This window comes from Xenopus laevis, chromosome 7S (assembly GCF_017654675.1).
Source record: "Xenopus laevis strain J_2021 chromosome 7S, Xenopus_laevis_v10.1, whole genome shotgun sequence".
Lineage (NCBI taxonomy): Eukaryota > Metazoa > Chordata > Amphibia > Anura > Pipidae > Xenopus > Xenopus laevis.
In genome coordinates, this window is record NC_054384.1 from 92978639 (window position 1) to 93050727 (window position 72089).

At 39.2% G+C, this 72089-nt stretch overlaps 1 protein-coding gene across 2 annotated transcripts; it reads right to left on the reverse strand.

The window, feature by feature from the left end:
• Nucleotides 1–12534: 12534 nt before the first annotated feature.
• On the reverse strand, nt 12535–52255 carry rasip1.S (Ras interacting protein 1 S homeolog). Of its 2 annotated transcripts, none has more exons than XM_018228089.2 (12): nt 51862–52255; nt 50747–50890; nt 44481–45064; nt 35684–36066; nt 34731–35369; nt 33096–33133; nt 29648–29799; nt 25403–25518; nt 24570–24810; nt 20297–20469; nt 15985–16132; nt 12535–14465 (listed from the first exon to the last, which is right to left on the reverse strand). In XM_018228089.2, the coding sequence occupies exons 2-12, from the start codon at nt 50878–50880 to the stop codon at nt 14269–14271; spliced, it is 2805 nt and encodes a 934-aa protein (XP_018083578.1). In that variant the 5' UTR covers nt 50881–50890; nt 51862–52255; the 3' UTR covers nt 12535–14268. The 2 variants fall into 2 exon arrangements, with proteins under 2 accessions (XP_018083578.1, XP_018083577.1); XM_018228088.2 differs by having other exon boundaries at nt 12535–14468.
• Nucleotides 52256–72089: the final 19834 nt, after the last annotated feature.

Below are 72089 nucleotides of genomic sequence, written 5' to 3' on the forward strand. Positions count from 1 at the left end.
AGGTATTTCTAAATGATGCATGTTTGATGGGGAGTATCACACCTGAGATTGAAGGTTTGCTTAAAAAGGATAATCCAAGAATACCGGTCTTCTATATACTACCGAAGGTACATAAAACATTGATAAATCCCCCTGGGAGACCGATAGTCACAGGTGTGGACTCCCTATTACAACCATTAGCAATTTATGTAGATACATATCTACAAGAAATTATACCAAAGCTTGATACCTGCCTTAAAGACACAACACACTTCCTGAATACAATAAAAGAGTTAAAAATTGATAACCAGTCACCCATACTCTGCACAATCGATGTAAAAGATCTTTATACTTCAATTAAGCATGAGGAAGGCATTGAATGTTGCAGAGATTATCTGGTGAAAGAAAAGTTACCTATGCATGAGGTTAATTTTTTATGCAGTTGTCTGGAATTCGTGCTGAAGCGAAACTATTTTCGCTTTGACACGGAATTCTATTTACAGCTGCAAGGCACGAGTATGGGTGCTAACATGGCCCCTGCATATGCAAACATATATATGCATTGGTTTGAGCACAAATACATCCTGAAACATCCTGAGTATGGGAAATTTATAGGGATGTGGAGACGGTTTGTGGACGACATGTTATAGTTTGGACTGGCACTGAAGACCAGTTAGAAAACTTTTTTATATATATCAACAGTGTACATGACACAATAAAATTCACAATGAGTAAAGGTCCACAAACCGTCAATTTTTTGGATGTGCAAGTAACATTAAAGGATGGAGATTTTGTAACAGACGTATATAGAAAGCCAACAGATAGGAACAATTTACTAAGGAAAGACAGCTTTCATCCAGCAGGGGTCAGTAAAGGTTTACCAAAAAGCCAATTTATTAGGGCTAAAAGAATTACCTCAACAGATGAGTTATATGAAAAACAAGCACAAGTGATTGTAAAACAATTTTGTGAAAGAGGTTATAATAGAGGTGAGCTTTATCAGGTTAAAAATGAGGTAATGGGGATAGAAAGAGAAAATCTGTTAACAAAGAAAGACTCGAAAAAGAAGGAACAGGAGTGTGTATGTGTAACTACGTTTGGTCCACATTCTAATTTGATAAAAAGAAGTATATTGCAACATTGGCATATACTACAAAAGGATCAAGTATATGGCAAATTATTCATCAAAAAACCACTTTTCAGTTTCAAAAGGGGAAGAAGTGTGGCAGATGGAATAGTAAGATCAGACTTTAATCCAAAGAAAACAAAAGGTGTAATGTTTAACAAAAGGGGTACCCTTCCGTGTCATGATTGTGGCCACTGTAGTGGCATCATTAAAGGTGACAAATGTACCCATCCGAGCCAAGGATATGGAATCCGATTAAAACATATGGCAACATGTAATACGGAAGGGGTAATCTATTTGTTAAAATGCCCATGCGGCCTAGGTTACGTGGGCCAAACCTCCAGAGCGGTTAAAATACGTTTGAATGAACACAAAAGCGTGATTAGAAATTATAAACCAGAGGAGGGAACTGACACTAAAGATAAAAAAAGCAAAGAGAAATATAAACGAGAAACCCTATTGGCTAGACATTTCTATAATGCGAAACATAATGTCTCCCAAATAAGATGGCAGATTTTAGAAGTTATGTATAAAAATGCAGGTGTTGATTTTAAAAAATCTTTATTGAGGAGAGAAGCATATTGGATTTGGCGTTTGAAAACACTTTCGCCTAAAGGCCTCAATGAAGATTTTAATTTGACATGTTTTTTATAATATATGTGGTTTTTGTAGGTTTTAGATATTTATACACTATTTAATAATTTATAAAATCACCCTTTTTCCTTCACAGATGATGTATCATGATAGCCCTATTATACATGGGAGGTGGTATTTTCCAAATAGTTGAACTAAAGTAAACGCAACCAGGGGCAGTGAGTAAAAAGTTTTTTATTAAATGAAGATATGTATGGTCATTTGTAACACATGTATAATATGATGCATACTCATTTATATTGGTTTTGAATGAACTTTAAGAGTTAATTGTATAAACGGCACTAATGAGATGCCACACAGGTGGGATGGGAGGAGTTAAGGGTATAAAAATATGGCACTGTGCACTTTGTAAATTTATCCTGAAGAAGGGAGGCTGTGTTCCCCCCGAAACGTTGATTGTTGGTGGCATTAATAAAAGGGGCACAATCCCCGACTGCAACATTGGTGTGTGCGGACCGTTTTTTGAAATTGCACAGCAGTAAGGAGACCGGGCTTGGTCAACGGAGAACCAGCACCACCACGCAGAATAGTGGAAGGAGGTGTGCGGTAATACAATATTTCATTTAATGGAGATTAGACCTTAAAATCAAAAGCTTATTTGCCAACACGGTGTAAATTTGAACCTGGGCAGTGACTCCAACCAATCTGTGATATTCTTTGTTTGGCCAATGACAAAATAAATGTGGAAAGCAATTTTAAATAAATAAATTTGTTTCTGTGGGATACAGTCTAGGTGCAAATTTCCCCAATGTTGGTAAGTGGCCCTGGATAAGTCTCCACCTGCACTAAGTTCTGATCTGTCTGTAGAGGACAAAGCATAACCCAGAAACGGGCTGCAAGATATCAGAGCCCATGCCCAAGACCACCTGAAGCAAACCTCCACCCCCACCACCCTCCTGTTTGAAGCCATCCACCCCCAGACCTGACCAACCATCCTCCATCCTGTAGCTCACTGTAGCCACTGCTACTTTGAGCAGGTAAAATAAGCCACTATTCCCTTGCCCATAGGACAGCATTATCTAGCCATCCTTAGAGTATATTATTTATTACATTTTCTTACATTCAGTATAATTTCCAACCACACTGCCCTTTAGCTGGAGTGAATCTCTGGCTGATGACTGTGCCCATGAGTCTAGTGAGCAGCAGCCCAGCATCTACCAACATCTAAAGTCCATATCAGTATTATTCCAAGGATATCACTTTGTGGGAGGGAATTTTAGTAGCTTTTGTCTGAATTATGTAGTTACGTCCTGATTTCACCGCAGTGTAATCATTTAAAACTATGTAGTGGTCAGCATAAAATGTTCCCTTCCGGGAACAGTGGCTAACTCCTTCTTGTAGCTCCCATGTTTTTCTACTAGGGAATCATGGGAAATCATGGGATTAGGATTTGTCAGGTCATGATATGCAGTATCTAGTAGTGATAAATCAAAAGCAACTGGATTATCTGAGTATTCTTGAAAAAGGCTCACATTTCAAGGCTTCTTCGGCTCAACTATTTTAAACTCTTATGAGTAACACAATCGCCAACATCCAAGCACAGTGGCTCCATTGAGCCTGAATAAATTCAATGGAATCATTGCGATTGAATGTTGGTCAATGTGTTTCTCTCAAGGGTTCACGATGCTAAGGTATTATCTACCAGAAGTAGTAACTACTACTTCTGTGACACTTTATAATTAGACCACAAAATATTGGAATTCCGAATGAAAACAAATGAAGGAGAGTCTAGGTGGCAATTCGCTAGAGAAAGAGACAGGCGCTAGCGGTCATTCGCACTCTATCATCAGGCGACAATGCGCTCAGCAAATGGACGTTACTCCGCAAATTCACAAAAGTGCGGATTTTATTGAACATTACCTCTTTCGCCAGAGTTGCCTTCGCCACCTCAGATCCGGCGAAGTGCTATAAAGCAGCTAGATCTTCCTCAATTTACATTATATTCCGTGAGCCGAAAATGCATCAAAGTCCAAAAAACGCTGCCGTCTTTTCCTTTTTTCAGCCAGATTGCCTGCAAAAGACCTAACAAACTTTTTTTGGGTAACTGATTTTCCCCATACATTTGCAAACATATGGAACATTAATTTTATAGTGGGCTCATGTGCAGGGCATTCGAATAACTCTATTGTCTTTATTAAGGTTCCCATGACATGTGTTTTAAAAAGTGTAATTTGTAACATTTGCACCAACATTTCGTATAAAGACGTCCATACAACTTTAAATTTCCTGCCCTATGCAAGATCACTAGCGCAATTTCACTATGCAGAAATTAACTTTACCGCATCTTCACTATTAAATTCTCGCATTGCCGAAGTAACGATATCGAAAAGTCACCAGAGTATAAACCACCAAGTATAAATTGCCTTTCCTTCTCCTTTAAAGGGAAGAACAGTTCATCCATGTTCCTTCCCTATTTCCTTCTATACAACAGTGCTAAGAGGGTCAATTCTCAGACTCTGAAGTGAAGGATAACGGCTAGTTGGAGCTAGTTGCTAGCCTCAGAAAAAGAAGAGACAGAAAGCAAAGTGGAGATCTGATTGTTCCTGTAAAGACCCTGGGAAAGTGATTTTTCCTGTGTGGGGCACTGGGACCCATTTAACCAGTAAAGCCAAAAGGGTTCTGGGTCTTGAAATGAATATTGGCTCCAAGTTCCTTAGAACTGAGCAGGCCCGGACTGGCAATCTGTGGGTTCTGGCAAATGCCAGAGGGGCTACTGTATGGTTCCATAGAAAATTACCATATAGTGGGCTGGTAGGGGGCTGTTTGGGCCTTTTTGTACTCGGAGTGACATCGCCTATTTTGACTCCCAGTCCAGGCCTGGAACTGAGCCTGAGATGGTAAAGTACTTTCAGAGATGTTTTTGAAAAAAGTTGAAAATTATAGCCAAACTATTCTAACTTTTTTTAAAAATCAAAACAAAAGGAAATGTTTTAAGGACATCAACTCAACTTTGACTTCAGTCCAGTGGTGCAACTGGTGCAGATTATTTTTGAGGCCCCCAAGTTGAACAGCTTTAGAAATATTCATTTATATTTTATAATAATAGGGGCCCCTATACCTCCTGGGCCCCGCTGCAGCTGCAGGGTCTGTGTAAGATGCACCAAGAGATTGTCTAGTGTTCTTACCTCCTGGGGCGTCTCTTTCCAGTTGCGTTGACGTCGGGTGACGCCGGCGTCATGTCGCCTGCAGTCTGGTGTCTTTGTCATGACGCTGGCCGTCATGACATCATCACTCTGCGCAAATTCGAATTTTGGTGCTAAAACAGCTTTAAAAGGCCCATTCTCCATTTTGGAAGTGCCCAAGCTGGCTTCAGTTTATCTGTTCCTGCTCAAGCATTTATTCTGACTTTGATATATTGGTTTTTGATTCCTGCCTGAACCTTGACTACGATTCCTGCCGCCTGCCTTGAACCCTTTGCCTGATTCGGGCCACGTCTTCTCTAAATCCCTGTTGGTACCTTGCTTACTGACTTATTTCTATTTACGCACTTCCATGTTGGTTTCCACAGCAGAAAGCCCAGGGCCCCAAAAGAGCGTCAGTGAACACCAGAATCCACAAGGATTCCCTGTGCATATGAGTATACCCATCACGGTACAAGGTTCCTGATATTGAGAACGTTACAGTCTGCTTCCTCTATAGTTACACCCCTGCTTCAGTCAGCCTTTGTCAACTTACCTAAATTCGACAGAACTCTGACACAACCAAAAGATCACAGTCATTCATTGAAAAGATCCGACCTGGTAAAACCCATTATTTAAATGAGGAACGCAATGGCAATGTCCAAGCTAATAAATATTTTACTACTGGTACCGCTCAATGAAATCGAATTGAAATAATGGAATTTCAGAACAATTTAATGTGATAAGATTTTCATTGCTAGTGCAACAGCACTCCAATATGACACATTAAATAGTTGAAGTTAATTCCAATACAGATAGAAACCGGCTAAGTATAACAAAGTAGTAACATAACCGCCATGACACAGTCATATAAATAGGCCCCAAAATTATAGCATGCTGATTAAACAGTGTAGGACTGGCCGGACCACCAGGCATAACTTTGATGAAGCTGATCATATGTAAACAGATATAGATTTCACCTAAATTCCTCCTTCTATTTCCTCCAGTACAGCAGTGCTCAGAATGTTTTTCACATGAAGGATAATTGCTGGTTAGGAGGCTGCTCCCATTTCTCCCTATGGGAAGAGACAGAAAGCAATGGAGACCCTGATCCTGCAAAGAATTTGTTAAAGTGGTTTAAGCTCTGTTGGGACAGTAAACCCAGAAGGAATTTGGACCTTGTAAGGAAACATGGGCCTATGTTAGAGCTCAAGAAAATGTAAGGGGTTGTATATCTGTCATTTATTTAATTGCATGGATCATGTGCACCAGTGTTGTTTTCTACTATAATACTAAACATTTTCCCACTAGAGAATTGCTCTCTTTGCTTGGGGCATCTGACAGACAGTTATAAAGAGGAGCTGTAATATGGGTAAAAATAACTTTTTTTTTTCTATGGAAAACAATGAACTGCTCAGGTTTGTTTCTAGATGATCGCCGGATTACCATTATACCTCTCCCCCCAGGGATCCCTTGCATGCACTAGGGGGTTATTTACTAAACTCCAAACGCAAAAATCATTTGTGATTTTTTTTTAATAAAATCGGACTTTTAAAAATACACAAATTTTTCGGGAATTTATTAAACCCCGAGGATGGAAAAGTCTGAATTAGAAAATCCGGCATCTCAGACCTGTCGAGTTTGCATTTAAATCAATGGGAGAAGTCCCAATGAATTTTTGATGTGCGCTGGGTTTCGTGCAATACCCCAAAGTTTTCGGGTGAAAAATCAGATTTTTTCGCAAATTTTCAGGAAAATTTAATAATAAATAACCCCCCTTAATGTATTGTCTATTAATGTATTGATATGAGAGAGGATCTATATTAGTGTATGGCTGCAAATATTTCTACCTTGTTTGTGTCTGTAAGTGACCCAGGGGGCCTAATTTCTCATTTCCCTCCTACAGTGCCTGTTATTTATTTAACCTTCTGATCCATTTCACCACTTACTTTTTTTCTGCATTATAAAGCTATTTTACCAAAAACCAAAAATGTAAAACTGAGTTGCCTAATGCAAATAAAAATATATCTGCTTAATGTACCAATGGAAATGCGTAGAGGACTATTGGGGAAGGATTCTGCTCCCTTTTGTCTTGATATCGGCTTCTGTTTCTGCTCCCACAGGTAATGATAAAGCAGGAGCCAACCATCAACCATAAGATAAGCAGGTCTCTTTGGGAAACTGTGACTTGCAGCCTAAAGGGCAATTCCCCTTCATTAGAAAAACTGTAATAACACAAAAAAACCACAGAAATATGTTCAAACTGTCACAACCTGCCAAATTTTGTAAAATGAACATTGTAATTAGGAGGTGTGGCCACAAAAATGGGCGTGGTCAAAACAGTTTCACCGCACGGCAAATCTTTTTGTCTCTCTTTTTATTTTCAAAATGTTGGAAGGTACAGTATGTACCATGTGTTGCCACAAATCCAAAAACCTATAGGCGGTTTACTCAACTTCTGCGGAAACTGGCCCAAATGTGCTGTGTGAATGGGACAGGCATGTTAGATGTAAGCTCTGCAATTCTATAAAGTGCTGCATAAATGAAGCCACAAGGAAAAAGGAGTTGGTTGCATTAAAAACTTGACCAAAGAAGAAAATAAACCTACACATTCAGGTCGGCAGTAGCTTCAGGTTTCCCTTTTGTCAATAGGAGCACTGGTGCACAATTTAGCAGAGAAGACAATACCTGTCCTGGCTCTAGTTGGTCATTTACTGGCCCAAGTTTGAGAAGGGACTATAAGAGCCGGGCCCCTTAGATGATATCAGAGATAAGAGAGAGGTGGGCTCCAGAAATTAGCGATTTGGAGGTTGACCTGAAACCTGCAGTGACCTGCAGCTTCATCAATGGTTGGGTGGGTTTGGATTGAAATTTGGCCAACTATTGCAGGTTAGGGTTGGGTGCAGGTTAGACTGGGGAAGTTCACTACTCTGCTGCTCCAAAAGATTCCCTGTCTTGGAACCAGAGATCCACACAGATGTAGCATAGAAAGCGAGAAGACGCAGGTTTGGGTTGGCCACGTTTCCTACAAAGACAACATTTTTGGGTCAGGAGTGGGTTAAGTTTTTCCTGATCCACAAATCTCTACCAGAAATGTTATACCACCATTGAAGGGGCTGGCTTTCAGGAGTCCACAAATACAGAATTATATATGCTGTTGCTGGCCAATGCCGACCCACATCCAATCTCAACACAAAGTGGTGACCAGTTTTTCAGGCCAAAACCATCCAACCCATGGACCCCAAGGGTTTCAGGCCAGCCCGCATATCACTAATGTAAGCCATTTGCATTTAGATCAAATAGCCAAATCAGTAATAATAATTATTGCATACACTGTGCACTGGTGCAAACTGTAAAATTTGCAATCCTTCTTCCATTGGCAGAAGTGGTGGCAAAACCGTTTCCACGTTTGCAAACGCGATATTAAATTAACACAAAGGAAAATTCATACACACAAAAGCATAAATCCTCACATTGCTAATATGTTTCTGTTACCAACTTTGTATTAATTCTCTGCAAGTGTGTGGAAGAAATGACTCTTTACACATGTGAAGGAATAGCTGGGGACGGCCTGCTGGTATAGGATAAAGTAACAGCCAAGTTAACTTTAAACATACACATAGGGGCAGATTTACTAATGACCGAAGTGGCTAACGCTAGTGACTTTTCGCCAGCGTTGCCACCCGCAGGGACATCGCCAATTCACTCACCGACTGTGAATGACCGTCGCTAGCGGTCATTCATACTCAATCGCCAGGCGGCTTTTCGATCTGTCAAAAGGATGTTACTCCGCAAATTCACTACAATTCGGATTTTACAGAACGTTAGCTCTTTCGCCAGAGTTGCCTTCTCCACCTCAGACCAGGCGAAGTGCTATAAAGCAGCTAGATCTTCCTCAATCGTCACTTACATCATATCCTGTGAGACGAAAATGCATTAAAGTTCAAAAAAACAATGGCCACTTTTCCTTTTTTTAAGCAGGATTGACTGCAAAAGCCCTAACTTACTTTTTTGGGTAAACGGTTTTCTCCACACATTTTATTACATGTGGAACATTAATTGTAAATTTTTTAAGGCATTATATTAACTCTCTTGTCTTTATTAAGGTTCCCTGGACATGTGTAATATAAACCAGTAACTTAAACCATTTGCAGCAACATAATAAAGATGTCCATACAACTTTAAATTTCCCGCCCTATGCAAATTGAACTAAGCGCAAGATCACTAACGAAGTTTCGCTAGGCACAAACGAACGCTAAAGTAACAGCTGAAGTAACGCCAGGGCCGCCATTCGAAATCACGGGACCCCGTACAACAAAATTTTTGGGGCCCCCTGGGCCCCGCCCACACTGACGACCAAGCTCCACCCCATATGCCGCCCACTCCACATCGCAGTTAAAAGACCACACAGACATCAGCGCTAAAAAAGTAACCCCCCCCCACACAAGTTATAAAAAGCTATTGATGGTCAGGGCCCCCTTATAAAAAATTGGGGCCCCAAAAAAAAAGTAAAAAAAAAAATGTTTTTTTAAAAAAACATTGGTGGCAGGGGTCCCCTTATAAGTTAAAAAAAACTTGGGGCCCCAACAAAAAAAAAATGTAAAAAAAAAACATTGGTGGCAGTGGCCACCTTATAAGTTAAAAAAAATTGGGGCCCCAAAAATTAAAAAAAAAAAAAAAATTTTAAAAAAAGTTTTATTTAAAAAAACATAGGTGGCAGGGGCCCCCTTATAAGTTAAAAACAAATTAAAAAAGTTTTTTGAAAAAAAAGTGGCAGGGGACCCCTTACAAGTTAAAATAAAATTGGGGCCCCAAAAAAAAATTTTTTACAAAAAGGTAAAAAATTTGGTGGCAGGGGCCTATAGAATATTAAAATAATACATTGGTGGCCAGGGGATTAAAAAAAAAAAAATACACAAACTGGTGTTCAGTAGAATTGAACTCATGGCTTCAGTACTTCAAATTCGCCTCCTTTTGTGACTTCGGGTCTTTGAGCCGCTTCAGGACTTCGGCTGTTTTCGTGACTTCGGGTCTTTTCGGCGCTTCGTCACTTCGGGTCTTTTCAGCGCTTCGTGACTTCGGATCTTTTCGTGACTTCGGGTCTTTTCGGCGGATCGGCTTTTCGGCACTTCCGCATTCGGCAAAGCAGAGGGAGGACGTACGGCTCGGGCGCTCGTAAGGGAGGCCCGGATCTTCAAAAAATGCAGCGCTGCCGGGCCCCCCTTCATGCCCGGGCCCGGTACGCTTGTCCCCCCTGTCCCCCCCTGATGGCGGCCCTGAGTAACGCTAGCCAAAAAGTAGCCAGCATTCGACGCCCAGGACAAAACTTTGCATCTCAGTGAATTAGCGTATTCGTAGTGTATTTCTGCCTGGCGAATTGGTGCGATGGGTAAAAAGCAGATGCTGGCGAAAATTTACCCGTTAGTGAATCTGCTCCATAGTGTTGTTAATTCCCATATCTGCTTGATAAAACCTCACCATTGTGTCCTACTGACTGACTGGCCCTTATACTGGGCATTAGCTCATCAAGGATGAATAACTCAGATATATTTATCTCACATTACTTTCTCTTGAGACATATACGTGACCGCAAATACTTGCTGTATGGTATAAGGATATCAGGGACTCAACTTTTAAAATGCCATTTTTGGAAAACTTTGGCAGTGGATGGTGGGAGCTGAAAATCATACCAATGTAATCAGCTGAACAACCAACATATAAGGGGTCATTTATGAACGCAAGGGCATGTGAATGCAGTTGACAGTATTCTTTTCCACAATTCCAATGCTTGGGATGTTGACTAGTGATAGTCGAATTTATTCGCCAGGCATGGATTTGAGTCGAATTTCCGCATTTCGCCACCTGTGAATTGTTTTGCAAAACTGAAATTCGCTGTGACAAAAAAGTCGCTGGTGTAAAAATTGTCGCTAATCTGCATAAAGACGTGAGCATGCTATTCAGAGACACTTTTTGGAATACTGTACTATGCGGGGAGAAAGCAGGGCGGAGCGAATATCTAGGGTAGTGGATGGGGACTTTTCTTATTGGGAGTGGTTTAGTTCTTTTTTAACGATAATGAATATCTCTAAGTTTCACGTTGAAAAAGGTTAGCGGGATAAACACGTAATAAACCCATTCTGGCTTGGAAATCAGCAGGGAATGTCAAGAGTATCAAAACTAGCTGAAGAACAACCAATAAAGCGATATGGTCCCCATTCGTAGAACCGTAAAAATTGAAAATATCAGTACCCGTGGCCTTACGGTATGTTTCACTGTCAGGACATTAATCTTTTCAAGAAGAGGAACCGGAGTCCATCCTATATTATCTGTGAGGACTGTTGCAGTCAAACATGGGCCGTGACTAGACCCGAGTGAGGAGAGATGTGGGAATTTCATGTGTGGTCAGTAGATGGTGCCAATATGTCCATAGCTATGGATATAGTTCAGTCAACAGATGACCATGGATGACCATGGCGTTGTTAAGATAGAGACTCATAGCAACCAAAGTTTTAACATTGTTATTAAAAAATAAAATAAATGGAAAATCATGACAGTCTGGGCAAATTTCCAAAGCACACTTGTACACCCTGGCACTCTGGATGATCTGAGACCCTGGTGCACTGTGGAAGAGGTATCGGCAACCTCACACCTTTGCAACGTGCAAAGGCCAATAAAAGTCCATATATAAAGTCCAAAAATGTAATAATTCTAATATTAAGTCCATAATCCATAGTCCATATTTATTATGTATCAGTTTTTTCCACAAAATATTGATTATGGACTTTATATTAGAGTTTTTAAATTTTTGGACTTTATATATGGACTTTTATTGGCTTTTACACTAGTATCCTGTATGCTTGACAAAGGGGTTTACCCCAAAACGTTGCATACCGCAATAAAACTTTACATGTGTGCCTGTGATTTTCGTTTCTCCTGAGTTACTATGCAATACACATTATAAGTTTGTACGTAAGTGTGTGTGTGTGTGTCTGTCTGTCTGGCCAATGGGGTTATACACCACACTGATTCACCAGTTACTCTCATGTACTACTATAAATATGTTGCAGGAAGAGGGAGAAGGAAAGGACATGATCCCATTGTGTTCAATAGTAACACGTCAACATGATCCTGCAGATAAAGATCTGTCTTCGATCAAACCAAATTGAGAATCTTCATCAGCTGACGCTGTGTTGTGCTAAGAAAAACATTAAGGGCTCTTACTCACGAGCGGTTGTAGCTCCGCTCCTCTGCTTTCCGTTTTTCTGCGTTCAGCCGCAGGGGAGCGCAGGAATAGACGCATTACATACCAAAGGGGCTGTACTCACACAGGCGCGTGTAGGTGGCGAACGCAGGAAAAATGCAGCATGTTGCGTCTCAACCTTCATTCGGCGCCTACACACGCCTGTGTGAGTACAGCCCCATTTGAAAAAATGTAAAGCGTCTATTCCTGCGCTCCCCTGCGGCTGAACACAGAAAAATGGAACGCAGGGGAGCGCAGCTACAACCGCTCGTGAGTAAGAGCCCTAAAAGCTTAAAAAACTTGATTTTTCTTGGTCTTTCAGAGACGGCATCAACTCTAGAAGAGAAAATATAAAAAAAAAAACAATGTGATATTTTACTGACGCAATCTTTAGAGAAAATGTATGTAACTAGTGGTCATTAATTAATTGGCCTTTATTTAAACAGAAGAAAAATGACATAGGCAAACACCTTTGCTGCTGAACTGGAAAACAAAAAGAGAGAGCGAGAAACAAAATCGCTGAATAAATTAAATTATTCTAAATCATTAAACTAAGAACCGATGATGCCAGCATGTACCTTAATCAGTTTGATATAGATGGATGGTGCATTGCTGCCAGTTAGGTAAGGTAAGTCTGAACTGAGCAAACTCAGAGTAGTGCAGTAGGGTTGGTGGTCTAGTTTTCTCCTGCCAGTGATTCTAGACATGGAGTAAAAGCCAGGTCCAGCCAGTGATGGCAATTGCTTGGAGAAAAATATCAACCCTAGTGTACTGCTCTGCTTTTTCAACAGGTAACGGAAATGGTGCATTTATTGGGGAGATGTGGCACACAGATTGGGAGGGAGGCTACTGGTGTTGTGCGGGCTGGTGAGTTTACCCAGGGTTTGGGCAGGTTCAGTCCAGCAAAGCACATCTATAGCAAGTCACAGGCATGTGGCTGGCCAAACTCTGCCCATGGGCCACCCTGTTGATGATGTTACCTTCCCCCATTTCCTCTAGAATTTATGTACTTCTGATGCGACGAAACCCAAGGCTAAAAGAGAAAGCACGCTACAAGGAAACCCATTACCCAGAGATAGGGGAACAAAGGATCAACTGCTGGTGGTGGAGGCCAATCCACTCTGGTCACGTGGTATCTTCAAAGACGCACCTAATGGCTCCATATTCCAGGATCCATGAATACGAGTTTATTGATAAAAATCCAAATTTATTTAAATATTCTAATAAAATCATCAAGAGCTGGGGTAAAACAAATTTTACTGAGTATTGGACTGTGTGTCCAACCCATCAGCATAGACTTCAACTACCAGCAACACCCAACAGCCTTTAAGTGTCCACGGTTGCTAAGAGTTGTACTTTTAACAACACAATTATTCCTTCTATACCTGTTATACCACTGCCCTACTATCTCCAACTGTTATTCTGCAGGGGGCTACTCTAAGGTGTAATGTAATAAAAGTTATGTTTGTACCAGGCCTAATAACATTTACGTGTCAGAAAGCAAACATCTGATTGGTTGCTGAAGGTTAGAAGACCTGACATAAACATTGTACAAGGTTCTTCAATTATACCCACATATTTGCAACACGGGGCAGTTATCTCAGTTTGTACTACCTTCAAGACTAAAACAGATACGTTTGCAATAATGTCGAGTAAAGGCTCTACTTTGCTGCACCGTAGGTACCCAAAATAGATTAGGTTTCATGTTTGAGAGGGCATATTGTATGCCTGTAAGGCTTACAAATGCCAAAAAGTTGGCATAAACTGGCATCTTCATAGATATAAATAAAATTTGAATGACAGGGGTATAAAACATGTGAATAGATCAGGTGTCAAGTTTAAAATAGCAGAGGTCCTTTAAGTAAACATAGGAGACTAGCTATTAATAGATAAAGATATGTGTTTTACATTAATCAGTCATACATTATGCACAGTTGCCTCCATGATACCCTCCTAGGCAACTGCCTACTCTCCACTATAATGTGTCTTATGATATTCTTCAACCCAGGCCACTCTCCATTCAAGTGCAATTAAGAATGTTTTCCTCGGATCCATTCCATACCCAAGCACAATACAGTCAAGTTCTGGCGTTTGTCGGCACACGCCATCATTCTAAAGGATAATGAGGTTTGAGTCATCATCTTGCTCTCCTATTGACTATTGTCCACTCTATATGATGCTCTCTGATTGGCTGGAAGTGATTTTTGCTCCAGGTCCCAAACAAAACGGCGGAGCTGACACAACTGGCTGTGAAATGCGTCATCGTTGATTGACTGGGAGAGCTGCAAGCGGAAGTTCTCACAAGGTAGAATCAGTGGTGGGTGTTCAGTGAAGCTTTCAAAGATATCTGCTGCAAACAAAGAGAGGAGACCAACAATGTAGCTAAAATCTTTAACAACACAAGGGGACCTCTTACAGTAGAATGTAGGCAACTAGACAAGTTTAGGGCTATGAATGATAGTGCTATCTGAAATACAAACGTTGCACTCGCAACACAATTATATATGTGCAGAAATCAAATGTAACGTTTCGAGGCGTTTTGTACTATCGGCCCAGCTGGAATATTCCATTACAGAAGAGACAGATGTTTTGTGACCTAGAATAACGTCTTTCCTTCCTGCAGGAAGCTCAAAGAACTTTCAGAGTTGCATTTTTAAGGCACTCCATGTTGCTCTTCTAAAACCATTTCCCAGCTGGTAGGTCTGTACCAAATAAACTGTATCCACAATAACTCCAAAGTGACACTAAGCTTAAGGCTGGTTTAATGCCCAAGCATGGATAGAACCCAGAATTCACGCACAAAGAGCATTCTAATGAATGTGTAGGGACTTTCCCTGGCTTCCTGTGTGCTCTGCTTGGTGTCGTTTGTATTCTATCTGGTTTCTGGTGAACTAGTATAATATTATTTTTTTTTCCATGTGAAATCTGCCACCTGTTTCCTTTATTATTTCTGTGTAACAGAAAAAAAATTGAATTTGTATCTTCTTGCTGTGTGCTATGCAAAGAATACAGCACTGAAGACGAGAGCCAAGTGGTAAGGTTGCTCAAAATCATAATACATAGGGGGTTATTTATCAAATTCCGAATTTATCTCAGTATTTTCTGCTACAAACTCCGATCAAATCCGGTTGGGTTTTTTACGCTTATTTATTACATTTTCTCGAAAATTTGCTTCGGAGGAAAAAAATTATATTTTCTCAATTTTGATGATTTTTACATCCAATTTTCACGATTTTTTTTTTTGAATTTTCACCCGAAAACTCTGAATACTACACAAAACCCAGTGCACATCAAAAAATCATTGGGACTTCTTCCACTGACTTATATGCAACCTCGACAGGTCTGAGATGCCGGATTTTCAGATTCGGATTTTTCCGTCCTCGGGTTTAATAAATTCTGAAAAATTCTTGATTTTTTAAAAGTATGATTTTATATATAAAAAAAATCATGATTTTTTTGTGATTTTTGCATTCGGAGTTTAGTAAATAACCCCCTTAGTGTCTTTCAACCTTGCATGGCATGAAAGACTGCCAACCTGCCTGAAATATGTTGTGTTTCTTGGTGCATAGGGCTACAAATGTGCACAATAATAATCATTTTGGCTGCTGCCTGATTTTCCCTTATCCATACCCATACAGTAGAGTTGTAGCATTTTAAACCCGGGGCACATCCACACATAAAGCAGCTGGGAATTTTTATACTTTGAAGAGAAAAAGTTTGTATCTCATTTCCATTCTCTGTTTTCAGTATTGCAGCTGCTGAAGATGCTTTGTAAGGAATGTTTGTAGAATTGGAGCCAAAGGATAAAAAACAAAGAAAAAATGCAGGGCAAAGCCCAAGGTCAGGCTGCCCCTACACAAACTCACTGTTTGCGATCTCATCTTTTTCCTCCTCAGGGGGCTCCCATGCAGCTGGATGTGATCTTCCCACTCCTAAATGATAGTTTCTTAGCAAGTGGTTGAGCTGAGCGCTGCTTAATGCTGGGTAGTCATTGCGGAGGGTGCTCCATGAAATCTACATTAGAAGAAGCAATGAAAGCATATAAGGAAAGTGTGAGCTAAAGGGGTTGTCTACCTTCAAACAACTAGTTGTTTTCAGATAGATCACCAGAAAGAACGACTTTTTCCAATTACTTTCTATTTTCTATGTGTCGCCGTTTTTCTAATATTCAAGTCTAGTTTTTCATCTTCTAAGGGTAATACCACACGGACATTTTCGGCGCGATCCAACGCGCTGCGACAAACACATGCGACAAATTGCATACAACGGAAATAAGGTAATTGAATGCATATTTCGAATGAAGTCGCAGCGTTGATCCGACGAAACACGACTGACGGATGCAGCATCTGTATCCGTCAGTCATGTTGCGTGGGATCGACGATGCAACTTCATATGACATTTCTATCTTTTACCTTATTTCCGTCGCATGCGATTTGTCGCATGCGTTTTATCGCAGAGCGTCAGATCGAGCAGAAAACGTCAGTGTAGTCCTACCCTAAAGCAGCTCTCGGGAAGGGGGTCGCCGACCCTGTAAACTGTTCTAAATTAAGACATTTAGTTAAAACATTTCCTATCTTTGTCCCTGCTGAGCAGAATCTCTGGGTTTCATTACAGGCAGCTGTTGGAATTGATACAATAGTTGCTAATACTCCAGAGATGCTGCTGAGAAATGTATGAACTAAATGTTGCAAAATTGTAACAGTTCAGAATCTGCACCTGAATTACTGAGCTGCCAGACTCAAACACCAAAGACAGGGACATTCAACTTAGGTTTTGGAAAAACAGTAAAAAATAAATAATGGAAAGTAACTGAAAAAAAGTCTTTATTTCAGGGGAACAATCTGAAAACAACTGAACTGAAAAAAAGTGTTTGGAAGGTGAACAACCCCTTTAACATCGTAAAGTTCTGATATACATTGTATAGAATTGTATCCAGAAACTCAATATCCAGAAAGCTCCAAATTACAGGAAGATGGTCTCACATAGACCCTATTTTAATCAAATAATTCAAAAGTTTAGAACATATTTCCCTTCTCTCTGTAATAACAACAACAGTAACTTGGTCTTGACAGCAACTAAGATATAGGGGCAGATTCACTAACTTCGAGTGAAGGATTCGAAGGTAAAAAACTTCAAATTTCGTTTTTTTGGGCTACTTCGACCATCGAATTGGCTACTTCGACCTTCGACTATGACTACGACTTCGAATCGAACTATTCAAAGTAAAAATCGTTCGACTATTTGACCATTCGATAGTCTAAGTACTGTCTTTTTAAAAAAAACTTCGACCCCCTAGTTCGCCATCTAAAAGCTACCGAAGTCAATGTTAGCCTATGGGGAAGGTCCCCATAGGCTTGGCTAACTTTTTTTGATCAAAGGATATTCCTTCGATCGTTGGATTAAAATCCTTCGAATCGTTCGATTCGAAGGATTTTATCGTTCGATTCGAAGGATTTTATCGTTCGATTCGAAGGATTTTATCGTTCGATTCGAAGAATTTTATCGTTCGATTCGAAGGATTTTATCTTTGATCGAAGGATTTATCGTTCGATCGAACTATCTGCGCTAAATCCTTCGACTTCGATATTCGAAGTCGAAGGATTTTAATTCCTAGTCGAATATCGAGGGTTAATTAACCCTCGATATTTGACCCATAGTGAATCGGCCCCTTAATCAATCCTTCTTAGTAGGGAAATAATTTGGAATGCACCGAATCCACTATTTTGGATTCGGCCAAACCCGTGAATCCTTCGCAAAAGATTTGGCCGAATATCAAACCAAATCCTAATTTGCATATGCAAATTACGGGTGGGAAGAGGAAAATATTTTTCACTTCCTTTTTTGTGACAAAAAGTCATGTGAATTCCCTCCATATGCAAATTAGGATTCGGATTCAGTTCAGCCGCGCAGAAGGATCTGGCCAAATCCGAATCCTGCCGAAAAAGGCCGAATCCTGGAATCGGTGCATCCCTAGAAATATTGGCTTTATGTAATATTCAAATAATTTTTAGCAGACTTAAGCTGTGGAGAAGTTACAGAAATATTTTTTATCTAGAAAACCCCAGGTCCCAAGCATTCTGGATAACAGGTCTTCTTATGGTAAAGTGCTTTATCCTAGACTCTACAGACCTACAGTATTGACAAGATCTGTATTTGAAAGCAGTTATCTCACTTATTTTGGCTGGGCCAAACAAGATACATGTGATGCCATTTGAATCCCAAGTAGTCATTGTTGCAATGGACATCTTTTACCAAACCCTCACTAAGGTGGCCTATGCCTCGTAGTACTACAGCATCAAGGCAATTGCATTTGGTTTTCAGTACCTGGCAACAAGTTTTCCTCTAATTTCTTGTAGGCCTCTAATTTCTTGTAGGCTTTGTGTGCTTTTTTAAAATGTTATGTTTGCTTTTTTTAAAACCTTTGTGAAGATGATCCATGCAAGTGCTGAATTATGTGTCCTTACAAAATAGTCTCTGCTCTTCAAGATTCACATACTGGTGGAATAACTATAGTGCATGCAAACTAGACCACATTCATGCCAGACAATCATTTGTGGCTGCAGCTGTTTTTAATTAGTCACTGTTAAATTCTGCTGTCATGGATAACTGGCCCTATAGATTCCTGTTTGGACTGTATAGGGGGATCTTGCCCAGAAATAAATTTGCTTAGCAGATGATGGAAGACTTTTTCAGCCTGACCACTCAGCCCTATTAAATTTCATTTTCAAGATTGGAGAGCAGTGGATAAATCGTGAAGACCATATTATCACATATCGTGCCTATCGATCTATCTATATATATGCATTCCCTCTACATTTCTCTGCCAGCAGAGAAGCTGCACATGCAGTTCAGATCTCCATCTAGCATCTATGAATCTCTTGCTTTATGATACGGCGTATATTTAGTCATGTTTTGCAGCTGAATTTTAATGGATATTTTATGAACCAGTGCAAACAGAAAAGGGTTTGCAGCATCAAGATAAATCTAAGGATAGTTATGTCCAAGCCCCTCTTTGATGTCCAAATGCTAGTCAAAGTCCCCTTGTCTTATAACAAGATTAAATATTATTTTGTTGTATCTTTCATCTTTCTATAGTTCCATGGGGTACCCAAGCAGCAAATAAGCATCACCAAAAATCTCATTATAACTGAGCAAAACACACGCTCAGATTCGGGGATATTAGTCGCACGGCTACAAATCTCCTATTCTTCGGGTGACTAATCTCCCCAAACTGCTAGAATGCAAATCTAACAGTGCTTCATTTTCCGAAGTTGCCCAAAGTTTCCTCCTGAGTCAACTTCGGGCGACTTTGGAAAACAAAGCATTTAGAGTGCCATCCTGCTGCCGATTTGCATTCTAGTCAGTGGGAAGGCAGTTTGGGGAAATTAAAATTTCACGTAAACTATTTACTCCATTGCACTTCGCCTGGTCTGGGGTGGCGAAGGCAAGTCTGGCGATAGAGGTAACGGTCAGTAAAATCAAAAACTTTGCGAATTTGCGTAGTAACGCTCTTTCGCCAGAACAAAAATTCACTTGGCATTAGATTGCGAAGTTGCTCCAGGGTCTATCTCCATCACTAGCGAAATTATGCCAGTGTTAGCCACTTTAATAAATTTGCCCCAAGGTATGAAGATCCAAATTACAGAAAGATCCATTATCCAGAAAGCCCCAGGTCCTGTGCATTCTTGATAATAGGTCCCATACCTGTATATAAGATGCCATTGCTATTTGTAGTCACACTTGAGCCATTACTGCACTATTAAAAACCTACCCGTATTATTGATTGCTTTTGGGAGTTTTCAATTTAAGTTGCATTGTCCACAATGCAGAAAGGTATTTAGAGCAGTCATTTAATGTATTTATACATGCATTTGTTAATTTGGATAAATATCCATCTAATTTAATCCCTCCAAATGAATCCCAGGCCAGGACCTAGAAATAAATCTAGAAGAACTATAGCATGCAGAACTTTTTTAAGTTTTCAATTAATTTGCAAGCATACTGGTTTATTTTAGATGAAGCATTTCAATGAATATATTTGAAGTGTCATCCAAGGCACCATTAGCACCATTTTAGTACCATAATGAGATAATGAGTCCTATAGTAATATTTTCCTCATGGCAAGGTGCCCTAATATATGTCATAATGCCCTTTTATATTTACTGTATATGTCTGTACCTTCATGAGACTTGTTTTTGGAATGCACAGCAAGTTTACAGTAGCAGACAATTTTCGGAAGAATTCTGCAGCTATGTCACCAAGTCCAATGCCCTGCAGCCAGTCCAGAACTAAGTCCAGATTTGTTCGGATTTGAACTGCTTTTGACCACTGGTAAAATGGTTCTCCATTACCTGCCAAGAAAAAAACAGGGCAGAAGTCAGAAGAGGAAAAAAAAAGGATAAGATAAATATTATACAGTAGAACCCTCATTTTAAAATTTTCAGGGGACCAGAAAAAATCTGAGAAAATGCAAAATCAGTGAAATGCATTCAAACTCTACAGTACAAGGGACCCACTGGTGCTGGGGCCCTGGGCAAAAGTCCTTGTTATGCTAACAGGCAATAGCAACTGGACCTGGTTGCAAATATTTCATTACAATGTACTTATGTTTAACATTGAGTATAGTTGATGATTAGTGATGGGCGGATTTCTCCTGTTTTGCGTCGCCTAAAAATTCGTGAATTTCCCGTAAAATTTGCGAAACGGCAAAAAATTTGCGAAAATTTGTGAAATCTGAAAGTATCCGAAAGAAATGTGAAATTCAAACGTTTTCATGAAAAAATCGTGAAATTAGAAGGATTCCACTCAAAAATCGTGAAATTTGAAGGATTTCACTCAAAAATCGTGAAATTTGAAGGTTTTCACTAAAAGATCTTGAAAATCAGACGTTTCACTCAAAAATCTTGAAATTTGAAGGATTTCACTCAAAAATCGTGAGATTTGAAGGATTTCACTCAAAAATCGTGAAATTTGAAGTATTTCACTCAAAAATCATGAAATTTGAAGGATTTCACTCAAAAATCTTGAAATTTGAAGGAATTCACGAAAAAATCGTGAAATTTGAAGGTTTTCACAAAAAAACTTGAAAATCTGAGGTTTTCACAAAAAAATCGGGAAAACCGGAAATTGATGCTGGCGAATTTTCACTGGCTAATTTTCACGGGAGATTTGCGAACTTATTCGCTGGCGGCAAAATGCTGAAATTCGCTGCGAATTTGTGCCAGGAGAATTTATTCGCCCATCACTATTGACGATAATACGTAGATACTAATTAGCATTTCCATTGATTTCCCTGCATTATTTTAATCTTCAGCTCAACGCATGCCACAGAGATTCCTGACAAGACAAGGGGTTAAGAGTTGGAGGTGTTATGGAAAAAGAAAAGGACGTCATTTGCTTTTTTCAGAGCAGGCGACCTTCTGCTTCCTGCTGGGGAGGAAGAAAGTTCCCCTAACAAACCTGAGAGCAAGGCCAGGAGGAAACATACCACTTCCTGCAGATAGGCTGCCAGGACAATGAGAGGAACTGCTTGTTGGGGGATACCGGCCTATTAACAGCCCATCCTCCAGCAGTAAAGTTTGGGAAGAGAATGAACTGAGGGGCCTCTCAGCAGAAAAGTGAAGAGAAGGGACTTTTTCATAATTTTCACACCAGATATCTGAGCAGCCAGCAAAACATTTCCTTCAGTGAGGGTATGTTCATGGAGAATACTTGAAGCCCACTGGAATACATTTGAGTATTTTACTATAGTGTGATGTTTCTGAACATTTTGCTTTCCCTCAAATCGACCTGAGACACACACAGAGAATTGTTAGTCCATATATAAAGGAATCACCAAGTATTAAAGCAGCCAAAGTCCTTTAGATTGGATATAAATAACGGCCCCACCCGAGACATTGTGGTGACAAAATATTAATCTACATTAAAAGTTACCAACAGGTCATGTTGATCGTTTTCGCTGATAGTTCTGCTTTTCTAAGTAATTATGACCAGTGATGGGCGAATTTATTGGCCAGGCGCAAATTAAATATGTGAACTTGCCACAAAAAATTAACAGACGCCCAAACGTAGATTAACGGACGCCCATTGACTTTAATCTTTGACGCCGGCGCCCATTTTGACGCCGACGAATTGTCGTGGGCGTCAAAATCTCAGTTTTGTGAATTTCCCAAGAAATTCGCGAAATTTATGGCGAAGCAAAATGGGACATATTCGCCTATCACTAATTGTCACTTGAAGTTTGTAAACCTGACTGTTTTGCCAACCTGACTGTCCCTTCTTAACCTGTCAGTTAGAGTTGCTAAAGGTGGCCATAGACGCACACATAGGGGCCGATTCACTAAGCTCGAGTGAAGGATTCGAATGAAAAATACTTCGAATTTCGAAGTATTTTTTTGGTACTTCGACCATCGAATTGGTTAAATTCGTTCGAATTCGAACGAAATCGAACGAATCGAACGAAAAATCGTTCGACTATTCGACCATTCGATAGTCGAAGTACTTGCCCTTTAAAAAAAACTTCGACCCCCTACTTCGGCAGGTAAAACCTACCGAAGTCAATGTTAGCCTATGGGGAAGGTCCCCATAGGTTTGCTAATCTTTTTTTGATCGAAGGATTTTCCTTCGATCGTTGAATTAAAATCGTTCGAATCGTTCGATTCGAACGATTTAATCGTTCGATCGAACGAAAAATCCTTCGATCGATCGATCGCAGGATTAGCGCTAAATCCTTCGACTTCGATATTCGAAGTCGAAGGATTTCAATTCGAGGGTCGAATTTCGAAGTATTTTTAACTTCGAAATTCGACCCTTAGTGAATCTGCCCCATAATATCGTACGGAACTAATTTTCGTATGATATTCAGTGCGTGTATGGTGGGAAAAGAGCCCAAACCCAAACATCAGCCATTGTTAGTGCTGAATTGTTACAGGTAGAATTCTATTGTTTCTATCTGTATATCTGACGATTGAGCTCTACACGTGTGTATTGAAATGAATGATCTTTCTTGGAAACATCTTTTCCAAGAAAGATCGTAATTGTTACATCAATGGCCACCTTAATGCTAACGGACTCCTGCTGCACAAATATGGCAGTTCCCTCATAGAGGAACATAGGGATAAGAAAGGTAATGTAAAGCATCCGGCAAATATTTTATGGCAAAATTATAAGTAGCATTCAAAGACAATGTATTGATAAATAATAAAAAATGTTAATTTCTGATGTCAGTATCTCTTTAATAACAACCATCCCAGCACAGTCATCCGACACAAGTGCAAAATACACAGGGGAAATTTTTGCACACTGCTACCAAAGGCACCTGTTTGGAACACAGAGCAAAGCCGGCATTAATCAAGTGATTGGCATTTACCCAAGATGATATAATTTGACATGTATTTGTAAAGGAGAATGTGCTGTATAAGGTGGTGTTATAAACAGGCAGCACATCATGGAAAGCTCCCCCTTAACAAAACCCCTCTTCATAAGATTCAGCCCTTTCTGGCCTTTCCACACGATCATTACTTAATAAACCCTTTGCCTAAAGTATATTTTATTAACAATGTGTTCAGTTAACTCCATTTATGGGCTAAATTTACTAAGCGGCGAAAATTTGCCAGCGACAGCTTCACAGCTATCACTTTGCCAGGTGAAAATTCGCACGGACAACGCTAATTTACTAAAATGCGAAGTTGCGTCCAGGGCGCTGAGCTTACTTACTTCGGCAATATGAGCAAATCAAAGCGAAGATGAGCTAGCGTTCAATTGTGCCTAACGCAACTTCGTTAGAGGTTTTTGCTCAGGCTAATTTGCATACGGCGGGAAATTTAAAGTTGAATGGACGTATATGTTGCAGCAAATACATTACATTACTCAAGTCCAGGGAACCTTAATAATGAAAATAGAGTTGGTATATTGCCCTACACATGAGCCGACTGTATAGTTAAAGTTCCATATGTTAGGAAATGTAGGGGGGAATCCGGTTACCCAAAAAAAATTTGTAAGGACTTTTGCAGCCTATCACTCTGAAAAAAGGAAAAGACGCTAGCATTTTTTTGGACTTTTTCCACTAAAAAATATGATGTAAGTAACAGAAGAATGAGGAAGATCTATGCACTCCAATGCACTTCGCCTGAGCTGGCGAAGGCAAGTCTGTCGAAAGAGGTAACGTTCAGTAAAATTCGCATCTTAATTAATTTACAAAAGTAACGTCCATTCGCCAGAGCGATAAATTCGTCTGGCGATAGAGTGTGATTCACTGCTATAGTTTATCTCCTTCGCTAGCGAAGTGACGCCTGCACCCGTCAGTAAATCGGCAAAAGTCCCTGAAAATCTTCGCCAACGTTAGTCACTTCACCCTTTAGTATATATACCTATACTCCTTTAGTAAATGCATATACTCTTCCTATATTGGTGGCTAGAATAAACAGATGGTACAGCAGTTCCCATTTCTCACCTTTTTCCATTAATGTATTGCAGAGGGAGGCATTGGAGAAGAAGAAGAGATAACCAAATGTCTGAGACACAAGATCCGGGTGCAATTCACACTCTCGTGTTAAATCCAGAGTCGCCTGGTAAATGGCCAGGGTACCGCGAGTTCCCTCAGGCATGTTACTTAGTTCTCCCACGTCGGAGAGTTTTGCAGGGTCTGTGAATGGGTTGCTCTCTAAAAGGGCTGGGAGGGCTGCATAAAGTGTCTGTAATAAGGAAAAACACAGTTGGCAGAAATTATTACTTACGTCCTGACATACAAACAGTGTCGGACTGGCCCACCAGGATACCATGAAAAGTCCCGGTGGGCCCAGGTGTCAGTGGGCCCTCATGCTGCTAAATATTTGGCCTATTTTATGGCCATTCCCTATTATTATGAGAACAAAGAGGCTAAATAGTTGGAAAAATAGAGTATAGTATGTAAAGAAAAGAGACTAGGAGAATAGAGGTTGAGTGAGAAGAGGAAAAAAGGAGAGGTAGAGTGGCCCCTGGTCTAAGATTAATTGGTGGGCCCCTGGACAAAGTTTTTGGGTGGGCCCCTGGTGTCCCAGTACGACACTGCATACAAATGAACAATCTTCTAACATCGATAACAAGTTCTACTAATACTGCATATATATGGCTGGTTTCTAAAACCTCCAAGTCTACAGTTACTGTGAACTAAATATCCCAGCTGCTCTAAATGGCACTCAGGGATCGGTGGCTACTACTGATTGTCCACCCTCCCTGATATCTGATTGAGTTGGAGACAAATACTCAGAAAAGAAACTCAGTTGATAATACCCAAATGAGCTGTACCTTGGTCAGGTAATATACACACTGCTGAAATGTGTACATAATGACTTCATCAAGGAGAGACATAGACTCTTCACATGCATCAATGTCACTTGATAACAGTGCATCCTGGGAGGATCCTGTAAGTTGAATGGAGCAGACATGTTAGTGATCACCTTGAATCATGTGTATTCTGTATGTACAATTATCTGCATTTATCTAAAAATTATCAAAATGAACGCATTGCATGACTGTCTATTGACCCCCCCCCCCCCAACAGACCTAAATATGTAATATAATGGAAGTGCCTAGAGCCATGGCACACTAGGCTTTTTTTCCACCAGAATATTTGTCTGTCAGCACTTAGGTTGCCTGTCATTCACATATTTGTCAACTGGCTGACAGTCTGAAAACACATATTTTGCCTAGTGGCTGGCAGTTGCCATTCCTTTAATTGCTGGCAGTCTGAGCTAGAGGATGTACAGTCATATGAAAAAGTTTGGGAACCCCTCTCAGCCTGCATAATAATTTACTCCACTTTCAAAAAAAAAAAAAAAAAACAGTGGTATGTCTTTCATTTCCCAGGAACATCTGAGTACTGGGGTGTTTTCTGAACAAAGATTTTTAGTGAAGCAGTATTCCGTTGTATGAAAATAAATCAAATGTAAAAAACTAGCTGTGCAAAAATGTGGGTACCCTTGTCATTTTGCTGATTTGAATCCATGTAACTGCTCAATACTGATTACTGGCAACACCAAATTGGTTGTATTAGCTCAATCAGCCTTGAACTTCATAGACAGTTGTGTCTAATCATGAGAAAAGGTATTTAAGGTGGCCAATTGCAAGTTGTGCTTCTGTTTGACTCTCCTCTGAAGAGTGACAGCATGGGATCCTCAAAGCAACTCTCAAAAGATCTGAAAACAAAGATTGTTCAGGAAATACACCTGCTACCTATTGTCAAATTAGGTGGAGGTTCCATCATGCTGTGGGGCTGTGTGGCTAGTTCAGGGACTGGGGCCCCTTGTTAAAGTCAAGGATCGGATGAATTCAACCCAATATCAACAAATTCTTCAGGATAATGTTCAAGCATCAGTCACAAAGTTGAAGTTACGCAGAGGTAACAAGATAATGACCCTAAACTCACTTGGAAATCTACAAAGACATTTATGCAGAGGGAGAAGTACAATATTCATCCCATAAAATCCCCCCCGACTATGGGGGATTTTATGGGATGATTTGAAGCAGGCTGTCCATACTCGGCAGCCATCAAATGTAACTGAACTGGAGAGATTTTGTATGGACAAATGGTCAAAAATACCGCCATCCAGAATTCAGACACTCATCAAAGGCTATAGGAGGTGTCCAGATGATGTTACATATGCAAAAGGAGGCTTAACTAAGTACTGATGTAATATCTCTGTTGGGTGCCCACATTTATGCACCTGTCTAATTTTGTTACGATGCATATTGCATATTTTCTGTTAATCCAATAAACTTTATGTCACTGCTGAAATACTACTGCTTCCATAAGGCATGTTATATATTAAAAGGAAGTTGCTACTTTGAAAGCTCAGCCAATGATGAACAAAACTCCAAAGAATTAAGAGGGGTTCCCAAACTTTTTCATATGACTGTATGCCAGTGAAGCAAATGCCTGGTGTTCTATGGAATTCAAACTGTGCCAAGCTTAACCAGATATTAAAGTCTTTTGTCATACATATCATAACAGACACAGATTAGGAACAATAACACCGCATATGCTCTTAACATCTGCCTTTGCTGGAGACATGTCCTTTATTCTTCAGGAAGCAAATGTGTAGTAGAGAAGTGAGAGTATGAGAGTGAGTCAGAAGACTGAGTAGTCTGTAAAGTACAGCCACTTTTTGTGCTTGTTGTAAGGAATAATGTCCTGCCCAGTACACACTTCTCTGTGTCCTCTATAGGAACATTAACACCTTGCCGTGCTTTATACCTAGGATTGTAGATGCACTCTTCACCTCTTGTATCAGTTATTAGTTACTATGTAAGTTATTCTTTGTGTCTGTGCTGCATAATATGTTGGTGCTTTATAAATACATGTTAATAATAATAATAATACTATGCACTGAGGATAATACAACAGTGATCCCACAAGAATCAGTTGCTTGTTCTCTGAATGCACTTCAGGCTTATACAGGAGGGTAACCTATAGAGATGTCGCGAACTGTTCGCCGGCGAACTTGTTCGCGCGAACATCGGGTGTTCGCGCTCGCCGGAAGTTCGCGAACGTCGCGCGACGTTCGCCATTTTGGGTTCGCCATTGTTGGCGCTTTTTTTTGCCCTCTCACCCCAGACCAGCAGGTACATGGCAGCCAATCAGGAAGCTCTCCCCTGGACCACTCCCCTTCCCTATAAAAACCGAAGCCCTGCAGCGTTTTTTCACTCTGCCTGTGTGTGCTGAAGAGATAGTGTAGGGAGAGAGCTGCTGCCTGTTAGTGATTTCAGGGACAGTTGAAAGTTTGCTGGCTAGTAATCGTTTTGATACTGCTCTGTTATTGGAGGGACAGAAGTCTGCAGGGGTTTGAGGGACATTTAAGCTTAGGTAGCTTTGCTGGCTAGTAATCTACCTTCTACTGCAGTGCTCTGTATGTAGCTGCAGTGGGCAGCTGTCCTGCTTCTGATCTCATCTGCTGACTGCTGCAATAACAGTAGTCCTTGTAAGGACTGCTTTTATTTATTTTTTTGTTGTTTTACTACTACTACTACTACTACTACTATAAGAGCCCAGTGCTATTAGTCTAGCAGTGTTGGGGAGTGGGACTGGTGTGCTAATCTGCTGCTCCTAGTAGTTCAGCAGCACCAACTTTAATTTTTTTTTTTTAATATTCATTTTTTTTTTATTTTACTTTTTTTTATTTTACTACCGCTGTAGTAGTGTATAAGTTGACCTTTTAGGCATTATTTGCCCTGTAGGCATTATTTGCACACTGTTTTCTTCAACCCGCCATCTAGCTGTGTGACCTTGTTCACATTCTGTCTAAATATCCATAATATTACCGTCTCCAGAAAAAACACCGGAGTGACTTTTTTCAAGCAGCCATAATATATTTTACGTAATCCGTATCCACCGCTGTAGTAGTGTATACGTTGACCTTGTAGGCATTATTTGCACACTGTTTTCTTCAACCCGCCATCTAGCTGTGTGAGCTTGTTCACATTTTGTCTAAATATTGATAATATTATCGTCTCTAGAAAAACCACTTGAGTTACTTTTTTTCAAGCAGCATTCATATATTTTACGTAATCCGTATCCACCGCTGTAGTAGTGTATACGTTGACCTTGTAGGCATTGTTTGCCCAGTTTTTTTGGCCGCAGCCACTGAAGCACAGAGGCCAGAAAAAATATGCCATATAAATGCTGAAAATAGTCATTTTTTGCCATACGTTGACTCAACGTATATGGCAAAAAATGACTATTTTCAGCATTTATATGGCATATTTTTTCTGGCAACTGTGCTTCAGTGGCTGCAACCAAAAAAACTGGGCAAACAATGTCTACAAGGTCAACGTATGGCGAAAAATTACCATTTTCAGCATTTATATGGCATATTTTTTCTGGCAACTGTGCTTCAGTGGCTGCGTCCAAAAAAACTGGGCAAACAATGCCTACAAGGTCAACGTATGGCAGTTGTTTAAAGAGAACAGTAGATTACTAGCCAGCAAAGCTACCTAAGCTAAAATGTCCCTCAAATCCCTGCAGACTTCTGTCCCTCCAATACAGAGCAGTATCAAGCAGATTACTAGCCAGCAAACTTACTATCATCTGTCCCTGAAATCACTAACAGCTCTCCCCCTACACTATCTCTTCCAAGCACACACAGGCAGATTTTTCAGATACATTTTTGCCCTTGATCCCCCTCTGGCATGCCACTGTCCAGGTCGTTGCACCCTTTAAACAACTTTAAAATCATTTTTCTGGCCAGAAATGTCTTTTCTAGATGTTAAAGTTCGCCTTCCCATTGAAGTCTATGGGGTTCGCGAACCGTTCGCGAACCGCTCGCATTTTTGCGCAAGTTCGCGAATATGTTCGCGAACTTTTTTTCCGACGTTCGCTACATCCCTAGTAACCTATGCTAGCTACAAGGAAACTTATCTCAGGCAGAGCAAACCCACTTTCACATGCATAAGTCAGTAGTAAAAGAAAAATAAAGTGCTATTTAAGCCTATGAAAAAAAAAAAAAAGGTAATTAAAAATGGCAGATCTTTCATTGGCATTTTTGTTCTTCTTACCTTCCGATTCCCATTCTTTTTCCAAGTCTAAGATTTTTCGTTGAACAAAATTCAGCAGCTCCATAGAATTAGACATCCACAGCATGAGAGGTCGAAGGTCAGCGGCGACCTCCTCAATACCCAGTGAGCTTGGCATGCCCCTGTCCTGCTGGCTAAAATGGTCAGAAAAAAGATCTCCTTCAATCAAAATAACCAAATGTCATTACCAAAACAGCCCACCACCAGTCACATCCATGGAAAGTGCTTGTGCCAAAATAGATATATATATAACAAGAAGGAATGTTTCAGGACACTGCTTCTAAACAAAGGTCTGTTGGGCTAAATTAAGTTGTTTGCATATGGATAGGAAACTGGCTACAGAGGGTGGTAGTTAATGGTACATTCTCTGCTTGGAATAAGGTTCTCAGTGGCCCCCCTCGGGGCTCTGTTTTGGGCCCACTTTTATTTAATTTGTTCATTAATGACTTAGGGGAGGGTATTGTAAGTAATGTATCAGTGTTTGCATATGACACAAAACTATGCAGCCCAATTAATTCCATTTAGTGGCATCCTTGCAACACGATCTTTATAAACTGGCAGTGGGCAGCTTAGTGGCAGTTGAGATTCAGTGTTGATAAATGTAAAGTCATGCACCTGGGACGTAAAACCATCCAAGCCACTTATACCCTTAATGTGACTGCACTAGGCAAATCCATTATGGAAAATGACCTTGAAGTCCTTGTAGATAATAAACTTGGCAGTAGCAAGCAAGGGCAGATAAGGTCTTGAGCTGTATTAAAAGGAGCATCGATTCAAAGGAGGAGCACTGGTAAGGACCATCTAGAATTTGTTTTGGTCTCAAGTGCTCAAACAGGACATTATTGAATTAGAGAAGGGCAACTAAGCTGGTAAAAGGTATGGGAAATCTTAACTATGAGGAAAGACTGGCCAAGTTGTGGTTGTTCGAGCTGGAGAAGAGGCGCTTAAGGAGTGATATGATAACTATGTATGTATATATAAGGGGATCATATAATAATCTCTCTAATGCTTTATTTACCAGTAGATCTTTCCAGCTGACACATGGGCACCCATTTCAATTAGAAGAAAGGAGGTTCCGGCTAAATATTTGGAAGGATTTTTTTTAATAGTGAGAGCTGTAAAGATGTGGAATTCTCTCCCTGAATACATTAGATAGCTTTAAGAAGGCTTTTTAGCAAGTGAAGGAATACAGGGTTATGGAAGATAGGTCAAAGTACAAGTTGATCCAGGGACTGGTCCGATTGACATCTTGGAGTCAGGAAGGAATTTTTTGCAGCTCTGAGGCAAATTGTAGAGGCTTCAGATGGGTTTTTGCCTTCCTCTGGATCAACTGGCAGTTAGGAAGATTATATATAGACTTAAAAGGTTGAACTTGATGGACATGTGTTTTTTTCAACCTGACTTACTATGTTACATTTCTCCTTACTGTTCATCCAACCAGTGACAGAAGTTAATCAGTTTGGCAATATGTTGAGACAGTAGAATGAGCAGATGTTAGGTCTAAAAGTCTGAGCATTGAAATTCTACATTTAAGAACAGATAAACACAACAATATGAGCTGAAAATAAAACCCCAGTGCATGGCAAGCTTCCCATTGCTGTGTAAGAAGCAAAACTGATCCCACAACAGGAGGCCCAATATGGTATGTACCAACTGCTAAGGGGAAAACTCTTTAACTAAAACAATGAAACACTGCAATTTATAGAGAATAGGACAACTCACTCATTAATTGCTGTATGAAAGGTTCCACAGCTACATGTAGAGAGAGAGAGAGTAGGGTTTACTGCAGGGAGTTTCAATCTATTTTGGTTCAATCTGAGGTTTAACATTTGGTCTGGGCCCCCTTAGCTCAGAGACTGTTACAGATATATAAAAGCCTTATTCTAGCAGTAATTTGGCCATAGATACAGGGAAAACACATGGACAACAAGTACATTTTCACCACAAAGTTCAGTCTAATTAGCCCTCAAGCTGGTGTTTTAGGAGCATCTAGGAGGGCAAAGAAACATTCTCTATTTCAGATACTACTCCAGGCCAGTCCCACAGTTTTGGAACACTGGCTTATGGCTTATTTGGAATTGAGCAGATAGGGGGTATGATATGAGTGTTGCTGAAATGTTAAGGATTTTCAGATTTGTAACACCAAAAGGAGTGCTATAAAGCTGAATATACACCACCTGACAAGGGCTGGTAAGACAGATACTCCTGACAAAGTAAGCATCTTATTGGTCAGTGTACTAGACCAAAGCAACTGCCTCCTTGAGAAAAGGTTTGCCTGGGTATGTGACCTGATCATTGACCCAGTTAGACAAATTATTGGATCAGCCAAATTGTGCAAAGATCTTCATAACTGGGGACCTCTTTTTCTCCAATCTCCTTGCCAGGTTTGTATATATATATATATATATATATATATATATATATATATATATATATATATATATATATATCCTATTGTTGCAGGGTCATAAAATTGCATCCCATTCTCCGTTAGTGTCATATCATATGTCATATAATTTTAATGTGTCTCAGATCATGCTGATGCTCTTGTAACCTCATGGATCTTTGCGTGGCAACACTAGCATGGTGGGCATGGACCCCCTTGGAATAGATTAGATTGTGCCTAGTTGCGATTGGCTGTGATCATTTATATCAGAATTAGAGAAAATGATGGTAACTGGTATGAGGCCAGGGTCTTAAAGCTGCAGCTTGAATGTGAGCATCAAGGGAGTATGTGAAGATAAAAGGTGCAAACTGAATTTTTTTTATACTGAGCTCCCAGTTATCTTCACTAGCTATATGCTATAAGCACTGGAGATTGTCCAAACTGGTCCAGACTGTCCCACAGTTTCATCATAAAGCCCAACCTTCTGAGCCTCAGTGATCCTAGTGTCTTGCTTGTCAACATATCCTTCGCCAAGTCCCAGTGCCCCTAATCCATCAATTGACAAGAAATGTTTAGCCTGTTCCTAACTAAACCAACCTACATCAGCAACGACTATGATAGACATCCTAGCTACTTGTGTGGCCTTAGTCTGATGAATGGAATCATATGAACAAGATTTCATATTTAGGTGCCATTTTGCTTGTTTTAATCATACTGTGAACCCAATAACTTTTTATTTTCTGTGGTATGGTTTACATAAACAACTGCAGTTTGTCCACTACCTTTCTCCACCTTTTTTCAGATGTTATTAATGGCAGATGATCTTCAGTTTATTTTAACACATTGGACTTATTTTAAGATGCCGTTCTCAAGTTATGATTGGCCCCTTAAACCATGAGTTGAACCTACAATACACACTGTGACTTGTGCATGCAGCTGTATACTAAACTGAGCCTTTTCTTATCTATCCCCCCTGTATTTAAACAAGATCTGGATCGTTAAACAAGGAAATGAAAAGAAAGGCAGGAAATGATTGCAACTCACTTTTCTGGTTGCTTGTCTCCAATCTCTTTAATCTTCTCCTATAAGGACAAAGCAGAGAAACAACTTTTTTATACGGGGAACTGGGAAATGTTAAAAAAAACTACTGATTTCCTTATACATGAAAAATCTCTAGCAACTGCTATGTGCAGACTTCTGCCATTATTAAAAACAAATGGCATTCACTGATCCCATTTAACTTTATTTCTATCGGGCAAATTTAATAAAGGGCGAAGTGGCAGTCGCTAGAGAAAATTCGCCAGAAAGACAATCCGCAGGGACTTTGCCAATTTACTAACAGGTAACAATTCACTAGCGAAAGACCACTGCTCCAATGAAGTTTCGTGCCCTTTCTCCAGGCTAATTTTTTCTCAGGCGAACGATTGTTACTCCACAAATTTACTATTTACTAAGTGCGAATTTTCCAGTATGTTACCCCTTTTGCCAGAGTTTGCTTAGCCAGATTATACCTGGTGAACTGATAAGATGAAGCTACATCCTCCTTAATCTTATGTCAGCGACATCTTATCCTGTATGCCGAAAAGTCAGTAAAAAAAAGACAAAACGCTGGCGTTTTTTCATATTTTAAAGTGGGATTGTGTTTAAAAGTTGTAACTGTTAAATATATTAAACAATTATTTTTTATCCACTTAAGGGGAATGCCACTTTGTTTTAGGGTGGGCCTGTTTCTAGGGCATTAGAGGATCTCTTTTGTCTTAATTTTGCTTCTTTGGAAATTTTTAATAATAAGTGGCCACTTCAAGCATGTGCCCCAACATCTCTAATAAAGACATATATATGACCTATACGTACCAGTCCTATTCAAACTGACCTAAGTGTAAGTGTGTAAACGAAGTTTCTCTAGGCAGAAATGAACGTTAGTGAAAGTTCGCTATCAAATGCTTACACTGACGAATTTTCGCTGGCGAAACTTTGCCAGAGTTCATCTGGTGAGACGTAACATTTTTAGGAATAAGCTTATGCTCTGCGAATTAATGTCTGACAAAGTGTGGTGGAGCCTTTAGTAAAGTTTCCCCCTGGGCTTCCTATACCTTATATACAGTATACAACCTTATATGGTTTAAGTGTTGCATTAATAGCCAATGCATTAATATATGGTAATAGTCTATTGAGTTGTCTGTTGGCTACACAAATTATGTCAAATCTCTGTTTCCTCTTAAAATGTATAAAAACATCTAGAACACAGTTTATGTTTTTTTCTCATAACACAATTTCCAATAAAAGTATCACTCCACGTAGGGTTGCGGCTTATTGGTTCTGCCACTGTTTTTTTCATTAGAGCACGTGGCCAGTTCCATTCTGTGATGCTTCCCCTTTATTCATGCAAATTTTTATCATCGTGACCGGGAAATTTAAAAAATTATTATATCTCCTGAGCATCCCCAGTGTTTTTTTAACCAATGTGGGTGTGGTTGGGGAGCAACATGTTGAGTACATAAAGATTTTAGTATATATACTGAGGGCACAATCACTTGGATTTTATGACCAACGTCTGTATGAGAATCAGTCCTATTAATTTATCTAAATTGAGCTTCAAATATATTGTCCAGTTTAAAAGCTAGTCAGTTCTAAACCTTTTAATATTTTCTAGTTTATTTAAAAACAAACATGTCTTACCCATACAACTTCTTTGATGAAACTGGCAATCTTCATGACCAGTTTAGGGAAGTGTCCAGGATCCAATGCTCGTGTTGAATGCTCAAGACAAAGACTGAAGAGGTAGGCAGGAGTCAGCTTGAAATCCGATCCAGGTTTACCAGTTTTCTCAATTATTTCTTTTAACACTAAGTCCTCCTCTTGTGAGCGATATTGGAGCACTGGCTCTCGGCTCTCTATGTAGGCTTGTACAGCCTCTTGTTTCTCCTGGAGTGATTGCCCACACATTTCACAGGAAAAAGCACCAGTTAAACTTGGCGATGACCATGATTTTGGAAGCCAGGCAGGACGGTCTTGAGGCATTCTTGGATCTTTGTACATAAACAAAAAATGCTCCCCAAGTCCCAATAAATCCCCTGTGTGAAGTTCTGTTTCTCTTTGGAGCACTCTTCCATTATGTGTAACAAGAGCCCCCCTATAAGGTCTTACACGTACAATGTATTTCTGCCCAGTGGAATCTAGACGCCATACAGAGCAATGTCGTGGAAGAATATCTGGTGCTGATAAAAAAGTGTCAACATAAGGTCCCTTGTCCCTTAAAGATTTTTCTGCCCTGCCAAAGAGATGTTTCTTTCGGGTCATAACATATATGACAAAATCCTGAAAGTATAAAAAAAGGAATAAACAAACAGATAAGATCATGAAAAAAATAATTATTTAAATAAATCTATATGAGGTGCTCCTGCCAAAGTGAATATTTCCTTCACACAACCTTATGTATATTGACACATCCATGCTATCAATGGAATCAAGTAACATGCGGAGAACTATTACAGTTAAATAGAAGCAAAAAAGATATGTAATAAAAAGCAAAAAGTTTACCCAGGAGAAGTAACCCATAGCAACCAATAAGATAAAATGTGTGGCAAAATTGGCTCCTGGAATTACATAACCCAAATAGTGTCTCATCTGACCTGCTCTTTGTTGTATCCTTGCAGAAGAAGAAAGTATGGGTGTTCAGCTGGAGGTTGAATCAAACACTGAGAAAGACGCTCAAAATCTAAGTCCATCTGGTCAGCTGAATCATCACGGTCAACATTTCTGTCACCTTCACTTGAATTTTTCATCTCAGGGTTCCCATCCTTTTGACTTTGATCAAGATCTTGCCCAGGATCTCCATCATTGGCCACCATGCTCTTTATGCTTTTCCTTTCTCTGCGATTCTTATTATTGATGTTGACATCACTTATACTGCGGCGGAGTGAGACACTGTTTTCTCTTTCCCTTAATGGAGCGTTTCCTCCAGAGGCAGCTCGTGATCGACTCTTCTGTAATCTGCGAGCTTGAGCATTTATACCTGTTGGAACATGATATTGGATAGGTGTTTTTCTAATTCCACTCACATAAATGTGTGTGTGTTTGGTCATCTAACATACATCTTACAATATGGAACAATTTCATGGTGGCCCTATGTAGTGTGACAAACACATGGTTAAACACTGTTACTAGAGTTTGTGCAAACCACCACTAGTTTTCATAACCCACAGGGTAGATGTGTGGCCCAGTTGGTCAGGGTGAAATCAAATGTATGATAACTGGTACCACAATTGATGTACATTACATTTTTAAGATAGGGTAAGATGTTTTTATTTTCTTCCTATTATTATCATTATTATTATGTTGTTCGTGTTCAAATTCCTTCTCCATAGCTTATTTCTCATTCCTGTCATATAAGGGCAGTGGTGCATGCGAAGATTTGTCACCCCTGTGATTTTTTAGATGCGACTGTGGGCGGCAAATCTCCAGAAAATGCCTCTCCATTGCAAATCTCCAGAAAATTCCTCTCCATTGCTAGCAGGCCCGGACTGGCAATCTGTGGGTTCTGGCAAATGCCAGAGGGGCTACTATAAGGTCCCATAGAAAGTCAGTATTTAGTGGGCTGGTTGGGAATGTTTGGGCATCTGTGTGGGCTAATTGGGCTTCTTTGTAATGCCAGAGCCTATTTTAATTCTCAGTCCGGACCTGATTGATAGTAATTGAAATTGCTGGAGGTATGTCCAACTGATCGTTAAAAAGCCTGAAGATGCCTCCAGAGGAAACAGATTTAGAGATAAGCTGGACATACCGCCACCGATTCCTATTCCAGACAATGGAGAGGCATTTTCGGGAGATTTGTCTCCAGCAGCCGCATCTAAAAAATTGCGGGTGACAAATCTTCCCATGTGCCACTGCCCTAAGAACTAACCTCAAAGTTTTTTTGACTTTGAAGATTTTCATTCACCCAGGTCATGGTATATCTAGTATAGGTCAATCTAAAAACAACTGGACTTGCTCAGTAATCAAAGTAATCAAAGTTTTTTGACAACTTTTCAGTTTGCTTTTCAATTTCCTATCCTTTGATACATTCTTAGTGACTTTTAAGGGCTTGTTTATCAAACGCAACTGTAGTTGCGGTCGTGCAACTTTTGATAGATTTGGCCAAAACTGAATTATCCTCTTTTCCTTCATTTCACCACCCATAATATCCCAGAAGTGTTTGTTATATAAGCACTGAATCCAGGATTTGCCATATCCTTCCCAAATCCGAATGCTAATTTACATATGCAAATTAGGGGTTTAGGGGAAATCACATGACTTTTTGTCACAAAACAAGGAAGTAAAAAATGTTTTTCCATTCCCACCCCTAATTTACATATGCAAATTAGGATTCAGTTCGGTATTCGGTAATCTTTAGCGAAGGATTCAGTGGTTCGGTCGAATCCAAAATAGTGGGTTTGGTGCATCCCTAATAGTTAACAACTCTACTATTAGCACCTTTTCTTAAAACCATTGTCTTTGATTCTGCATTCTCCTTGACTCCTTGGGTTATTTATCAAAATCTGAATTTATCTCAATATTTTCTGCTACAAACTCCGATCAAATTCGCTCGGGTTTTTTACCATTATTCATTATTACATTTTCCCGAAAATTTGCTTTGCGGGAAAAAAAATCTGATTTTCTAGATTTTTTCAGATTTTTCATCCAATTTTCAAATTTTTTTCAGATTTTTCATCCGGTTTTCACGATTTTTTCAGATTTTTCCCCAGAAAAATCTGAAAACTTCGGGGTACAGCACAAAACCCAGCGCACATCAGAAAATCATTGAGACTTCTCCCATTGACTTATATGCAACCTTGACAGGTCTGGGATGCCGGATTTTCCGATTTGGACTTTTCCATCCTCGAGATTTAATAAATACCGATAAATTCATGATTTTTTAAAAGTCCAATTTTATAAAAAAAAAATCATGACTTTTTCGTGATTTTTGTATTTGGAGTTTAGCAAATAACCCGCTAAATATTTATTCAATAACTAAAAATGTTAACATAAAACATCACAATAGGTGCCACCAGATTCTCCATGTCATATTTATCTCCAACAATATACAAAATCATCAAAATATTTTCTCTCAAGATATCTCCCCAGATTTACATGTTTCACATACAGTATGTAGTGAATAATGTACCCCCTATTGTAAGATATAAGGATATTATAAGTTACAAATGAGTTCCATCACTATAAAGGCAGGTGCTTTTAGGTGTTCTTATACAGGTCATGAAATCCCAAAGTGAGTTTTTATATCCTCATATTTTACAACGCATGTGACATCACTTATGAGAATATAATCGACATGATATTCATGGCTCATGATAGGCATCCACTCTTACCTCAAGGGATATATGATTTCATTGTACTGATGTTAAACAAAAGGCATTGTCAAACCGTAACATAACTGATTAACTTTTTAGCTGTCTTTCTACTTTTTTTAAAAAAAAAATTCTATGAGGAATTGCCCTAGTATTTCTCCTAGATCTCAGAGTCACAGTTTTGCTGAGTAATTTCATGAGCAATTTCCTCAATGGACAATCTCTGCATGTTGGCCAGCTATTCTCCATTCCAACAATAAAAGCTGAAATAAGCATCAAACAGTGCAGGAAGGACTGTCTTCCTGGGCATTGGGGGAGCTACAAAGTCCTGTGCGTACTTTATATTTGGATTATAAATGCATATACAAATTGTTGCTATAATATAGGGAAAATTAATACAAGACATGGGGGTTCAGATTTTTTTCCACATTTATATAACAGTTTCTGTGCACTGATTTAGTATAAAGAAAAAAGATTTTATTTTTGTCATTTCAGCTTTTTTACATTTCATTTACATTTTTAGCAAGGGCAATGCAAGAGGAATACATTACCCATGTCTTCATACAATAGCATGTGTGAATTCGCTTGAGGAAATATCCCTCCTTGTTTCAGAGTATAACCCATACAATATAACCCATAAATTGTGTTGAATATATCCATTTCAACAAGTCATCTTACTTAGCCAGTGTCTCCCCCTCACCTTACCTCAATTACTTTGTCATTAAAACTATCCTTTTTTCTCCACCCCCTTTCTCTCTATCCATCATTTAAAGGAAAACCAAAGCTTAAATAAAGAAGTAGGTAGAAATGTTGTACATTATGTTTTGGACTTCTGTACCAGCCCAAGGGAACCGCAGCCCTTTAGCAGTAAAGATCTGCATCTCCAAAGATGCCCCAGTAGCTCCCTATCTTCTTTTCTGCTGATTCACTGCACATGCTCTGTGCTGCTGTCACTTACTGAGCTTAGGGACCCACTCACAATATACAGTACATATAGAATAGAGATGTCACAATATAAGGCTGATTAGTAATTAATACAGATAATTACTACATGGCAGCACAGAAACCAGTGCAATTAGCATCAGAATTTAATAATCAGCCCTGTAGCATCAGCTTATATTACAGGCCAACCTCTTTTTCTTCTTGATAACTTGCTACGACCCCTAAGCTTAGCTTCTCAAAAGCTGTTCAGAGCCCACTGAGCATGTGAGTGTTGCTGATACTTTCCAAGATGGCGACCCCCTGTGGCAAGTTTAGCTCTGTGAAAAATTTGCGAAACAGCAAGAAATTCTCCAAATGCATTGAAGTCAATGGGAGTTTTTTTGTGTCTGTGTAACAATTTTTCAAACTGTGTAACATTTTTAAACCACGCAACTTTTTTTTCATTATCCATTAGTCTATGGATGTTTTTTTTTCTCAGCTAAACCCGACAAAATGTGGAGAAATATGATGGAAATATAGCTGAGTGCTCAAGATAATATAATATAATATAATAAGATAACCTGGTTGCACAAAGTAAAGATCAGTAAAGCTTTGAGAGAACCGTAAAAACATTGCAGGGCAGTTGAACATCTACGGGGGGATGTAATAAAAGTCGCTAACGGAAAAACTATTCGCAATGCGAAAAGTTATGCCTTTGCGTGAACAAATTTTGCTTTGCACGAAGTTAATATAGCTTTTGCGATCCTGGAAACTGTTTAGCGACCATTACCTACAGTGAACGGCATTAGAGTAATATAGAAGATTACTGTATTTCCAGAGCATCTAGAGATAAGATGATTTCATGTAGGATGGGGCATTGTTGGAAAGGGTTTTAAAAGGTGGAAAGAGTTGGAAACCATAGCCAAAGCTACTTGATGTTAGAATATCTTTTAAAGCCAAGTGGGAAGTACTAGAAGGGATTGCGCTGATTGGTTATTCTGGTACTATGCCTCCCATCTAGACACAATTGCGATGACAGATTACCAAATTCCTTCAGGAACATGTTCATCCTGGAATCATTTCCTTTTTTGTGTCAGGCAACTATTCTTTTCCTGGAATGGAACAGCTCGCAGGGTAACGTTTGGACTAAAAAATGCCACGCCATTCTATGCAAAACCGATGACATCACTCCGTAAATGGGTTGTTCCACACTTTCTAAGATCTACTGACCTGATTAGAGTCTGCCCTTACAATACCATGTCTGGGCTAGTGGTTAAGAATAGAATGCAAGTCTGATAACTACCAGGAAATGGCCAAAGTCATAAGGACTAATAGTCTTTAACAAGGAATGAAATAGGGTCTTCTTTACTCCCATCCTGTCAACTGTGTGCTTTTCTCATGCTTTTCTGCATGATATAGAATCATCAAGTCACAATGAGCAACAGCCAAAGGAGCCATTTGATATTCCCTGTCCTTTAAGGGTTTCCCAATAGATTGTTTCCTATGGGTTCTAATGCTAGCGTTCAAGGGATTCTCAGAGGTTTTTTTTCAGTGAGCATTACATTAGTGTATGGTATTGTTTATTATTATTTTGGATTTTTCTGTGATGGTGTTTGTGCTCTAATAAATGTATGTGATCAAATTAACACTGTAATCACAGTTATCCAACTCTCTGTTGCAGTGGTGTAACCAGTCATAGTGTATCTGTTGTCCAAGCAAAGATCTACTTGTTACAGAAGTGAAGGGTAGCACCTTCCATTGATAGAGATATGAAAACTAGTTGGTGGTGTGCAGGGTCATATAATAGGTCAAAAGAGAAAAAAGTCTGGCCCATAGGTTGCCCTCTCCCAATATGTCAATCTGAAATCCCATTATAAAATTAAGATAAAACTTAACCTTTACTTATGATCATTTAAAACAGGGGTCCCCAACCCTTTTTTTACTCATGAGCCACATTCAAATGTAAAAAGAGTTGGGGAGCAACACAAGCCCTTGGGGTGCCAAATAAGGGCTGTGATTAGCTATTTTGTAGCCCCTATGTTGTCTGGCAGCCTATAGGAGGCTCTGCTTGGCACTATATTTAGTTTTTATGCAATTAAAACTTGCTTCCAAGCCTAGAATTCAAAAATAAGCACCTGGTTTGAGGACACTGAGAGCAACATCCAAGGGGTTGGAGAGCAACATGTTGCCTATGAGCTACTGGTTGGGGATCACTGATTTAAAATAATACGCCAAAAAATAAAGGATTAAAAAGGAATTAGGAGAGAAAAGCTGTTCTGACTCGAGGTCTTCAGCTTGTAAACGGTATACAGAAAGTTAGATTGCAGCTAGATTCACAGTTAGTACAATCTCAACTAAAGCAATTTTCAGTTAAGTTGTGCAGTGAGTTGAGGTCAGTGGTATGTGCTTAAATTACAGCACTGCTAATTCTACCTGCATCGATCTCTTGATGTATTTTAAATTCAGCACTGCGGATACCACAGCACAGTTATCTTGGTGTGCTTTATTTTCAGCACCGCGGGTTCCACCCACAAACTTCACATATTATACTTATGATTAAGCCCACCCAGTGCTCCAAATATGTTATAAATTCTAACCACGGGCTCAGGTCCAGGCAGAGGAGGAGTCAAAATTTTAAGTATAGCGTAAACCACCCACTTCCTCCTGCACCAACCCTTCTCCTATTGTGCTCGTCCCCCAAGTACAATATGAGAATTGCAGGCATCGGCAGAATTAAGTTATGCTTCTTGCAGCGCACAAACCACCCTCTTACGCCCACATCAGCCCTTCCACCCATTCACTGACCAAGGCCCAATGAACCATCTCCCTGCCTAATAGTTTAAAAATATAGATGCACAATGATATTTTTAAACTATTAGGCAGGGAGACGGTTCATTGGGCCTTGGTCGGTGAATGGGTGGAAGGGCTGATGTGGGCGTAAGAGGGTGGTTTGTGCGCCGCAAGAAGCATAACTTAATTCTGCCGATGCCTGCAATTCTCGTACTGTACTTGAGGGTTTACTGGTGTATTTATATAGACCTTTCTGATAAAGCTTAATTAATTTTAGCCTTTCCTTCTCCTTTAAGAGTAAGGGGTCAACAGACAATTTCCAGTTCAGTGGGTGGCAAAACTGCTATCCCACTGATTATGATCCCGCTGCTGCAACCATGGGACAGGCGATTATTGCTTGGAAATGAAAGCTGAATGTATCAGAAGAATTGTGACGATTACCATTTAGGGTAATTGAGTGTATTATTTTAATGCTCACCACCAAGCTGCAAGACATGCAGGGTGAAACCCGGACAAAAGCCCTGCGAGCCATTGCATTTGAATTAGAATTTTGTAACACAGCAGTTGGATGAATGTGCAATGAACCCAAACATTGTCAGGATCTACATTCCGTATATATAACTTTGGCTCTGTAATTTACAATAATAAAATAGGAAAATAAATGAAAAATAAAGGCATGTAATCTCATAAGTTTCTTTGAGATGACTCATACATAGTTATTGCAGTTATTGCTGCCACAAGAGAGTAGCAAAAGCTTTGCAACTTGTAGAATTTCAGTATTTCAACTTTTACTCGGAAGAAAGTTCTGAATAGGATAGGATCTAATGGTCCCATATTTATAATAGATCTACATGGTGCCTTGACCTATGCTCACATATAACAAGAAGCACAACATTGGTATAATGCTTTTATAAAATGTTAATATACGGTGTATATATATATATATATATATATATATATATATATATATATATATATATATATACTGTATATATATATATATATATATATATATATATAGTGAATAAAGTACCCCCTATTGTAAAATATATGGATATTATAAGTTACCGAGGAGTTTCATGACCATATAAAAACACGAGGCCGAAGGTCATGGAACTCCGAGGTAACTTATAATATCCTCATATTTTACAACTGGGGGTACTTTATTAATTATAATACACAAATTTTAGTGAGTCATGTGACAGAAATTACATCACTACTCACCGTTTATAACTGATGACATCACTACTCACCATTTATAAGGATATAATTTACAAGATATTCACGGCTTTTGTGTATTATATATATATATATATATATATATATATATATATATATATATACAGTAGTATTGGATCAGCACACTCATTTTAGAAGTGATTAAAGTGTCTTTCCCCAGGTGGGACCGAAACGTCGGATAACAATGCTGTGTTACCAATAAAGACACTTTAATCACTTCTAAAATGAGTGTGCTGATCCATTACTACTGCATATTATGAACATTGATCGTGCACCTCTACTCTATTGGAGATCGAGTGCGGACACCCAAAGCATTTCTATATATATATATATATATATATATATATATATATATATATATATATATATATATATATATATATATATATATATATATATATATATATATATATATATATATATTGGTCCAACCAGATCGCACTCCATATTTAAAACATAGCTTTTATTAGCCTGTTAAAATGTATCAAAAAATGGCATTCTTCACAACATAGTAGCAGCGTCATTTGTATCAAGACACTTATGTTAAAAGTCCAGCATAAACGCTATATTCATCCACACTCACGCGACGTTTCGGGACACATCCGTTCCCTTTCTCAAGCGTATGTATCGTGTAGTAGCGTGTAGGACTCCATTGCACACACTTTCTGCTTCCTCGTTAGGCGGGGCATACGTGGTAAGTAACTGTGATGATGCTTCCTCACCTGGAGGCCGGATCTGCACGTCAGTCACCACATATCTCCACCCTCCCGTTACTATATATATATATATATATATATATACTATATATATATATATATATGCGGGGCATACGTGGTAAGTAACTGTGATGATGCTTCCTCACCTGGAGGCCGGATCTGCACGTCAGTCACCACATATCTCCACCCTCCCGTTACTATTTATATATATATATATATATATATATATATATATATATATATATATATATATATATATATATATATATATATATATACAAACAGTACATATATATATATATATCTATATATATATATCTATATATATATATATATATATATATATATATATATATATATATATATATATATATATATATATATATATATATATATTGTTAATAAAAAGCCCAACCTACCTGCAGTTTCATTATCCTCAGCCATGGTCATTTTCTCCACCTCTTGCCTGCGCCTGATTTCAAAGCGCCGAGAGAACCCAATTTTAGGCTTCCACATCTCTTGTAAAACCAGAGGACGCTCATGGTCCCCAATTATGCGCAGATACTCCATTTTCCATTCCCCTTCAAGCCCTACAAATCGCCCCACCGCATCACACAGGACAAAGACTTCTGTTTCTGCATCAGCCACGGCGTATCTTTCTATGGCCTCCTTCACCAGTTCCTGTGCAGAGGAACGTGGGGTGGCCAAAACACTCTTATAGTTGGTCCCAGAAGAAATATCATCTCCAAATATTTTCAGGATACCGGGCAAGTTTTTTTGACTGGACAGCTCCACCAAGTCCTCTGGCACTGTGTCAATAATTTCCGACAATTTCTTTTCACTAACCCAGCGACCTGTTCCGCTACTGATGCTGCCAGCAATGCTGTTGGTGCTACGATGAAAGAGGTTGGACAGGCGCTTGTGGCGGTTATTTTTGTTCCTGGTTGGCTGACGCAGTTCCACAGTCTCATTGTTGCGGCTAGTGGTGTCTGAAGATGTAGACCTGTAAGAAAGAGCCGGGAGTCAATCATGGAAACTGGAAATCCAAGATAATCAGTCACAAGAAACACCGTGGACTAAACTGTGACAAATAATTTGCACTGTGAAAGGCCATAAAAACAATAGAGATTCACACGAGAAACTACACATTAGATACTACACTCAACAATTCATAGCTTTGCTAATGCAATATATATTTTACTCATTGGCCATCAAATTCTGAAATTTGTGGGCATATTGGGGAGAGATGTCGCCAAACGAGCGGATCTCTCCCCAATATGCCCACATTGAAGTGGGCGATATCGAGCTGAGCGATCATGGGCCCTAGGGCCCAACAATCGGATCATAATGCATCCGATACAGGCGGATCGTGGGACCACATACATGCACAGATGATTTTTTAACCTGCCTGATCGAGATCTTGCCAAATTTCGTCCAGATATCGATCGGGAAAAGCCTGTCGGATGGCCCCACACATGGGCCAATAAGTTGCCGACTTGGTCTGTCCGCAGCTTTTATTTAATTTGAATTATTTGAATTAATTGTAGTGTATGAAAGATGGCCTTAAAGTAATTCGGGGCTTTCTGGATAACAGGTTTTTTAGATAACAGATCCCATACCTGTAATAGTAATATTGTATATCCTTGTCTTCTCTTTTATACTACAAGAGGGTGCTGCTTATCTAGAAGTCATTAGTGTTGGCACACTAGTGCTATATGGTGAATGTTGTCTATTTTGCAGCACTAACAAAGATTTATTTAGTTGACATGTTAGGTTTTCCACAAATATTAGATGACTGATCTCTTGCAATTGCTGCTTATGCAATGCAGTGACCAAATTCAGGCACCAATAGGGTCATCAGCCAACCCCGAATTTCCCTTTTGACCAAATATGTGATGATCACACCGTTTTCTCATTAATGAATAAATATGAATAATAAAATCAATAAACTGACAATCCCATAACATCGCAGTTTAGTGCCCCCCTGCCCAAATCTGTATTAAAAACCAGTGCATGTATTGACTTAAGATGATGTAGGCATTGAATATGAATGTGCAGTAGTTATGTGTGTTTATATTTCTGTATTACATAAACTGGATCTGACTCCTTTGAAGCGGAAATAAAAAAGAACATATCTTTTCCACTGGGATGTGCTTATTTACATATTACGGAAGGTTATTGTTATTTAGCAGCAACAGCAGTTGTAGCCCGTTCTGCAGGGGACTGTTTAGACAGTCTTTGTTGTGCATCCATGCTAAGCAAACGTCCATCCCATGGGCCATTTGTTCCAGAATGTTCTTTAGAACTTCTGAGCTCTTTCATATTGTCATGGCTGTGGAATGTTTCTGTTGCTACACCTGGTAGTGTCTGGGAGCACAGGGGTGGTAAAGAACTCACCAAACACTATGCACAAATCTCTGTGTTTATGGCCGAACAGCTGACAAAAGACATTTCAGCTGAAACCTGATTTCCTATGCAGCAAATGACGGGCACCCTACGATCCTCTTCAGCACCCTCTGACCCCTAATGTTGGCTTCAGTTCCAGCCCAAACCTCAGAAATGACTAAGGCTCAGAAATATTCCAAATCTCCACTGAAGCATATTCTTATTTATGAGATTTACCACTTCTTCCACACGGCTGGGAAATATACGTCTGGCACCTATACACATACTGTATAACCATTGGAATGTGGAAAGCATCCCTTGCATCCGCCCATATTCCTATACTTCACGATTTAAGGAAATGATACAGCTCAAACTCCTCCGTATATACCCTCCCATTTCCTACCATACAATATCTGTCATTGCCTTAGAAACTATGCATTGATCGGAATAAGAGACTGGAATATCAACTGATGAGGACCTGAATAGAAAGATGAATAATAAAACGTAGCAATAACAATGAAGGTCGCCTGGCGACTAATCGCCTCATTTTTGTGGCGACCAATCTCCCTAAAAGACTTATTTGACTCTAAAGTGAAAAACGACGGCGCTAATCACACGCAGCGGGTTCGTTTTCCGAAGTCGCCCAAAGTTGCCTCACGGGGAAACTTAGGGCGACTTTGGAAAACGAATCGCAGTGTGAGATTAGCGCCAGCGTTGTTTTTTTTTTTTTCATTTTAGCCAGCGCAGAGTCAGGGACGCGTTTGAGGAGATTGGTTGCCGCAAAAAGGCCAGACGACCAAATCTCCCCAAAACGCCCTGTGTGGCCTGACCCTATATGTGTAGCTTTACAGAGCATTTGTTTTTTTAGATGGGGTCAGTGACCCCCATTTGAAAGCTGGCAAGAGTCAGAAGAAGTAGGCAAATATTTAAAAAAAAGTATAAAAAATAAATAATGAAGACCAATTTTTGCTTAGAATTTGCCTTGTACAAGTACAAGGAACTGCTTCATTATTACAGAGAAAAAGGAAATCATTTTTAAAAATGTGCATTGTTAAATGTGGAGACGGCCTTTCTGTAATTCAGAACTTTCTGGATAACTGCCTTCCGGATAACAGATCCCATACCTGTATCTTTTATTTTGTATCTGTTATTTATATAGCACCTATACTGCAGTGCTTTACAGAGATTGTTATTGCTGAGCCAGTGGAGCTAACAGTCTATGGTATATACTAATTAACTCTGTTAACACTTGACTCAGAAGCATGCACTTTGGGGGAATAAAAGTTTTCTCCTCCCTTTTTCGCCGTGCAGTATGTGCTCTTAGACATAAGAAATAATGATTCCGCTTTATATGAGATATAAATTATATATAAATTCTGCCTTTGTTTACCCCTTCCTGTTAGGTAGCAAAGCTCTTTAGAAAAACATGGGAAATGGGGAATATTTTTGTTTACTCACTTGGTAATCTTAGACTCGTCAGACTTTTTAATCAAATGGTAATTTAATATCTCTGAAGCCCTTTCTGAGCCTTGTTTAGAAATATTAGACACGCTGTATAAATTACTGAAAAACATTTATTTGACTTTGCTCTTGTAAATATTTTTGTGAAGTATCAGCCAAAAAGGGTTGTTTGAATGTTAAAGATTTATACAGTACAACTTTATTGTGACTTGAAATGAAATGAGAATGGCAACTTTTTAAAGGATCTGTTTTGTCATGTGCACATTCTAGAAGTCTCTTCAACTTGCATTTATGTGAAAGTAATTTGTGTATACTGGAAATGCCCCTGGATAGTTCGATGACCATATAAAAGCAGCGAACTTGTGTATTATAATTATCTAATTATCCTGTAAACAGAGCTTAGTGATAATTCAAGTTTGGTGTTGTAATTCCTGTCACATGACTCATTGAAACTTGTGTATTGTAATAAATAATGCACTTCCTGTTGTAAAATATGAGGATATTAACAGTAACCTTGAACTTTAAGGGGGTTATTTATCAAAATCCGAATTTTTCTGATTATTAAAATAAAAAAAGTCTGACCAAACTAGAATCCACGATTTGACCTTATTTATTATTAAAAAAAGCTTGATTTAATTGGTTCAGATAAAAACTTGAGCAAAAAAGTGAAATATTTCGTTTTTTTAGGTTAGATTTTCAGGCTAATTCCAGCGCAGACCACAGAAGCTTCAAAAATAGGATAGGGACCTCTCCCATTAACTTATACACAACCTCGGCAGGTCTGAGATGGCAGATTTTTGGATTTGGACTTTTTCTGCATCGGACTAATAAATCAAGTAACCTTGAACTTTAAGGTGGTTATTTATCAAAATCTGAATTTTTCTGACTGTTTAAATAAAAAAAGTCAGACCAAACTAGAATCCACAATTTGACCTTATTTATTATTAAAAAATGCTTGATTTAATTGGTTTGGATAAAAGCTCCATAACATTGAGCAAAAAACCAAATTGTAAGTTTTTCCCAAATTTTTTGTCTTTTTTGTCCGGAAAGGACCGGTTTTCAGGCTAATTCCAGCGCAGGCCACAGAAATTTTAAAATAGGATAGGGACCTCCGCCATTAAATTATACACAACCTCGGCAGGTCTGAGATGGCGGATTTTCAGATTTGGACTTTTTGCTGCATCGCACTAATAAATCTTAAATAATTTGAGTTATTAAATAAAAAATTTGAGTTATTAAAAAAACAAAAAGAAAATATTTGAGTTTTGCACCAAAAAGCCAGACCGGAGTTTAGTAAATAACCCCCTTCATATCACATTTTACAATAGAGGGTATTTTATTTACTATATAATGTATTTTTGCCATATTAGGCACAGTGACACAGACAGTTAAAGGACCAGTAACATCAATTTAAAAAAAAAAAAAAAATTCATTAGTATATATTGAAAAAAAACACCAAAACAAATTAAACTTTAAAATTCGTTAGTATACATTAAAAAAAAACCACCAAGAAAAATTCAACTTTAAAATCGCAAAGCCTTTATTAATAAATAACTTACCGAAACTCCTCTTCAGAAAAGGAGACAGGGCAACGATCCATCGTGTGGCGCTCGATTTTTCCTCCCTGCCTTCTATAGCAGATAGCCAGGGAGGAGAAATCAAGCACCGCACGATGGATCTTCGCCCTGTCGCCGTTTCAGAAGAGGAGTGCATGCAGAGAATTGGTCAGTAATTTCTTAATAAAAGCTTTGCAAATTAAAAGTTTAAACTGTGTTGGTGTTTTTTTTTTTCGTTAAAAAGAAAGGAATTTAAAAAAAAAATTACTGTTACTGGTCCTTTAATTTGTCTTGGTGTTTCAATGTATACTAACGAATTTTATAAACATTTTTTTTATGTTACTGGTCCTTTAAGGGGGTTGAGGGCAGGAACCATGATATGTTCTTTCATGAACCACAGCTTTGAACCTATGGAGCAGAAACCAGGGATGTCTCATTCTCTTTTTACTCAAGCTGTCTGAACTACACATAGACATTGGTTCACCCAACCTTCAGTTGCTGAAATTCTGGAGAGTAGACAAAATCTTAAAAGGGGTTGTTCACATTTAAATTAACTTTCGGTATGATGTAGAACATGATATTCTGAGACAATTTGCAAATGGTTTAAATGTTTCATTATTTGTGGTTTTTGAGTTATTTCGCTTTTTATTCAGCAGCTCTCCAGTTTGCAATTTCAGTAGTTTGGTTGGTAGGGGTCCAAATGATCCTAGCAAACATGCATTGATTTGAATAAGAGACCGGAATATGATTAGGAGAGGCCTGAATAGAAAGATGAGTCATAAAAAGTAGCAATAACACTACATTTGTTGCCTTACAGAGCATTTGTTTTTTAGGTGGGGTCAATGAACCTTTGTTTTGAAACTGGAAAGAGTCAGAAGAAGAAGGCAAATCATTCAAAAACTATAAAAAAGAAAAAATGAAGGCCAATTGAAAAGACGCTTAGAAATGGCCATTCTATAACATACTTAAAGTTAACTTAAAGGTGAACCATCCCTTTAAGCTGAGTCCATTAAAATAATTAATTTAAAAGACAAGTGGGGCTGAAAACAACTATCCATAGAAGCCAGTAGCTTATACTTTTGTTACTGTATATAGATAATAATAAATTAATTGTATGTTCACCAAAAAAAAATTCCTCCCCCAATAATTCGTGCTATACCACTTTTTTTCCATAAAGATAAAATGGTATATCTTATTATGGTATATCAGATATTTGAATGGTTTAGTTATCTCAAGTGCAATGCATGACAAAGACGACAAGAGGAAATGAGGTGGCCCCTTACTTGATAGAGGCTGCGCTAGGCCATCGCCTGCCCAGTTTAGCAAAGTGTTTTTTTGGAGAATTAATCCAGAGGCCCACAGGAAAATTGAGCTTCCCGAATCTGGGACTTCCTTCCTTTCTGTCTTCGTGAAACATCGTTTATGCTCTGCAAAAAATGGGAAAGGGAGAGGTTAAAGCTTCCTGTGGATGTGAAGGAAAACCCTGAACTGATTTTGGCCATGCTACAAAGCTGACCATATGGATATTACTATACACACACACACACACACACACGCACACACACACACACACACACACACACACACACACACCAACCATGAAACTGTGCACAGACCATCTTGACAACTGGTGAGAACTAAACCCTAAAATGATTATGGCTACAAATGCCATATGTTATATACTAAATTTATTGCACCAGCCTAAAGTTTCAGCATCTCAATAGCAGCAATGATCCAGGACTTCAAACTTGTCACAGGGGGTCACCATCTTGGAAAGTGTCTGTGACACTCACATGCTCAATGGGCTCTGAGCAGCTGTTGAGAAGCAAAGCTTAAGGGTCGTCACAAATTATTAAGCAGAAAATTAGGTTTGTCTGTAATATAAGCTGATGCTACAGGGCTGATTATTGAATTCTGATGCTAATTGCACTGGTTTCTGTGCTGCCATGTAGTATTTATCTGTATTAATTACTAATCAGCCTTATACTGTGACATTTCTATTCTATGTGTACTGTATATTGTGAGTGGGACCCTAAGCTCAGTAAGTGACAGCAGCACAGAGCATGTGCAGTAAATCAGCAGAAAAGAAGATGGGGAGCTACTGGGGCATCTTTGGAGACACAGATCTTCCCTGCTAAAGGGCTGTGGTTGCCTTCGGTTGGTACAGAAGCCCAAAACATAATGTAGAACATTTCTACCTACTTCTTTAGTTAGGCTTTAGTTCTCGTTTAAGAGTAGTTCTTCAACCTGTGACTCTCCAACTTCTCCTGAATAACAAGATGTCCCAAAGACAGCCAATGTTAATTGTCATTCAGCATCAGTTAGAGAGCCCAATGTTAGATAACGATCAGCTCTGAAGAGCAAGGGTGGGGTGTAGAGCAGAGAAAACGATATTCACCTTTTGATGAAGACCAGGGGAAATGGTTGTGGACACCAATGGCGCTTTCCCTTTCGAGGTGAAATTAGCTTCCTCGGTTCATTATCAAGAGCAAGAATTCAGTCTTCGAGTCTCGACTCACTCATGTACCAGAGATTCACACAGATTCCCAAGCCAGTGCTGAATATGAATGCATTCTGACAGCTATTTGAGAGAGTCACATTTAAATCCCAATATTCTGCAGCTCTGAGGCTCGTCCGATGTTACGATGTCTGGAAAGAGAGAATCTGATTTTCTATCCTAGATTCAGATCTCTTTCTGCAGTTATAGCAAATCCTTTTGGTGCTCTGAGCGTCTTCCAATTGGAGTTTCTCCCCCTTCTGCCGTCCCAGCCCTGGAAGTGCAGCTTGTCTGAAATTCAGTTTCCTTTGTTTTAGCCAATTTCAAGCCCTCCCTCTCTTCCTGGGGTCAGAAGGGATGAATATTCCTCACGTCTATCATAATGCTTTCCAACACTAATGTGGAACAGAATGAAATGGGCAGTGTATGGCTATAAATAAGCTTTTAGTGATGAACATCCAGATGAAGGTCTACAACCCAGTGATAGTCTTGGTGAAATGTTGTAAGTTGTAGTTCAAAAGAAAACGGTAAGATCCGATTTTAAAGTTAAAATCCTGTTGTTATGAATATGTCAATCTGGGGTGTCAGGGTAGGTAACGCTGCTAGTCGTATATATCAGTGATATTCATGGAAAGGCACTTGGACATATTGGGCATGATTTACAATTAGCAAATGCAAAATGCTCCACATTAAAAAGTCACACAACTGTCTGTTTCACTTAAACTGCCTAACACCTACTATCAATACTCCGAATGGGCCGATTAATGTAAATGTGCATCAAGTACATGGGAGCCCTATTCTTTACACCTGCCACTGAGAGTGTATTAAGTGCAGGGCTCCCTTTGTGCAACCACACATTCACAAGCAACCAAGGGGAGCAAAATATAACTGCAGCAAAATGCTGCATGGTTGGGAAAAACACATGATGATAAAATTAGGACGGAGCAAAGGTTTGTGCAAACAGCTCTGCTATAGTTGGACTGCATACCACAGTATAATAATCTCTTCCACCTTTTAGGAATATATTCATTCTGCCTTAACTTCAAGCTGACCCTGTGAGTACTAATGTAACAAAGGCTGGAGGGCATCAGGTTGACTTCCCCAGCTTGCTGTCATGTTGAAGAACGGTGGCCATACACAAGCCTGTAGGAGGAATAATGATCTGGAGCTGCTTTTAATGGTTTGAGCTTGGGTATCAGTGAAAACAAACTTTAAATGAGAACTAAAGCCTAACTAAAGAAGTAGGTAGAAATGTTGTACATTATGTTTTAGGCTTCTGTATCAGCCCAAGGCAACCACAGCCCTTTAGCAGTAAAGATCTGTGTCTCCAAAGATGCCCCAGTAGCTCCCCATCTTCTTTTCTGCTGATTCACTGCACATGCTCTGTGCCGCTGTCACTTACTGAGCTTAGGGACCCACTCACAATATACAGTACACATAGAATAGAAATGTCACAATATAAGGCTAATTAGTAATTAATACAGATAATCACTACATGACAGCACAGAAACCAGTGCAACTGGCATCAGAATTTAATAATCAGCCTTGTAGCATCAGCTTATATTACAAAGAAACCTCATTTTCTGTTGGATAATTAGTGACGACCCCTAAGCTCAGCTTCTCAACAGCTGCTCAGAGCCCACTGAGCATGTTAATGTCGCAGATACATTCCAAGATGGTGACCCCCTGTGACAAGTTTGAAGTCCTGGATCATTGCTGCTGTTGACAAGCTGAAACTTTAGGCTGGTGCAAAAAGTTCAGTATATAAAATATGGCATTTTTAGACATTTATTTTTTAGGGTTTAGTTCTCCTTTAAAGGGTTTGTTTAATAATAAATTCTACTTTTAATATGATGCAGCTAGATTTGTAAGTGGTCTTTTGGTTTTTTTTAATGGTTTTTGAATTATTTAACATTTTGTTCAGCAGCAATCTGGTTGCTAGGGTCCATTTAAACATAGCAACCACATAGTGATTTGAACGACAGACTGGACAATGACTAGGAGCAGGCCTGAAAAAGTAGCAATAATAAAACCATAGCCACACAATGCAATAGCTTTTCAGTTGCCGAGGTCAGTGACCCACGTATGAAAGCTGGGAAGTCAGAAGCAGCGGAATACAGATCAGGACTGGCAATCGATGGGTCCTGGCAAATGCCAGAAGGGCTGAAACACGTTACCATAGACAGTCACTATTTAGTGGGCTAGTGGAGGGGGATGTTTGGGCATCAATGTAATTGAAGTGCCAGGGCCTATTTTGATTTTCAGTCCAGACCTGGTGGAATAGGAACAATACAAGTCAGACTTGATTCCCAAAATGATTGTCTAACCTCACTAATGCTCTTCTGAATGGACGCAGATCCCACCAAAAATTGCAACCTTTAGGGCACATGCACACAGGACTTACACCCAGGGCAATTGTAAATAAGTTCCAGACCGAAAATCTGTGCTACATGCAGTGTGCATAACTGTCAGCGCTTTACTGAATACCTGCCATAGGCTTTGTACCCTTTCATTCTACAGGAATGTGACCAGTTATCCAGAATACTCAGGACTTGGGGTTTTCCCCAATAAGGGGTCTTTTCATAATTTGGATTTCCATAATTTAAGTCCACTAAAATCATTTAAACATTAAATAAACTCAATAGGTTTGTTTTCCCACCAATAAAGATTCATTACATTACAACTGGGATCAAGTACAAGGTAATGTTTTGTTATTACAAAGAATAAAGCTTTTCAGATTTTGAATAATTATAAAAATCTTCCTTCCTGTAATTCAAAGCAGGTTCTGTACCCGTACTTTGCCCCTTGCGGGATAAATGAGTCCTCTAATGAATTACATTGAGATCTGGGTAAGCAGATCATACACCTAAGATATGTTAAATAATTCATATTTAATAACAGCAAGGTCCATTACATAAACCAGAACCATTCAAAATGAATTCTTCAATTTAAAAAAAAAAAAAGAAAAAGTACACAGTAAAAGAATAAAAGAGGAATATGCAAGACGTATTTTGCCTCTCTATATTTTGTGCTTCATCTTTGGATTTTTGGCTTTTGACATACATCAGGGTACTTTCATAATTAACAATTTTACACGTAGAACTTTAAGTCAGTGTAAAGTCTGTAATCTGGTATTAAATACGTTGTTGATCTATGCATCTGAAACTTGGCTCCTAGATGTTTGTAAACGACAGCTCAATGCATCTATCAATCTATTAATGAAGGCACAAAGCAGGCTGGGAGTTGTAGTCTAGCAACATCCGTCTACCCAAGGATAGAAACACACTGACGGCTTGTGCTGATGATTGTACACTGCGCTATATTATTTTCATGATATCACAATTGATCGATTTCTCATTATAAGGAAAGGCATGATAACAATTCTATATTTACCTTGTTTTCTTATTTCTTGACCTTTGCTTTGTCCCATGTAAGTAAATCCTTCCTAGAATGGTAATGGAACAGACATATGCTGGTTTAGCTTAAGGCAGAGAAAAATGGGCCCTGAGATCAAATGCAATCTTTCATTTTCTCTTATCACTTGTAAACATAGCGAGCGAGTCGAGAGAAGCTTAACTCCTTCAGTGCCGGCCAGGAGTGTTGCACCACCCTCATACTAACGCAGTGATCCCCAACCAGTGGCTCGTGAGTGACATGTTGCTCACCGACCCCTTGGATGTTGCTCTCAGTGGACTCAAAGCAGGTGTTTATTTTTGAATTCCAGGTAAGTTTTGGTTGTATAAAAACCAGTCCACATGAGGGCGACCAAATAGCCAATCAGATCAGTTATGTGGCATCCCCAGTTACTATTTCATGCTTGTGTCGCTTCTCAACTTTTGAATGTGGCTCATGGGTAAAAAAGGCTGACCCCTGCATGAACGCATGTCAACATTCGGCTCTTTGCTGCCAGGTTCAGAGATGCCTCAGTGCCAGACGGCAGAGCAATGAACAAGAATGAGGATCAAGAGAAATCAAACTCAGTGTTGGACAGATGCTCAATTACATTCTCCAGACAAGTATTAGCTGAGCAGAGTTCCTCAGCATTGAGATGGAATGCCCAGAGGGGATAGAAACCCGGCACAGAATAAAGATGACCTTGAGAACATTACAAAATGATGCCCAACAATATATATTGAGGGTGTGAGGTGTACAGCGACAATGTCTGAAGTTAGCCGCAGTGGGATGAAACTGGACAGAATGAGGGCATTCCCAATGTATGATGAATTCAAGGCCAAGCTCTTATGCAGGCATTTCAAAGTGCAACACTGCAAAATACAGCACGACAATCTCATCTCTGAGATATAAATGTTATCTACACAGAGCAGCAATTAGGGCAGCAATGAACTGCAAGAAGTCCAAAATGTCAGAAAGTTCACTTTACATTAAGGCATTGTACATTGTAACGGGTGTAGTCACGAGATGTTCTGGTCATTAGCTGCCATATGGTTTATTTTGAACAGTAGTGTTTATCTGCTCCTCCACTGTCAGGTCTGAGTCTGCCAGACTATGAGACGACTCCTTTCCAATCTCCTGTGCCTTGGATTTGGGAATAATACCTCCCCATACCCTTCACCTGGGTCTATATTAAATAAATATAAAAGTGCAAAAAAAAAACCTTTAAAAGAGTATTACTTTAAAGGAGTTGTTCACCTTCCAAACTCTTTTTCAGATTGTTTACCATAAACAATGACTTTTTTCAATTGCTTTTCATCTTCTATTTTGTACCGTTTTCCCCAAGATGTAAGTTTAAAGGAGAAGGAAAGGTAAAAAACAAATAAAGTTGTATATATTGGCCACAAAGTGGAGAGAATTGTGCCTCTATATGTCTTTCCCTTTAGCTGTATTCCAAGATCGTAGTGAAAAATTTTGCTACAGGTAGAATTCTATTTTTTGTACCTTTATATCTGATGCTTCAGCTCCACACGTGTGTATTGAAACAAACAATGTTTCCTGGAAAGATCTTTTCCAAGAAAGATGTAATTGTTAAATCTATGGCCACCTTAAATGTATCAATTTAGAACAGTTACAGAGTCGGGGACCCCCCTCCCTCCCTGCCTCCCAGAGCTGCCTTAGAAGGTAAAAAATGAAACTTTACACTTCAATATTAGAAAAACAGCCACAAATAGAAAATAGAAAGTAATTGGAAAAAGTCTTTATTTCTGGAGAACTGTCTGAAACCAACTGAACTGGGAAAAATGTTTGAAGGTAAACAACCCCCTTAAATCTTTGTTTCCTTCTTCAAACAACAGAAATTGGATATTCAAACAAAACAGAAACTGTGTGCAGTTCAATCTGAGAGAAAGCCTTCCCATCATCCTTACGCTGTATTCATTATTTATATACATTTCACATCTTAAATTTTGTGGATTTGCATAGTTTGTGACATCTGTGTTACAGGATTGTTAAATACCCCACAATACCCATAAATGAGAATGAATTGTGCAGATGGTTAGAGGTGCATGTTTATTTACATTCTCTTTTCTTCTTTAATGGCAGAGACAGACAACAAGATTCGAGGATATTTAGTTGCCTGGTGACAAATCACCTCTTCTTTGGAGCGACGAATCTCCCCGAACTACTTCCCCGCCAGCTAGAATCAAAATCGTTGGAAACTTCACGAGGAAACTTTGGGCGACATCGAAAAACGAAGCGCTCAGAGTGCCATCCCGCCGGGGATTTCAATTCTAGCCGGCGGGAAGGCAGTTCGGGGAGATTAGTCGCCCAAAGAAGAGGCGATTTGTTGCCAGGCAACTATTCTCCCCGAATCTCCATGTATGTCTCTGACCTAAGGCTTTTGCTCCCCAACAGTTATGGCGAGAATAGAAAGGCCACTTGGAACATCTGCCTGAGTAGCAGCTTCTGTACCAGAGTTCGGAAAGTGCATTTTGTTAGACCAGCAGCTGAAAGCAAAGACCAGTCATAGTTATTCAGCAGTGGTGGGGAAACCTTCACATGTTTCTGTTCTCCTACACCAGTAATCAAAATAATTCCACATCTCTCAGCATTCAAAGAATTTTTTCACAGATGGTGTGATAAAGGTTTTATTACTCACTCAAGACTTTATTTATTAGAATACATACACATGTAAATGAGTGTAAATGAACTGCCTTAAAGGGTGTCATGGGGAAACATGTTTTTTTCAAAACGCATCAGTTAATAGTGCTACTCTAGCAGAATTCTGCACTGAAATCCATTTCTCAAAAGAACAAACAGATTTTTTTATATTCAATTTTGAAATCTGACATGGGGCTAGACATTTTGTCAATTTCCCAGCTGCCCCTGGTCATGTGACTTGTGCCTGCACTTTAGGAGAGAAATGCTTTCTGGCAGGCTGCTGTTTTTCCTTCTCAATGTAGCTGAATGTGTCTCAGTGGGACATGGGTTTTTACTATTGAGTGTTGTTCTTAGATCTACCAGGCAGCTGTTATCTTGTGTTAGGGAGCTGTTATCTGGTTACCTTCCCATTGTTCTTTTGTTTGGCTGCTGGGGGGGGGAGGGGGTGATATCACTCCAACTTGCAGTACAGCAGTAAAGAGTAATTGAAGTTTATCAGAGCACAAGTCACATGACTTAGGGCAGCTGGGAAATTGACAATATGTCTAGCCCCATGTCAGATTTCAAAATTGAATATAAAAAAAATGTGTTTGCTCTTTTGAGAAATGGATTTCAGCGCAGAATTCTGCTGGAGCAGCACTATTAATTGATTCATTTTGAAAAAATTTTTTTTTCCCCATGACAGTATCCCTTTAATGTCACATAAAGTCTTTGTATATTACTCAGCACCCAATTAGCTTATAGGAAAAGAAAAGATGCACCAGAACGGGGTATCAAGTAAGTGATTATCAATTACATTTTGGCACCCTCAGTGATTATACCTTTCCTTCTCATTTAATTTCATTTGCTAAAACAATCAGAATCCAGTCAAAAATAGGTAAATGTGCAATAGCTGCACAGACAGACAAGACTTCATTTCTTCCAAGTTAACACACCCTTAATTAATCAAAGAAGTGAAGAATTGATGTATATCTTGAGGGGAGTACACCTGCAAGACCATTATCAGTACTAGCTGCATCTAGCAGTGTCACGGACACAGGGAAATCACACTCGCCTATATACAGTACCTATCTTGAAGTTAATATATCCTTCCCCTCCACTCATGACCAGCATGCTGGAATTTCCTATGCTTTTACCGCTCTCTTCTGATGAGGAAGGATTAATGCACCCTGGAAGAAACATATTTATCATTCATAGTACTCACTACATTACTCTTATCTAAACATTGCAAGACAAATATAGTATTACAATGACAAAGTATCAATCGGTTTGACTGGGATGCCTATTATACCTCCTCTCCTCACTCAACCTCTTTATTCTACTAGACTCTTTTCCCTACATACTATTTTCTAGTATATTAATCCTCTTTGTTGCCAGAAAGAAATAGGGAATGACCATGAAATAGGCCAAATATGGTTAGAAGCAAGAGGCCCACTGACACCTGGGCCCACCAAGAGTTTTCCTGGTATCCTGGTGGGCCAGTTTAAAGAGAAGTTCTCCAAAAAGCAAAACAAATAAATAAATAAGTAATATAAACGAACCAGTGTCAGACATTTGCCAATCACATTCATATTTGATTGAACCAATGGCATTATCGAATCCAAGGGGTTTATCTGTCCCTATTTGTGGTGTAATTAAGCTTTATGGAGTGGAAACGCTATGTTGACCTTAGGTAAAAATCCAGTCATGGGACTGATGTTTGAATAGAAAAGTAAACCAGTCCTCTGACACAGAAGAAAAAAAAAAAGATTTTTCCTTTTATGGAAATAACGAGATTTTACCAGATTATGATTTTTAAATCATAATTTTTAAATAATTGAACAAATGCTTTGGACAATGAGAGAAAAATTAGCTTGACATCAAATTTGCATCGCAGTGAAACATTTTCACTAAAGTTGAGTTTTACACACATCTGAAGTAGGAAAATATCTATCTATCTATCTATCTATCTATCTATCTATCTATCTATCTATCTATCTATCTATCTATCTATCTATCATCTATCTATCTATCTATCTATCTATCTATCTATCTATCATCTATCTATCTATCTATCTATCATCTATCTATCCATCTATCTATCTATAGTTGAAATTTCATAATATAGTAGGAAATAGTAGGAAAGTGAAAAATGATTCAAATTAATTCATAACTGGGACACAAGCGAAGAATTTAACATCGTCTCTATGACCGTGGAAGCAGACTTGTGCATATTCAATTGAATAGAATAATCTCTTGTGGGGTACATTCTCTACTGGGCTTATATCATTCTCTGTGCAGTGTTTGACCTGTTCTGCAAAAACAATACAGTCAAGTTACAATGATGTTAATAATGGATCTGCTATTTGTCCCAAGTTTAATAGCACAGCTGCAGCAGGCCGATTTGAAAGTCTTACCTCTGGAAAATGGGATGGAAAGGATGACTTCACTTATAGTTCCAACAAAAAGTCAATTGCAGAAAACTGACAGTGCAGAGACTTGTGCCATAGATATACCCAAGCTGCCAGAGCCTACAGCCGATGATACATGTAAATAGAATTACATATATAGTTAACCATAATATGTATGCACGCAGTTTATTTTTAGTAAGAACTCAATTCTGGCAGTTTTAATTAATCCAAAATATATTTAGGTCAAAGGCTGCAACCTGTTTGGTGCATGGTTGTGTACTAGACACAATGAAGTGGCACACTGAATATGCGAGCGAGGAATAAGCCGGCTCCACCAGAAAAACAATGAACTCTAGTGCAGATGAGCAAGTGGGAAGAGAGACAGTCCTGAGGGGCCATTAACAAAGTGAAAGACAGGGAGCAAACTGTAAACTGTAGGCACATTGCACCTATTTGAATTCTAGGTCTCTGTACTCCATTTTGGAGAAAAAAAGAACTGCAACAGCCCCTACGAGTACAGGCAGTCCCTGGGTCTGCAGGTTTGTTCTTAAGTTGAATGTGTATGTAAGTTGAAAGATGTTTGTCTTAACATAGTATTTATTCTTACCTTTCTGTGCAGATTTATTTTTACCTTTCTGTGCTCAGCAGTAGACAACACACACCAGAGCAGGTTGTTTATTAAAGCTAAATGGTAATAAAGGTCAAGCAAACCACTTATGTTACTGTAATAGCCTCCATGTGTGAGTTGGATATAAGTCGAGTGTATTTAACTCAAAGACTCCCTGTACAGAGCTACTTGTGTTTGGCAGCAGTCTATTCAAGGTGGGAGTCAATTAGACATTCAGACACATGAGTTAAGGAGTGGTGGCAGACATAGGCTGAAACAGGCACACTGTGCTTACCGCAGCCAGAAAGGACAGGTCTGGCCAATGCTCCTGGGGCTTTGCATGCCTGATTATTAGGCACAGAATAGTGTCAGAGTAAACTACTTCCCATTGTCTCTGATAAGTCATACCTCAGCACCAAATACTTGTCGTGTTTGCCTTAAGCTGCCCTTTATTAAGTGGAATAATAGATTTTATTGCCTTAACGAAAACTTTTTCAATGATTACCACAGACCTTAGTGAGGCTTAATGTAATAAAAGGGGCAGTAGCGTAACTTGGTGGGGGCGGGCCCTGGTGCGAGCCGTGCAGACGGGCCCGCCCCCACCCTAGTGTGCGCGATTATACTGTGCCGCTGCAGCCGACTCCAGCCGGCTGCAGCGCCCACGATCTTCCGGGGGGGCCCTGCGGGGGTGCGGGCCCTGGCCCATTTGCACCCCCTGCTCCCCCGGTAGTTACGCCCCTGAAAAGGGGTGTTTCACCTTTTGGTTAACTTATAGTATGTTATAGAATGGCCGTTTCTAAGCAGCTTTTCAATTGTTCTTCATTGTTTATTTTTAGAATGATTGATTTATTTGCCTTTTTCTTCTGACGCTTTCCAGCTTTCAAATGGGGGTCACTGACCCCATCTAAAAAAACAAATGCTCTGTAAGGCTACAAATCTATTGTTATTGTTACTTTTTATTACTCATCTTTCTATTCAGGTCCTCTCCTATTCATATTCCAGTCTCCAGCTAGGGTAATTTGGACCCACAACCAGCAACCAGATTGCTGAAATTACATACTGGAAGAGCCGCTGAATAAAAAGCTAAATAACTCAAAAACCACAAATAATAAAAAAAAAAAGAAAACCAATTGCAAATTGTCTCAGAATATCACTCTCTTCATCATACTAAAAGTAAATTTAAAGGCGCTCAACCCCTTTAAGGCCACACTCTAAATGCCACCGGAAAACCAAATGGAAAGATCTGCATCATATATTGACAAAAGAATAAAAGCATTAAGCACTTTTACTTCAAAATCGGTCATTCTCTGATAGTAACACAGAGGTGCTCTCAGTATATGGCCAGAATCCAACTCAAACACACATGGAGCAGTAACAACTAGGTAGGAAATCCTCTCAGGGACTTTAATGTTTGGAATGTGAATTGAGGCCGATCTGAACAATGTTACTGACTGAAGCAGTTTGTCAGTGAGATATGGAAAAGGCAAACAGCCTGTATTGTATTGGCACTTCCACTCACCCAGCATCTTATGAATGAAAGGCTCCAATTCCAGTTCCTGCAAGGGCTGCCCCGTCTCTGCGTCGAATAGACTTAAAATGGAATCCAGACGAACAGACACCCAAACACCTTCCCTGGCTGCTGCCATGTGCCTCATCTGACTCTCTGCACGAGGGGTGGCTTCAAACTATTTCTTAAAAGCACAAGAAAACAGGAGTTGTGATTTTTCATCCAAAATGTTGTGATCTGTACTGCGGCCATACTAATAAAAATGGATTGGAATGTGTTCTGTTCCCTTGGTCAACTAATATTTTATTATGCCCAAAATTTGAAAATCTCTTCTAAAATCAATTTTACTAAAAATTTAATGTGTGATCTCCACACGTTTGCACCATGAACAGAATGTTAAAAAGCTTTTTTTTTTTTTTTGTTTGTTTTGTTAACTTCTGTATAAAGCTGGCCATCCACCAACGATCGTACGATCATACGAATTGATTTGACACATGACCAGGGTCAGCTGGGAAATTGACAAAATGTCTAGCCCCATGTCTGATTTCAAAATTGAATATAAAAAATCTGTTTGCTCTTTTGAGAAATGGATTTCAGTGCAGAATTCTGCTGGAGCAGCACTATTAACTGGTGCGTTTTGAAAACATTTTTTTTCCCATGACAGTATCCATTTAAAGGAGAACTAAAGGTTAACTAAAAAAGTAGCTAAAAATGTTGTACATTTTGTTTTGGGCTTCTGTACCAGCCCAATGCACAGCCCTTTAGCAGGGAATATCTAAACCTCTAAAGATGCCCCAGTAGCTCCCCATCTTCTTTTCTGCTGATTCACTGCACATGTTCTGTGCTGCTGTCACTTACTGATCTTAGGGGCCCACTCACAATATACAATACCAATCAACCCAATATAGGGTTGATGTACCAATCAACCCAATATAGGGTTGATTGGTACACAGATTATTAGTACAGGTATGGGATCTGTTATCCGGAAACCCATTATGCAGAAAGGCCATCTCCCATAGACACCATTATAATCAAATAATCCAAAGTTTTAAAAATGATTTCCTTTTTCTCTGTAATAATAAAACAGTATATTGTACTTAATCTAAAGTAAAATATAGTTAATCCTTCTTGGAAGCAAACCCAGCCTATTGGGTTTATTTAATGTTTACATGATTTTATAGTAGACATAAAGTATGAAGATCCAAATTATGGAAAGATCTGTTGTTCTGAATACCCCAGATCCCAAGCATTCTGGATTACAGGTCCCATACCTGTATATGGCAGCTCTGCAACCAAAGCCATAAATGTTGGCAAGCACTCCGCAGTCCACTCGTTGGGTAAAAACTTCAAGTTTATTTCAATAGATTAAAAACATCTTAATCCTGACGCGTTTCGTATCACAGATATGTAGTCAAAGTATAACATACATTGTAATTTGAATTCTTAATCCGGAAATGACTTCATTAAACTAATTGAAATTAATTAAGAGCAAGACCCAAAACATCCGTTTACAATCCCTTATCTCTTTAATCAACTGAAACAGATTGAGACACTTATGTTAAAACTAATCGATTTGCTACAATCTAAATATTTTGAAACATTTTACAACATTTTACAACATTTTACAAGAAGATTGACAAGGCAATCTTCTTGTAAAATGCAGTAAAATGTTGTAAAATGTTTAAAAAAAATGTTTTAAAAATGCTAAATATCTTATAAAAACCAGAGGTTGAGCTCAAGCTTTTTTTCTTTTTTGAATGTAGCTCTGCAACCAATCCAATTAGTATCATAATTGAATAATCAGCCCTGTAGCATCATCTTATATTACAGACAAACCTCATTTTCTGCTTGATAATTAGTGACGACCCCTAAGCTTAGCTTCTCAACAGCTGCTCAGAGCCCACTGAGCATATGAAATGTTACTGACGCGACTAAAAGAATCCAAGATGGGGAGCTCCAGTGCACAACTATAATGGCCTGGATCATCACTATTATAGAGATGCTGAACCTTTAGGGTGATGCAATAATTTCAGTATACAAAATATTCCAGCTATTTCTAGTCATATGGGTTTAGTTCTCCATTAATATATCGATATTTCACCCCTGTTATTTGATGGGTAACGCAAACCCCTAAAATAAAGATTTTCTGCTATGAAAGTTCACAGAGCCCAGGCTTGGACTTACAGTATGTGCTTGGTGAGCTCAACTCTCATTTATTCGATATTGGGGCTGTCCAATTAGCTGTCCACTAGTGATGGATGAATTTATTTGCCAGGCGCAAATACGCAGCAAATTCACGCTAAATTAAAATTGGCGAAAATTCGCAGACGTAAAAAAAAATGGACGCCGGAGTCAGGTTTTTTTTGACGCCGTCGCATTTTCGCCAGCAAATTTGCATCAGCGTCAAAAAATGGATGCTGGCGTAAAAAAATGGATGCCTGAGTCAGACGCCGATGCCATTTCATGAATTTTTCGAGAAGCAAAATGCCCCAAATTCGCCCATCACTATTGTCCACATTATACCCACAGTCTTCTACAAATGCATTTTACTGATTTGTACAATTCTTGATTTCATGTTGTACTGACTGCTTACATAAATCCAACTCACAATAACCTATAGCTCTCTCCCTGATATCTCATAATATGTTGTGCTATCTATGGCCACTATATCTAGATTAGAATTCTGTAGAAACATATTTCCAAGGTATAGTGTACTTTTTTGCATTAATAAAATATCTACTATATGTAGAAAAATATGTGTAAAATCAGTAAATCTGCAATTGGATTGATGTATTGATGCTACATTTATATTTATTTGTGTATAGAACTTTGTGTATAGAACTCTTTAAACCTTCCCCATAATTCATACTGTCTCCATGGCCAATAAGTAAATTGGCAGCCTATCACTGCATTTTTCTATTGCTTCCAGGTCCTGAACAGCACAACGGCTTGTGATTATTCACAATTCCAACTTTGATAAAAAGTCAAATGAATGGAGGGAATGTAGCAAGTATGACAAGTGGAATCTCTACCTGATGCAAAATGACACAAAAAAGGGTTTTGGCAGCTAGGTAAAGGGATGATATTATTCATATTATTTCTCTATGCAAAAGAGTATTTTATATTCAACAATACTTCTGTTCTTTATACTTGTTTATACCTATACCAGGTCTTTTTACCTATGGTAAACTCCAATCAGAGTAAAACTGAGTGAGTTCAAAAGTGTCTGAACTCAGTTATAATGGGCATGATGTTTCTTTCTACTATGCAGATAGAGTTTTGTTTTCATTATTAATAATAAAATCCAGTCAACCCAACAGGACTAATATTACTTGTAAATGGCTAAAACGTTAGTGTTGCAGTCCTATGATCAACAAAAATGATCAAGTTACTGGGCAAATAACATGGTATATGCTGTTGTCTCATATGGGTATGGTTAGCTGCTGCATGAGTATTGCGCCCCCTGCTGTTAACAATAGTGATGGGCGAATTTATTCGCCTGGCGCGAATTTGCACGATTTGCCGCCAGCGAATAAATTTGCAAACCGCCCGCGGCAAAAAATTCGCCGGCGTCATTTTTTTTGAAAAAACGGGCGCCGGCGTAAAAAAACGGGCTTTCGTGAATTTTTTGCCATTTTGCGAATTTCGCGCGAAATTCTCGATTTTTCGGCGAAGCGAAACGGCGCAAATTCGCCCATCACTAGTTAACAAGACATGACTGAGAATATTTTTTTTTTTACCTTACATAGCCCATGTAATTCAAAACTTACTATAGTACATACTTGCAATTCACTTTAATAGCTTATAAAAAAAGCAAAAGTAGATGCTTGCTATTAAGGGAGGAACTCAATGGACGATTTTGGAGCGACCTGAATCGCTGCGCAAAAACCCCGGGCGGCAAATCGGATGCAACGGTAATAAGGTAAGTGAATGTATTGGCGGATGGTGTCGCAGCGTTGATCTGACGCGACTGACGGATGAAGACTTCATTCTGCGCAGCCACACAACAGTGGAGGGATTACTGCTGTTTCAATTTGGCTAGCAACTGTAATAGCCTTTGCAAGGGTTAAATCTTGCTCTCTCTCTCTAATGCGAGGTGAGTTTGTTTTTTCCGCTATTTGGTATTTTAGCATTTCATCTGTTAGATTCCCAAACTCACAGGTAACAACCAGCTCTCTCAAAGCTGCTACAAATTGTTCTGTGGATTCGCCATTACGCTGTCCACATTGGCGAAATTTATATTTTTCAGCCACCACATTTACTCTTGGCATGAAAAAGTTCTTTATAGCAGTAAGAGCAGTTTCATAAGTCTCATCAGCTAATGGTAATGTATAGCATATACGCTGTCCCTCTGCTCCCAGGCAGTGAATAAGTAAAGCACGCTTTCTAGCAGCAGAAATCTCCCCTTGGTCAGCAGCAATAATGTAATTTTCAAACATACAGATCCAAGCAGTAAAAGGTATGGTAGGCTCACCAGGGCTTGGGAGGCTTGGGAGGCCGCTGCAGAGATAGAAGAGACATCATTGTCCCCATTTGTTATGTTTTGGGTAGCCGAAGGATTAGTAGAGTATAATAGTGCTTTATTAGCAGTAATGTAATGTAAAGTGTAATGTAAAGTGAACCATGGAACTACCATCACCTCCGAATAAGGAGATAGATTTCCAGGGTTCCCAGTGATAGAAATCAATAACCACAAAGTTCAGTAGTGAAAAACATCAGTAGCAATAAATACTTATCCAAAGAATCTTTTTGAGAGGTAAGTGAGCCTCTAAGCAAATGCAGAGCAACGGAAACCTTCCACATGTACAGCATGTCTTGAATAGAGAAACTAAATCAAGCCAAAGTCAAAAATTCCCTGTCTTATAAATACCTATAACTAGTTCCTGGGTTAGTTGACTACTGCACGTAATGTCAGCAGAAATAATTAACAGGAAGAAAACTTTCATTGGTCTATGCCCTCAGTTAGTTTAAGGTCTGGTTTAACTTGAAGGATGTGGGGGGCAACTAGAGCAAATGTAAGTGGCCATTGCACTAATGGTGTTGATAACCAATGAGATAACACGTCAAAGCAATCACGAAGCACCCCTGCCACTGTGTGGATGGAAATCAAGATGAAGCCATTATGAGCCACTTACTTGGCAGTCTAGCAAGGGGAAAACATAATATGCTACTACATACCGTATACCCTTAACTGTATAAATCATGGATGGTTTCTATTATGCCAGTAAATCGAAATAATAAAGGAAGGAAAACTCCAGCAGAATCTTTGCAAAAACTCAACCTGCAATAACAGTTTTGCAGAGATTCTGCTGGAGTTCTCCTTCCTTTATTATTTGGATTTTCTGGCACAGTGGAGTTGTTGGCACAGAGCAACTTAATTGGAAGTAGAACATTCAATTCCTCTTCAGCTGTAAAGACCAACAACAACCCTTTACCATGGTTTCTATGATCATATAAAGATACTAGATCGCAGGCTGCGTACTTTTATACATTTCAGGGAACTATGTGTCGACTTCAAAAATCCTCATATTTTACAACGATTACGATTGCTGACCACCGACTATAACTGTGATTATATCACAAAGCACAATTTTAAGGTATAATGCAATTTATTACCTCTTATTTTTATTTTGGTGGTCGGTTTTCAAAGATCATTGCCCTACAGGACCTAGATACAAGCGGGAGGTTGAATGTGTATTACCCTACAGGACCTAGGTACAGGCGGGAGGTTAAATGTGTATTACCCTGCAGGACCTAGATACAAGCGGGAGTAGTTAAAAACTCAAAAATAGCCAACTATGTGAATAAGAAGATGGCCAATCTTACACCTTCAGCTTGTTTTCTCCCATTATGTTCCCTTTCATATTGAATCATCAGCCACTGCTTGTCCTCCTATACCAACCCCAACTGCTCCTCTCGATCATGAGCTTGAGCACAGGTCACACCCAGATTCTCCAGCACAGTCACCAATAAGGGCATGAGGCCTGTGACAGCGCCTTGCCCATAGTCTCCTATCAATTTTTCCAGTTCTGTATAGATACTTCCATCAATCTGTTCTCCACATCATCTCCAAATATCTCTTCTAGTTTGTCATCCATAGCTGGGAAGACAAGCACACCCCCAAAACCAGTACGGGGCAACTATCTCGATCCCTAGCAGATCTGTCCTACACATTTAGTTATCATGACCCTGTTACATTGTCCTCAGTGTCAGGCCTATGTTGGATACGTCAGGCTTGTGGCATATGTCCGTGATAAATATACCCTCACACAAATGTATGTGTACTATTATATATTATATATATTACCAGTTTCCACGTACAATTAGGGTTAAAAACTTTATAATGAAGGACCTGTACAAGTATGTATCGGTTATTCTATTTAAAGTATGGTATATATATATATCTATACACATAGATATATATTAAAAGTCTCACCTATTTCTGTTTTTTACCTACAGATAAATACATTTCTCAGTTTGAAATCTGTCACACATGTACACATCTGTCTATGCAACTTGCTACATTCAGCCTGAAAGAAACTGAAGTGAGCCCATATAATGTACGAGGTGCTGCAAATCTATATATCATGTCTGGATATGAAATGAAATTGAAGCAGAAAGCAACAGCACATTGCAAAGCAAGGTCAAGCCTGCCTGACCCTGTCATTACTGCATTACAAATGCTTAGAAAGGTCCCTGTTCAATAATATATCACCAGTCAGTTTCTCCTTCCAAATTTTTGGCATGTCAGCATTTTCTCCTTAGTGCTTCCCCTTCTGTCTTCCTTGGGCTCCACACACACATTTCCAGCAGAAAATACATTACCCTTCAGCCTCCAACCGCGCTGGTCTCATATCAAGTGTCGGACTGGCCCACCAGGATACCAGGAAAACTCCCGGTAGGCCCAGGTGTCAGTGGGCCCTCATGCTGCTAAACTTTAGGACTATTTCATGGTCATTCCTTATTTCTATGAGAAAAAAAAGACTTAATAGATGGAATAATAGATTATAGTATGTAAAGAAAAGAGACTAGGAGAATAGAGGATGATTGAGGAGATGAAGAATAATAGTACTGAGGGTGGGCCCCTGGTCTAAGGTTTTTGGTTGGGCCCCTGGTGTCCCAGTCCGACACTGCTCATATCGCTCCCCCCCCTAGAATTCTGCATTGGAAACGTCCTTCCCAACACAGCAACCCAATCCACTGACACTGAAGTGTAAGTTATAATGGGCTTAGGAATGGGGAGGGCAAGAGGGAGAGGGAATGTGGGATCACTAAGGTAAAGTGACACCATAGCTGACCAGTCAGAATGAAGACGAACAAAGGTATCAGCCAATCCAAGTGGGAGACGCTTCATCCTGATCTTTGCAGAGATTTTGAAGGTGGAGAAGATGCTACCTTCGGGGTGGTCATGTGATGCGGGGATCATGTGACGGGAGGGGGTGCTTGTGTGTGGGGGATAACTGAAGAGAATGCTGTAGATTTGTTTATTCTATTGGTTGTAGATGTCCTAGTCCTACACCACTACAAATTAAAAGCCACTTATATTTTTATGACGTCTTGGTTTTACGTCAGGGAATAGAGGCCATCTTCGCTGTGTTCACAGAATAGCACTAGAGCTTTATTAGAACGTCAAATGAAAACGTTTAGGGCTGTAAAACCTGAAGCGTCGGTTCTTCTAATTCAACCCTATTGAAAGACAGCTGAGCAGCTTTAAAAGGTTGTTCACCCTTAAAGGAGTTGTTCACCTTCCAAACACTTTTTTTCAGTCCCAATTCCTAAATTCCTCCATCCTTGGAAATTTTTGCCCTTGAAAACGCCTTTGGATGTGACTGGTTTGAATTGCTCAGATGTATTTCAGTGAATTTATACCCAGAAATCAGTTGTTAAAGTTGCGCTTACTTTTGTGCAAAACACAACTGTATTGCTATAATCACTAAAAAAAAAAAGGCCATGTATGGTAGATGTGGCACATTATACCCCTTACGCATGCAGTTCTTGTGTGCTGTAATGGCTCCACACCAGTTATAGTCATATTTACTTTTGGTATTTCCTCTTTATCTGAAAATTCTGCATTCTAATTACAATGTCCAGGATGGACTAATACAATATGGCTATATGTATCAGAAGTCAGCTGATTATTAGATCTAGAGGAGAACTGACTCCTGTTACTGTATATTTTATAAATATATATTTGAAACTCATTAAACAGTTGGCAAAATAGTGTTTTTTTCAATGCCATATTTGTAAACAACTTTAGAAAAATGTAATGTAAAACGTTTGTCAACCTTTTTCTTTGGAGGCCCTCTAGTGGTTATTCCTAGTTCTTAGCATTTAAAGCAGTAAAAACTGTTCCCGTTCATGCATTTTATAAATCACTGGTTACACATATCCCTGAATATCAGGTCTGGTTCCAATTTTTCCACCAGGAAAGAGGCAACTAGTTGAAAGAAGGGTTTTAGGTGGCAGAAGTCATTATCTTATAAATAACTGCTAGAGGAAATAAGATTATTAGCAAAGAAGGGAGATGCTTTATAGTAAAGTCACTGAATATGCTGTTCCTTACTTATGTAGGAGTATCAACTGATTCCTTAGAACTACAGGTATGGGATCCATTATCCGAAAACCCGTTATCCAGAAAGCTATGCAGAATACGGAATTATGGAAAGGCTGTCTCCCATGGTGGGACATTCACTAAGAATCGTAGTTGCGCTGGCGTCCACTTCGCCGTGCTTCGCTGCACTTCGCCAGGCGTATTTTCGCCAGCGCTCCGCAAATTCACTAAAATCCGAAGTTGCGCTCAGGGGTAGCGTAAGGTTGCGAGGTTGCACTAGCGTTGGAATTTACGCTAGCGATGGTTAATTTGCATACGGCGCCAAATTCAAATTTCAATGGAAGTATTCGTAGCAGCACTACAAATGCCTGGGAAACCTTCAAAACATCAAATAAAATTTTTATTTTGCCCTACACATGTGCCCACTGTTTAGTTAAGTTGCCATGAGTTAGGAAATGTAGGGGGGAAGGAGGGGAGCCCCAAAAAAAATGTAGAAATTTTTTTAACTTTTTTTGAAGCAATCCCTATCTACTCTATTGCGCTTTGCCTGGTCTGAGGTGGCGAAGGAAGTCTGGCGTAAAAGGTAGCGTTCAGAACAATGTGCACGTTAGTGAATTTGCGTAGTTACGTCCGTTGCGCAAATTCGCCAGGCGTAAGGGTGCGAAGTAACACTAGCGAAGTTATGCCAGCGTCCATTAGTGAATTTGCGAAGTAACGAAAATGCCCAACGCTAGTGAATTCACGCTAGCATTAGGCGCTTCGGCGCTTAGTGAATTTGCCCCATGGACTCCATTTGATCCAAATAATCCAAATTTTTCAAAACAATTTCCCTGTTTCTGTGATAATAAAATAGTAGCTTGTATTTTATCCAGACTAAGATATAATTAATCATTATGTGGATAAGGCAGTTGTGGGTTGGGTAGCAGGTCCAAGCAGGTAAAAATGAGGGCTCAGAATTTAAAACTTTTTTTTTTAGAGTACTTGCAAAATATATTGTATTTATAAAGTAATAATCAACTG

Excerpts from the sequence above, each read along its gene's own strand:
- rasip1.S (XM_018228088.2), bottom strand. The coding sequence starts at position 50,880 with ATGTTTCACGAAGACAGAAAGGAAGGAAGTCCCAGATTCGGGAAGCTC. Across the intron at positions 20,470-24,569 it reads CAATACATTAATGGAAAAAG|GTAATGGAGAACCATTTTAC; the intron begins GTGAGAAATGGG and ends TTTTCTTGGCAG. Across the intron at positions 16,133-20,296 it reads CAAAAACAAGTCTCATGAAG|ATTTCATGGAGCACCCTCCG; the intron begins GTACAGACATAT and ends CTTCTAATGTAG.